At 37.6% G+C, this 64143-nt stretch overlaps 2 protein-coding genes across 3 annotated transcripts; one reads left to right on the plus strand and one right to left on the minus strand.

The window, feature by feature from the left end:
* The first annotated feature begins 8096 nt into the window (after positions 1-8096).
* LOC104604054 (signal recognition particle 19 kDa protein, putative / SRP19) lies at positions 8097-38953 on the plus strand. 2 transcript variants are annotated; one of them, XM_010268283.2, is made up of 5 exons: positions 8097-8205; positions 8303-8364; positions 11010-11188; positions 11403-11502; positions 38531-38953. In XM_010268283.2, the coding sequence occupies exons 3-5, from the start codon at positions 11012-11014 to the stop codon at positions 38656-38658; spliced, it is 405 nt and encodes a 134-aa protein (XP_010266585.1). In that variant the 5' UTR covers positions 8097-8205; positions 8303-8364; positions 11010-11011; the 3' UTR covers positions 38659-38953. The 2 variants fall into 2 exon arrangements, with proteins under 2 accessions (XP_010266585.1, XP_088758124.1); XM_088901998.1 differs by lacking the exons at positions 8097-8205; positions 8303-8364 and adding an exon at positions 8486-8622.
* A 5074-nt stretch (positions 38954-44027) lies between these two features.
* Positions 44028-54766, minus strand: LOC104604053 (uncharacterized). The gene is made up of 5 exons (XM_010268282.2): positions 54626-54766; positions 54475-54521; positions 54255-54361; positions 44794-44828; positions 44028-44286 (listed from the first exon to the last, which is right to left on the minus strand). The coding sequence occupies exons 2-5, from the start codon at positions 54475-54477 to the stop codon at positions 44219-44221; spliced, it is 213 nt and encodes a 70-aa protein (XP_010266584.1). The 5' UTR covers positions 54478-54521; positions 54626-54766; the 3' UTR covers positions 44028-44218.
* Positions 54767-64143: the final 9377 nt, after the last annotated feature.

Genomic DNA, 64143 nt, shown 5'->3' on the forward strand with positions numbered 1-64143 from the left:
AAGAAGTGTTTAACGGTTTAGACCAATGGTCTGATGACACTATAAGAAAATTGGTCAAAGCCAGCGGTCGAAGGACCACCACCTCAGAGGTCTATAAAAAAACCGGTCAAAGCCAGCAGTTGAAGGACCGCCACCTCAGAGGTAAGGCATCTGTCAGGAGTCCGCCCCCAAATCACTACCGGCCTAAGTCAAGACCGCTGACTTAGATTGAAAAGACTATCACCTTTGTGGACCGGTCTAAGATGATTCAATCATTCCTAAACCGGCAATATGTCAAAACCGCCTTTAAGCTCAGCACTTGGGAGCGCAAATATAAATATATACAGTAATATAAGGGTTATAAATACTGTTTACAAAATTTTGCATTATACATGTTTGTATTAATTGCATTATTTGTTTTGTGCCGTGGAGAAAGAGGAGTTGTAATAGAAATTCGCCCACCGTCCATATTTAAACATTTGAAACAAACTGGTTTCATATGCCATGCTGATTTTGATTTTGACATAGATAGTGGTATAAAATGGGCTGTGTTGGGCTGGCATGGCATGGCCAGTGTGCGGTTCATGCAAAGTGCAGGTTGAGCTGTACTGGCTTGTGGGTTGTGCCTCTCTCCTCGGGGGTATTTTGGGGGGTTGGCACGGCCCAAGCCTGTGTAGGCCTGTGTCAGGTCGGGCCGGGCTGGTCTGTAGACCAAATCTTAGGTCAGGTCGGGTCGTGAATCGGGTCAAAATTATTTATTTAAAAAATTGGAAAAAAAACTTAAAATTTTAATTTTATATGAATTTTGATGTATACAATTGTTTATATATAATAATAATTAAATAAAATAGTATAATAAAATTGAAAACATTGTTTATTTTATTAATATATTATATACTATATTATTATTTAATTATAATTGATATAATATGCTATATATTATATATTATATAAATATATATACGGGTTGTGTCAGGCCGTACCACAATCTGGGCCGAGCTGCGGGCCATGGGTGGCACGGCATGACAGTGCAAACCATGCCAGTCCGACCTACTGACCTGAAATCCCAAACCCAGCATGGCCCATAAACCATCAGACTAGGCCAGGCCGGCTCAAAATCATGCCGGGCTGCAGGCAATACGGCTCGATTTACACATCTATACTCAAATATTCTTATCGTGGCTGTTGGAGAATGCTTCCCACGCATTGTATTTAAACAAGATCCGCATGCATGTTATGTATGTATATACATTGAAATTGTGCACTAGTTAAAAAAAGTGCATCTCATCTTATTGCAATGCATTGCATTCCCTAATCGGGACCCTTCCGATATGTAAATTAGACCAATGGCCTTTTTACATGTGAAACCTGTGGCTGTTAAGAGGGCAGAATTGTCTATGGGACTATTAGAAAAGAAATTTAGAATAGTACGAGGCAGATTTTACAATTTTCTAAATTTTGAATTGTCTATGGTACTACTAGAAAGCAAATTTAGAACAGTACAAGGCATTATTCTAAATTTATAGATCCAAGAGCTATACAAGACCCGGTGTTGTATGTCCCCGAAAATCACTAGAATATATATATAAGCTATCAAGGGAGGTCACAAGGATTAAGAGAAAGATAATCCCTAACACTGGCTTGAGCTTCAGGGCAAGCCAATCAGCAGCTTCGTTGGCCTCTCGATACGAGTTCAGCTCTGCGCCCTACAATGCCCCACAGCACATTCAGACCTTGCACTATATTATATATGTTATAATTTATTATAATATATTAATTAATATATATATATATATAATATAATATATATTTATAATATATTATATGTTATAATATACATTATTAAAATTTAGTTTTTTTTTATTTTGATTATTTTGGTTTTGGTTTTTATTTATTAATTCAGTTTTTAAATTTTTTATTTATTCGATTTGATTTTTAACTAAATAAACTAAATGTTTACCCCTAGGTTTTATTAATCAATTATTAGATCTATAAATTTTTAGGTTCAAGCAATTATTTTCTTTTGAGTTAAGTCTATGTGAGATATGCATCAAGCCAATACATAATCAGATTCGAAGTCTAATTGGGTATCAAACTTTTGGAGTCTAATGATGGCTTTTGCAGATAGGGCCCAAGCTAAATAACTTCAAATAAGTTCAAGTTGAAATTTATATACATATATGGTAAATATTATTATATAATATTTAGATAACAAATTTTATATTAATATATATGTATATATAAATGTTATATATTTTTTATACTAGACTAGAATTAAATAAAAATTTTAATTTATAAAAAAATCATAGTTTTATAATTAACACGGGCAATCATGTAAACCTATACAAATATTATTACACTTAAAGTGTGAGTTGGGCTAGGTCAAGCAATCTTAAAAACTGCTAATACACTATTAAAATTTAGCTTGAATTTTTTAATTTTTTGGTTCATTGGTCTACACAATGTGGGTGGCCCATCCCTCATAGTTCCTTTGACTTAAATATTATCTAAAAATAGTTAAAAAACTAAAAATAATGCATACATGGGTTGTACTTGGTTTGGTGACTTTGGTCCAGTCTAATTACGAATGTTACAATGCATGCAACTTGGGTCGGTTGGGTCAGGTTGAGGATCAATCCAAGCATAATCCGAAGTCTTAAACCCTGAGTTTGCGCTTAGATTAATTTAATTAATGACTAAAAAATCTAACAATAGATTAATTTAATTATGACTATAGCTTAATTTTATATATTTACTGATATTTAATTGTTTTAAATATTTAAGTTATATTTACAAAAAATTAAAATATTTAATCATTAATAAATTAAAATAAATAAAATAGAACACTAACAAATAAAGTGAAAAAATCATTATTTTATTAAGTAATTAGCAATAATTATTATTTTTTGCTAAAAAATATTAATATAATTAATCCAAATTACTAAACTATTAATTAAAACATTTTTGTAATAAATTATTAAAATAAATATTTAATTATTTTAAACAACATTGTTGCATTCTTTCCTTAATTTTAAGTATTGGTTATTTCACTTTCCTTGATAAATCCCGTGCATCATACTAGTTTTTTCCAAATGACTTGTTAGTTTGTTCGTACAGGCCTGTCTCAGTTGGCGTGTGAGGGTAGCGTGGATTGTTTTTATTGGTAATTCAGCCTGTCTAGCATCTAGTTTTGCCGATCCCAACATTAGTCCTCTCTGGAGCATTTGGGGGGTTAGATTTAGGTGGTGTTTGATAACCATTTTCAGACCTCACTGGAAACATTGCTTTTCAGATGCAGGTCTTGTTTGGGTTGTCCTCTGATCAGTAGGCCATTTGATTCCTCGCTGGAATGAGAATGAAAGCTCTACCGCCGTCAAACTCTCTTGCAGGTGACTTCGATTTTTTCATGATTTCTTCCACAAGTGTAATCCATTGCTAATATTTTTTTTCTCCAATTTCTCATTATCCAATATTCTTGATTCGACTTTCAATTTTCTCCAATCTCTCGCAGGTATGTCTCTATCGTCCTTTATTGTCATTGTTTCTTGTTCTATTTCATCCAACATTCTTGTAGTAGTTCACCTTGCCTAAACTGGTTCCTGGACAAGTAGTAGTTCACCTTCAAAGCTTTGATGCCAAAGGAATTAGTGATTATTATCCTAGCAGTGGTTTAAAGGGGTTGTTGGAGAAACTTGAATTGGAAAATATCTCCTCTTCTCCATCATTAAGCTAGCTTTCCAGAATCAGAATCTGAAGCAAAAGCAAAGCGGAGGAAGAATCGAATAAACTAAAGACATCCTATCAGGTCTAGGATTTTAAACGAAAATAAGATGACCGTGTTTTCTTTTTTCTTTGAAAGGATGCTCTTAAATTTTGCAAATAGAACAATTTCTATGGGAAGTCTTCCATTTAATTGGGATTGGGAATAAGAAAGACCCGATGGGGTTTGCAGAAAGTGGTCGTGGTTTTTAATGAAATTGAGGGAAAGCTTTGATTTTTAAGTGGTCGTGGTACTATCAAAAGGAGGAGTCCAGACTGGTATTGATCAGTTTATGAAGTTGGTTATCACAAATAGTTTAAGAGTTTTCTGTGGAAGCAACACTGGTATTGCTTTGAATGATTTTATTAGAAAGATGTGTAGGCCTCTCATCTTAGGTCAGGGACATGCTCATTTTCTATAAGGCTCAATAAGAGTTGAGTACCACTGCCAATCTTAGGAAGGTTTAGAGAATAAACAAAAAAGAAAACATAAATGAGGGGATATTTTCTGTAAAGCTCAAGGAGAGCTGAGTGCCAACATTCAGAAAGCACTAAGAAAAATGCATGCATCAACAAAATGAAACTCATCAGTCATTAGATAGCAAGTTAGGCCAAGAAAAGATCACTTGTCATCATTGCCAACAATACCCTTGCATTTCACAGGTACAGCTAGTTTGACAACCATGGTTTTTAAAAATGACCCGGAGACCAAACTGGTCAGGGGTCTGGTTATCGGGTCGAACGGTCGACCCATTTTGACAAAAAATGAAAAACGATCAACGTTTTTGAGCAAATTTCCAATTTTGGGGAAAACCAAAACTGATCACCTAACTGGTTCCTGATTTTTCTGATCTGATTTTGAAAACCATATTGACAACATTACCCGATCCATCCAAGACTGTGTGTTCCTTTAAATATAGGCGTTAGGTAGCCTCTAATATCTAAGGATATAAAAGATTTGGTTCTCATAAAAAAAATTAATCAGATGATGATAAAAATAGAACCAATATCAAATAATATAAACATTCCTTCTTAAGAAAAAAAACATTGAACATAGATGGTGACATCAATTTCTATCAAAAGTATATTATGGGAAAAATACGTGAATCATGCCTTTCTGCCCCACTTATGTGAAATACTCTAACCCATTCCTTAATTGCAAACCATCTACCCAAGAACTTTTGCAATTAGACATTAAAACAACACACACTACTACAAATAATCAAGCTTACAAACCAAAGCTACTACAATGAGAAAATGAAAACAATTATGGCCATGGCAAGATTCAAGCTATTACAATAAGCAAACATTAACTTTCAATCCCCACATGTGCTACTATTCTATGACCTCTGTAATCAATTATTTTATTGCCATGGCAAGATTATAAAGTCTAGGAACACCAACTTCCTAATAAGCTCTAGTGCCTTACAAATCATTATTAGCAGAAGCGTATGTAGCCCGTTCACTTTCAGCCAATTGGGAGTCACCAAATGCATCAACAACCACAACTTAACCTCGTGAATTTCTCTGAATTTGAGCCATTGTATGTATCTATTTTGGATAGGGGTGGTCACAATTTTTCACGAGCTATTCGAGCTCATCTCAGCTCGGTTTAAATCGAGCTCGACCCTGATATATAAACTCGTTTGCTAATCGAGTTGAGCTTGAGCCCAGTGAAGCTCGACTCGTGAGGCTCACAAGTCTAATATAATAAATAAATAATTTTTTATTATATACATACATATACATATAAATATATAATAAATAATTTTTATTATATAATAATATTTTATATATAATATTTTTATTTTTTTATGTATAATGGTAAATAATTTTTATAATTTTTTTGTATGTAAAATAAAAAACATTATTTATATGCATATTTTTTATTTTTATATGTATAATAATAAATGATTTTTATAATTCTTAATTTTTTATATGTAAAATACAAAAATATATTTTTATATGTATATTTTTATTTTTAGAAAAAAAACTTGGCTTGTAGTTGAGTTTGGCTTGGCTCGAGCTCAAACTTGTGAGATTTGAACCAAGCCGAGCTCGAGCTCAAATCTCTAGCTCGAATCGAGCTCGAGCCTAATATAGTTTCAGCAAGCCGAGCTTGAATAGCCAAATATTTGGCTCAACTCAATTCAAATCCACCCCTAGTTTTGGAAATAGCCCTAGTTTCATGAATCACATCTCTTGAGATGCAGCAGTGTGTGCAGATTAGATAATGTGTTCGTTTTTTTTTTTTCTTTGTTGGAAAATAATGTGCTTGGTATAGAAGTATTAGGATGCTTGTTTGATGGGTTGGAGCCTTGAAGTTGTTTTGTAAAGTTTTAGCTAATGCTCTGGCTTTGTAAACTTTTCCCCTGCTATCCAATTCTTTGGGCAGTAGGAATACGAGTGAATAAAATTGTAGCTCTTTAATTATTTCCACTCCAATGGATTGGAGTGACAGAGATAACTGTGCAATTGCAATTTTTAGCGTTCAGTGCTTTCTTTGCTCACTCCACTTCTGTAATAATCTTAGCTCTCTATCGGCTTAAAGTTGGTGATAAAGTCAACAGATGACCAATTTGTTTGATAATAGAATTCCAGTTTCCCTCCCTAGACCCTGACATATATTCCACACAAAAATTAGTATATCGAAGTTCGGATTATTTGAGGGCTGTTTAAGCAATAATATTTTATTGTTTCAGCCATGTACATACACCACAATCATTTCAATCTCTTACTTTGGCTGAACTTGGGGCATTATTATTGGTTAAACACCCTTTAACACAGCCATCTAGTGCAATTTGTATGAATTTCGAATTAATCATACTTCTTTGGGGTGTTATTGATATTGGGATCCATCTACAATGTTATCTCTTTTTTAATTTGATTAATATCATGGATTGTAGTCACAATATGTGGTCTCAATTGAATCATTGTTATTAGGAACGGTCCAAGTGAGTTTGGATTATCTATTATTTCTTATTGCTTTGAGATTTTTCTTTTTGTGATAACTCTAAATTCTTTGAGATTGGGTTTTCTACTTTGACATGGGTTATATTTTATCATTTATAGGGGGTTAGGAATGGCTACTAGAAATAATTTTGATAAAGCCACTTGGAAGGACCCAGCCTTACAAAAACTATTGTTGGACCTATGCATTGATGAGGTGTCCACCCATGGGAGACAAGGTGGTTCACTAAAGAAAGAATCTTGGACACGGATTAAGACGAAGTTAATGGAAAAAATCCAAAAGAATTTCTCATAGAAACAACTAAAGAATGGGTTCGATTATTTGAAGAGAAAATATCAACTATCGGTGACACTTATCAATAGGACTGGAAATGGGTACAATTATTTGTATACATTTTATTTAAAGTAATTATTAATTATCCAAGTTTTTGTTAATTATTAAATATTTTAATATTATTTTGAATTGAATAAATTATTTTTTGTCAATCATTAATGGTGCTAATATTTTTTATTATTGCTTAATTATTTTATTAATTTAAAAACAATATTTTATTTTTTATCAAGTATTAATTATTTTAACAATTTTTATTATTCATTAATTATTTTAATATTTTTTATTAATCATTAATTATTTTATTAATTTTACTTGTTTTATTTATTAATTATTAATTTTTAAAAATTATTTTAGTTTTTTATTTGTGTAAATTATGAATTATTAATGATTTTTATTAATTATTTTAATTTTATTAATTATTACTTATTTTAATATTTTTATTATTCATTAGTTATTTTAATAATTTTTATTAGTCATTAATTATTTTTATTAATTTTACTTGTGTTATTTATTATTTATTAAGTAGTTATTTTTAATTATTTTATTATTTTGTAGAAATTATTTTAGTTTTTATTTGTATAAATTATTTTTATTAATTATTTTAATATTTTTCTTAGCCATTAATTATTTTTAATAATTTTAATTGTGATATTTATTAATTATTAATTAATTATTTTTTATTCATATTATTTTGAAGTTGATAACAGTTTTTTATGAGATAGTACAAATTAAACAGAAAATTACCAAATAGTATGTTTTGGGGATAAAATAACAAAATCAGTGAATTTCAGATGATGTAAGGTTAATCCAATGCAGACAAACTTATTGATTAGGAAACTGGATTCAGCCGGTGTAAGGTCCGGTCCGTTCGGACAATCTTTATAGCCTTGCATTAGGAATATCTCCCCTAAGAAATAATACACAGAAGTATGGAGATATTCCCAATGCAAGGCTGTTCGAACCGCTCTTGTATTGACTGAAGCCAATTTCGACCCAGCACCCATGTTTCTTTTCCGATTTTAGGTACAAATAATATCTTTTTTAGCTTTTTCAGATTTCAATTTATCAAACGCCACCTTAGACTTGCGACAACTCGCAACTCGCAACTCGCTCCACAATAGATTTTAGACCGAGAATAGGCCTGGTTGAGAATCAGCTTGAAGGTTGTTTCACATTTTTTGAGCCGATTTACAAAATTTGAAGTCTTTCGGATTGTGGGGTGTTTTTTTTCTCGACTTTAATTCTCATCTGTTATGCTAGGTTCATAACGAGAACGATTCGCTGCAAGGGAGGGGTTTCGCTACTATCTTTTCCTATTATAGGTCCCTCTCTTTCTCTCTCTCTCTCGAGTTCAAAACCCCTTTTGTCTCTTTCTTTTGCCTCGAGGAATTGTTGTTTTATTGAATAATTCAATGCTGAAATAGCATAATAAGTTGTTGAATGATTATAATGTTGCCGGAAAACTTTTTGATATTCTTTCTGAAATTCTTCAATTAGTTCAATACTGATTAGATTTTTGCTTTTAAATCGGGTGTCTGACCCTCAAAGGGAGATTCGTTCTCTGAATACATAAAAACTAGGTATCCAGCATGCATTTCTCAGATTGCTAGCGATTGACGAAATTCAGATCTTTGTAGCATTTCCTTTATCTTTTTAGAATTACTAATATTTGGTAATCCCACTAAGCCCGTTTTGATGTGCTTCTCGTTTTGTTTTGGATAATGTATTGACATGCAATTGGTAATGTTCATGAGTTAGAAGTGTGTCTTGATTATAATATTACTTTTCTAGATTTTAGGTTTCCAATTATTGGTTGGAATTTATAAGGTTCATGAGCACAACTTTAGATGATTTTTGTATTGTCGTTTGATCAGCACGACTTCTTCACAAGGGTGTGAGCTTCAACCTTCAACTTACTCATTAGCAATTTTTTACTGCACAAGTTCACATACAAGAAGAAAGGAAGAAAGACAAGGCTATGAATTCTGGTCTCAGGGACCATTACTTGGTTTGATGATAAAATGTCTGATAAGCATGAGAATGTGGATTTGAGTCTAGGTCAACATCTAGTTCACCCTTCCCAAGATCCAGGATAGCATGCACTGGCGTTTTGGCCTTATGTTGTATTCTGTTCTTTCTAGCAACTACTTTGTTGCCTTATATGCTGCTTAAACTAACTAGGTGTTTATATTATAAAGGTATAACAAATTAACAACCTAAGAAGATTCTTGCCATTATTTGTAGGGAGTTTTTCTCAATTAATTCTGAGGTATCCAGTATTCCCAAGTCCATTTTGAATATCCCACTCCCCTCAACAATCTTGCCTAAGTGTGCTTTAATAATATCTTTCTTCTTCAGCTTAAGGGACTTTTTAAACAGAAAAGAGAAGTCCACTTAGTGTGAAGCTTCTTTGTACTTTACCTTTCCTTACATTATGGCTGTGTTTACTTGTGTTTTCTTTCTTAGCTTCTCTTGAACAATCTTTAATTTTTTTACTTGACACAAAATGGGCAAAGAAAGGTAGAAATAGGGTGGATAATTTTCTTTAATTTTCAATATTTATTCCCTTGTGTTTTCTCACTTTCTACCAAAATGCTCTATGATCTGCTATATATCCATAGGTCTAGGAGTGCAACTTGATTGGTCCTATTGTTGAGCATTTGTTGAATTTTCAAGGGGCCTTGTCCTAGAACCCAGTCCCCAATGCAATAGAAATTACAGAATTCTTCAAACCAGGTACTCAATTTGCACCTCTCCATAGGTCTTTTTCTATATCATTTAATAAGCACTTCCATCTATTTGTATAGGTGAAATAGAGTCTAATCCTGCCCCAGCTTATCTGCTAGTCCATGCTAATCCAATTTCTCTATACCACTGATGATTGGGTTGAAAATTTCTACTGGAACCCTTAGCAAATCTAGGTCTTTGGTTTTACTGTGTTTTTTGCTAGTTGCTTTGGCTTTAACATTGTTAGAGCCGATCTCTTTTTTCGTTTTGTTTGGAAAGGAGAAAAAGCAATTTTTCATTAATAAAGAAAAGAGAACAAGGGAGAGGTTCCCTTCTACAAAGACTTCAAACACCACAACCAGAAACTAAAACAACAAACGAATTGCAAAGAAAAGCCAACATTGTTAGAACCAATCTTATGTTAGTTTTAACCTCTATTTGTTTTGGAGTGTAGTTTGGCTTAGCTCTCACTTTTTCTGCAACATTTTTGAGGTTTAGTATAGTAACTATAGTTCATGCAAAACAAAGGCTACTCCTGAATGGGTACATGCAAGTGGAATCCCACACTTAAATAATGTCTATGAGGACTACTTATTTAGGTGACAAAAAGTAGGTAATAGTGTTGGTGCTTTCAATATCTATCTTCTAGTGATCTATTTGAACTCAACTTAAATACCTTATCCAGCATTCCAGCTCCATAATAATGGAAAACTATATCCATTATTATTTTTCTCAATAATAATGGATATAGTTTTCCATGCAACTCAACTCAATTACCTTATCCAGCTCCAGCTGTATGAGATTGGTTACATTAAGCCTATTTCCTGCTCAACTCTATCAAGGGAAAGATCCTAAGTTAAATATTGAGTTGAGTCCTCACATAATTTTTCATCACCTGAACCCATATCCTTTATTATTATTATTATTTTTGATCAGCAAAAAACCCATGCCCTTTACATCCTTTCATTAGGTCTTTTAGATCCATCAACTTGCGTAATTGTATTAGATCACTCCCAATTGATGAAGAATGAGCCATCTACTTGGGATTTTTTAGCCCCAAATGCATCTACATTGCAAACTTACAGTTTAATAACAGTTTGGGGAAGGGATTTCTGAGCCCTAAGAGGTTTAGGACTTGGTACATACTTGTAAGTTCATGATTGATGAGCAATCTTGTTATGTTTATGCCTTTTTTCTTTAATTCTTTACTTATTGTGACTATCCGATATTTGTGTAGCAGACATGGATGGGGGACTATCCAATGTAAAGAAATGGGTTGTGCTTTATCCTGTGTATATAAATTCAAAGAAAACAATAGCTGAGGGGCGGCGTATTAGTACAAGCAAAGCATGTGAAAATCCTACTTGTGCTGAGATTAGCGATTGCTGCAATTATCTTAAGGTCCCATGTGTAATTGAGGTCTGTTTTCTTTTGTTTCTTTTTTGTTGGGATTGGATATACATCTATGCTCTAGCAGCTCTGTGTTATTCAATTCATTTATACACACTTTAGTTGAATTGCCTTTCTCAACAGAAAATGATCTTATGTCATCATCATCATCCAAGTTTTATCTCAACTACACGGGATCAGCAATTAAAGCTACATACTTTTGGATAAATTTTTTTTTTGGCAGATTGATAAGGCATATCCACGTGATTTCATGCAAAGAGGGAGAGTTAGGGTATTGCTGAAAAAGGAAGATGGTACTTTGTATAATCCTGCTATTCCATCTAGTAAGTATTACCATTTATTAAATTTTTTATATTTTCATTGTATCTTATTTGTTTTTTTATCAGTAAAAGAGATTTCATATCTTATTTGTTGTTACTCTCATTTTTATGCATGATTGGAGAGATTAGTTTTGTTGATTGATCCAATTTTAGCAACTTTGGATTGGTTCCTCAAATATCGTTTAATTGATTTATTTTTTAAAAGATAAGAATGTTCTTCTCATACAACTAGTTTGGTTTACAACCAAATACCATGATACATGGAAAAAAAAGACTTTTCAAGGCCTTAAATCATGCATATATGGTAACAAGGTACTTGGTTTCATATGGTATGCTTTCCATGTTCATTCATCCTTGGAATGCAACGTGAATTAACTCATTTTCATTAAGCAATTGTGGTAATATTCTTAAATCACACTAATGGGTTAAGTCTTTTGGTATACTAATTGTTTCTTATTCTAACATGCCATATTTCCCTCCAGGTTAAGACTCCGGTCAAAGTAAATATAAGTAATAGTAGATAAACAGAGTGAAGGTTTAGGATGATCTTGAGGTCAAGGGATTAGGGTTTATAATGAATATCCAATGGCAAATAGGGCTGGTCCTCTAGGAAAGAAGTTTTGCAGAGGCTGTTTTATGGTAGAAAGGTACTTTTGTCAAAGGAGTCCATTTTTATTTGCTCTTCGGTTCAAGAAAATTGCTGAGGGAAATGAAAAGATGGTTGTTGGGGGAATGGATGGTGGTATTTTCCAAGAGGATATGTTGTATGATAACAGTGCCAGACAATGCCTGGGCAATAAACTGCATCCAAACAACAGTTAAGAAAGAAAAAATATTTCTGTGCTGTGTTCAGTTGGGGTTCTTCTATCTGGAACTGCTTCCTTGACTGTTTTGCTGTCTCTTTTGCTTTTGTGTGTCTAATATAGTGGAGCTATAGGGTCCAATTTTTTTATTGATGTCAGATCAATATAATTTTGGGGTAAACTGGCGATTTTTGGATTTTTTTTAGAGAAGGTAAAGTATAGAATTTCATTCAAAGGCAAATAGAGCCCCTGTACAGCAAGTGGATGTATAAAGCGAAGTTACAAAAAATCTCCCCATCACCATACCAACACTTTTCCTATTTGTGTTTTCAAGATAACCCCCAACCTGTATAACTGCATATATCCCTGTTTGTTTACAAAAAGAGAAACAAAAACAAAAATGGAACTATAACTACTTTATAATATTTATGCATGAATAACTACAAGTGTATTTTTCTTTTGATAATTGAAAGAAATATATTAATCAACAATGATAAATAGTACAAATGTACAATGTCCCCAAGGAGAGGCACGAGATGTAACCTCTCCAAGCTAGTTAAGTACAACCTTCCAATATACTAGAACGAGTTACATTGTAGCACAAAAAAGACCCTCCCTAGAAATCCCCTGTTTGGCCAAAGAATCAGCCATAGTATTAGCTGACCTGCTTACCCATTTTACCTCAACTCTTATATTACTAGTTAACCACTTTACTTTTTTGATGAGGTCTTTGTAGCCCCAAATGGTAGCATCCGGGTTTAGAAGCCACCTTGTTACCACTTGCGAGTCCCCTTCAACTATGAGATGTTCCACCCCAAGCTGGTTAGCGATCTGAATTCTTTGTACAGCAACTAGTATTTCTGCCCTTGTAGAGTCCCCCCACTCCCACCGGTCCTGAGAATAAGGAGATGATGTTGCTATCTTTATTCCTCAGGACACCCCCTATACCTGAAGGCCTAGGGTTACCTTGGCTGCTCCCATCAAAATTTACCTTGATGACACCTTCTGAAGGCGGATTCCATTCTGACAAACTTCTATTCTTTTTTGTAGAAGTATTAGCTATTACTGACCAATTACTCCACAGGTCATCAAAAGAGAAATTAACAAATATATCCAAGGTTTTCAGCTAATGTATTGCTCTTGTTAGAATACAGTCCTTCACTTCATCCAAGTTTTTGTCCTTCTCTAAGAAGACTCTTGCATTCCTTTCCTCCTAGAGAGTCCATAAGGTGGCTGCCCTGATACATTTCCACATGAACTTGCCTCTTCTAGTATGCCATACAAAAATAGATGGGTTAAATAACAAACTCACATCAGATGGTGGAGACCACCTACCTCCAAATAAACTAAGGCTCCAATTCCATAAGGCTGTAGCAAAGGAGCAAGAGATTAGCAAATGGAAGTAGTCCTCATTCTGGGCCTTACAGAAGGAACACCAGTTTGGGGAAAGACAAAGAAAGGGTCTCTTTTTCTGCAAGTTTTTCAAAGTATTGATTTTTCCATAGTAGACTTCCTAGCAGAATACAACAATTTTTAGAGGAATAGGTCGTGCCCAAACTTCTTTAAAGGGGAACACTCGGGAATTGGGGTTGGAGCTGAGGGATTTTAGAAAAGAAGCACAAGTAAAGGTACCTTTTGGAAGAGGATCCCAAACTCTTTGATCAAAAGATGTGGGGTCCAAACAAACTGACTCAAGTAAATGAAGTAGCTTAGTGTCACAAATCAACTCACCATCCCTTAATCCCCTACAAAATCCAAAGTCCCAGTTTAAAGACATGGGAACAAACGGGTTCAAAAGAAAATTTGCAATTATCTCATTTTTGTTAAGGGAGAGAGAGAGTAAAGCAAGGGGAACCGATCTTTGGGGGGTTGATTACCCACTCAAACATCCTCCCAGAATCGAATAGAATCACTAGAGCAAGCACCATACTTGATAAACCTGAGGAAGCGAGGGAGAATACCATGTATAGCCTTCCAAGGTGTTGTGAGGGTAACTCGACAAGATATCTCGGCATCCCAACCATTTACTGAGCAGCCATGAATACTTGACACCACCTCATGCAATAATCTCTCTCTCTCTCTCTCTCTCTCTCTCTCTCTCCTAAGGCCATCTCCATAACCACTTACCTAGGAGAGCTTCATTCTTCTGCACTATGTTCCCTATCCCTAAGCCCCTTTCTTCCTTAGGTTTATTAACTATCTTCCATCTAACTCGATGGTCCTTTTTCACCTCTCCTGGTTCTCACAGAAAGTCCCTCATTACCTTCTCCAGTTTCTTAGCCTCCCTTGGGGGAATCCTGAAAACTGAAAGGAAGTAGGTTGGAAGGTTAGCAAGTGTGGCCCTAATCGAAGTCACCCTACCCCCTATTGAGATGTAATTCTTTTTCTAGGCCACCAAGAATTTATCAAATTTCTCCACAATAGGGGTCCAGTCCTAAGGGGAGACCTAAGTAGGTCAAAGGCCAAGAAGAGGTGGTGCAACCTAAACACCCTACAATGGATTCTATCTCCCAATCCTCCATATTTACTCCAACCACACAACTTTTATCAAAGTTTATCCTCAAGTTGGAGGCAAGATCAAAGGCTCTTATTAAATTCTTAAGGTTGTCTACCTTGCTTAAATCATTCCCTTCATAGAAAATAACAATATCATCAGTAAACTAAAGGTGAGTTACTGAAATGCCTCTCCTCCCTATTCTCCAACCCTTTATTTGGCCCTCCTCATCTACTTTGGAGCATAGTTGTCAAGGCGCCTAGGCGAGCCTAGGCAACCACAGGGCGCTCAGTTGCCTAGGCGATGGAATTTGAAAGTATGAAATATGTATCCCTACTCCTCTTAAGCTATGCTATTGGTTTTTTATACTAACAAACATACTTGTATGCTAGCTATTAGCAATAAAATCATTCAAATAAAACATAAAATGCCATAGCTAGCATCCAGGCCAAAAAAGGGGGGATTGCAGATAAGAAAAGAGTGAAAAATAAGGGGGCGGAGCCCCTGTTTCGTTCACAACATAAGTTGTCCAAGAGGACAATGTGGATTGTGTTTAAGGGGGTGGAGACCCTGATTCAGGCTAAAACAAATGGAGGAGGATTGTTAAGAAGAAGAAGAAAGAGGAGGAGGCAGAGCCCCTGTTTCATTCCAAAAGAAGAAGAAGAAGAAGAAGAAGAAGAAGAAGAAGAAGAAGAAGGAGCAGGAAGCGGAGCCCCTGTTTCATCCCAAAAGAAGAAGAAGAAGAAGAAGAAGGAGCAGGAAGTGGAGCCCTTGTTTCATCCCAAAAGAAGAAGAAGAAGAATGTATTAGGATGTCTTCTTGTCATCGTTTTCTCTTCTCAGCTCTCGGTCTCAACTCTCGTTTTCTCTTCTCTTTTATTAAAGTAAAAGAGAATTACTTTAATAAAAAAGATAATATACAACAGTGTGTATTGTAATAAGATATAAAAATGATATAATACATATGCACATTCAAAAAAATAGTATAACATATATATGTGTGAGCGCCTAATACAAAAACACCTAGGCGTTGTGCGAGGCGACTTCTAAAAATCGCCTAGTCGGGTTGACAACTATGCTTTGGAGATCAATCTACTAAGAACATCAACAACAAGTGTAAAGAGGAAAGGAGAAAGTGGGTCACCTTGTCTTAAGCCTCTATTGGCTGGAAAGAAATCCTTAACCACTCCATTAACCAAGACTGAATAATGGCATGAATTTAAACATCCACTTATCCAATTACACCATTTGTCCCCAAATCCACGCATTCTTAACACCTCCAACAAGAAACTCTAGTCCACTAGGTCAAGCTTTTTCCAAGTCCAATTTGCAGATAAAGCCATTTCTGCTAGATCTCGTCATCTCTTCCACACTCTCATTTGCAATGAGGATCTGATCTATAATTTGTGTATCCTGTACAAAGGCTCCTTGTGCTTGGCTAATGAGAGAAGGGAGAACTGCTTTGATCCTCCTGGAGAGCACTTTTGCCAAAATCTTATAGCTGCTAGTCACCAAGCTGATTGGCCAAAAATCTTTGGGGTTTTTGGCATCAATCTTTTTAGGAACTAGAGCTAGAAAAGTGGCACTGATTCCAGGACTCACAATATGTTTATCCTCAAATTCTCTAATGGCTCCAATTAAGTCTTCTTTGATTATGTCCCAGCAGTCCTGATAAAATGCCATTGTAAACCCATCTGGACCTGGTGCCTTAGCTCTATCCATAGAAAAGACAGCTTGTTTAATTTCCTCTTCTTCAATCATTCTTTCTAACCATCCCCTATCTATCTCATTCAATGTTGGCCAGTCCTCCTCCCCCACTCTTAGCCGATTCTCCAAAGGTCTTTGGAAGATTGATTTGAAGCGAGCCACAAGCCTACTAGCAATCTCTTCTTGAGAGGTTATCTCAACTCCATCAACCTCAAGCTTAAGTATCAAATTTTTCCTTCTTCTCCCATTAGCTATAGCATGAAAGAATTTAGTATTCCCATCCCTTCCTTGATCCATTTATGCCCAGATTTTTGTCTCCACGAGATCTCCTCCCTCAATAGAACCTCCTCTAACTCCTTTTTCAATTACCATCTCAGTTCTCTATCTTGCACATTCATCATCCTTTGGGACTCTTTTTCATCTAAATCCTCAATCTGAGTTAGTAGTCTAGCTTTTGCTTCCTCCACTCTTCCAAATTGATCCTTATTCCATTCTTTTATTTTGCCTCTCAACCTTTTTAATTTTTTGTGGAATCTAACCCCATTCCATTTCACTCCCCTCAACCTTTTGGCAATGACAAACAGTTGAGTTCACTCCTCCATGATATTTTGCTTCTCAACTCTACAAAGGTGTCCAGCTCCTTACAGTGGTTCCCATCGAAGAAGCTGGCTCGATCTTCACAAGATTGCCGTAATCTGAGGTGCGTGATGCGCAATGAGCTACACGACTTAGATTTGGAAATGTCGACAAATGACGAAGAGTTTTCTGATTCGGATTCAGAATCTGGAGAAACCATCAGTCTGGGAAGTATTGACCTCCAAAAACCAAAAGATATCATGGAGGAGGGAAGCGTAAACATTGAACTTTTATTTCCAGAGGAGGAAATGGATCTGCAAGATTTTGGCAATGACAAACAACCGAGGAATCTGAGTCTCAATGGCGGCGAGCAGATATCTTTCCTTCCAGGAATTCCGTACAAAAAGTAGATGGTGTTGGGAAACACTTGCAGAGGTTCGGTAGGTTACATCTCCAACAATAAACAAGTCTACTCCATTTGCACAACCTATTCAGGATATTGGGCTAGAGAGACAGGAATCAAATCTTGCGCCTCACCTAAGGATTCACATAGAGGGAAAGACTAGTGAGGTACCTTTGACTGCACGGGGTGAAAAGTCACGGTTGAACCTAGATTACCTCCACAGCTGAGTCAGGAACAAGGAATAGGTCTGGTCTTGACTTCAACAGTTGATACCCAACATCTGGTCCCATTGCAATCACCTCTACTACCTTCAGGTAAGCCTGTCCATTTGCTTTTAGATACTAATTTGGGTTCTATGCCTGTAATAGATATCCTGGAATCTCAACCAGAACAACCAAGTGGCAGCAGGGGAGTGATGAATGAGAGTGCTGGAAGTCGAATTGAGAAGGGGAATTGTTTAGTAGAAAGGAAACAGGAGGAATTGGAATGAATTTGGGATCTAATTTGTACATTGTTGGAGGAATATAAACAGAAAGAGGAAATGATAGAGGAGACCCCAAAAAAAACCTGAATTACATGCAAACCCCAACAAATTGGGGCAGGAAACAGGAAATAAAGGGCCGTCTAGGAAGTTCGTGGGTAATAAGGGTAGGAAAAAGAAGAAGAAATCTGAAGTAGAGAGACTAATTTTGGACATTGAAGGGGATTTCGGATTCAATGGAAGAGGTGAAAGGAAAAAGGCTTCTAAATGAGGGGAAGATAGTGTCTTGGAGGGCTTAAATCAAGAAGGTTAATGAAGATAATCAGTTGGAATGTGAGGGGTTTGGGCAGTGCTAGAAAAAGGAGACTGATTAAGGAGTTACTTAGGAGAGAAAGACATGATATTGTGATGCTACAAGAGACCAAACTAGCTGAACTGGATAGGAGGTGGGTCAGAGAGATTTGGAAAGTAAGAGGTGTGAGATGGTGTTCAGCTCCCTCGTGAGGAGCTTTGGGGGGAATAGTAACTTTGTGGAGGGAGGATTTCGTGGAACTAGTAGAGGAGTTGATAGGAAACTTCACTGTATCCCTAAAATTCAGGATGGTGGAAGATGGCTTTATATGGGTGCTAACAAATGTGTATGGGCCAAATAATTACAGAGAGAGGAATGAGTTATGGGAGGAGCTTCATGGCATCCAAGGTTTATGGGAAGGCCCCTCGTGCTTGGGGGGGGGACTTTAATGCAATGGTTCACAACTGAGTCAAATAATCCCAGACAGGCCATCACGACTAGTATGAGGAAGTTCAATGACTTCATTAACTCTTGTGAGTTACGAGAGCTTCGTTTACTACAAGCTATCTTCACTTGGTCCAACTTCTAAGAAAACCCAACTTGTTCGAAGCTTGATAGTTCTTTTTAATGAGGGTTAGGAGAGCCATTGGAGAGGCTTGGTGGCTAAGGCCTTACCTAGGGTCAGCTCTGACCATTGCCCCATAGAAGTAGGACAAGAACCTCTTGGAAATGGACCTAGACCATTCAGGTTTGAGAACATGTGGTTAACACATCCGGATTTCTTATCTAAGGTTGTGGAATGGTGGATAACTACAAGTGTATTCTTCCAATGATTTTTTGCACCACTGTTTCTACTGTTCTATCCTTTTTTTTATATTTGAAAATGATTTCATTAAGCAAGAGAAATAAGATTTTACAAGAATCCCTTAGAGAGGCACGAGATGCAGCCTCCCCTAACATTACAAGAGATCAGAAATAAAATTACAATGCTGCCCAAAATAAATTGTCCCTAGTAGACCCTAGTTTAGCAAGATAATCAGCCAAGGTATTTGCCTCCCTACCCACCCATTGATATCTACACGTTATGTGCCTTGTTAAACATTTAACTTTTTTTATGAGATCCCTATAACTCCACAAAAATGAGTCTGGATTTGATAGCCAACCCACAATCACCTTAGAATCCCCTTCAATCAATAGGTTCTCCACTCGTAGTTGATTAGCAATCTGAATTCCATGTACTGCAGCCAATCTGAATTCCACTCATTCCTCAATACTCCTCCAATGCCAGACGATCCTGGGTTACCTTGGCTGCTTCCGTCAAAATTCAGTTTAAAGAATCCTTCTGGAAGAGTTACCCAAACAGTAGTGGCTCTGGTTTTTCTAACCAAAGTGTGTGCAACTGTGGCCCAATTCCTCTAGATGTCATCTAATGAAAAAGAGCTGAAAAAAAGTCAAGGATTTCATCCAATGAATAGCCTTGGTTAAGATACATTCCTTCACTTTTGTAAATGACCTCTCTTTATCTTGGAAAGTTCTAGTGTTTCTTTCTTCCCAAATTGTCCATAGGGTGGCTACTCTGAAACATCTCCACATACTCCTCCCTCTTTTTGTTGGGCAAGCATAGGTAGTTGGTGAGGATAATGATTTTACCTCTGTTGGTTGATTCCACCTACATCCAAACAAAACAAAAATCCAGTCCCAAACAGCTGCAACAAATGAACAAGAAACCAGTAAGTGGTAACAGTCCTCACTATGAGAATTGCATAGTACACACCAGTTTGGGGATAAACAAATGAAAGGCTTTTTCTTTTGTAAGTTCTCCATATCTAACCAAGGTACACTTCCCAACATAAAACGACAATTTCATGAGGCACAAGCTTTGTCCACACTTCTTTCATTGGGAAAGGCTCAAATGAAGTACTCAAACAAAGGGATTTGAAGAAGGATGCACAAGTCAAAGAACCTTTTGGGATAGGAGTCCACACCCTTTTATCAGGAGAAGAGGGGTTCAAACAAACACTCTCTAGAATGGATAGAAGTTCAGTAGCACAAGCAAGCTCCTCCTCCCTTAAGCCCCTACAAACCAGTCCAAGGATAAAGGTAAAACTGGAGGGGGAAGAAAGATAGAGATAACCTCCTTTTTATAAAGGGAAAGAGCATACAAAGAAGGAAATAGGTCTTTTAGAGGTTGATTACCCACCCAAGTGTCTTCCCAAAAAGGAACCAAATTTCCGAGCAAGTGTCATACCATACAAATTGAAGGAAATTGGGGAGGATACCATGTATTGCCTTCCACGATGTTGTTTGGGTAGCCTGATGAGATGCCCCAACATCCCAACCAGAGACAGAACAACCATGAATACTGAGCACGACCCTGTGCCACAAACCTTCTCTTTCCAGAGGCTATCTCCATAGCCACTTCCCCAATAAAGCTTCATCTTTTAGGACCAAATTCCCTAATCCCAGACCCCCTCTTTACTCCAACAAACTCTCTTCCAATTAACTAAGTGATCCTTTTTCTCCTCCCTTGGTTCCCAAAGAAAATCTCTCATCAATTTTTTTAATTTCCTAGCCTCCCTACGGGGGATCCTAAACATAGAGAGATAATAGATTGGTAAATTGGCAAGTGTAGCCTTAATCAAAGTTACCCTTCCTCCCATAGTGATATAATTCTTTTTCCAAGTTGCCAACTTTCTTTAAATTTCTCAACAACTGGGTACCAAAATTTGCTTTCCCTAGGATTCCCACCCAAAGGTAAACCCAAATAAGTCAAGGGCCAAGAAGAAATAGAGCAGTCCAAAGAGTTTGCAATAGACCCAACTTCATTGTCAGCCAAATTGATCCCTACTACACAACTCTTTTCAAAATTGATCTCTTTAGATTGGAAACTCTCTCAAAGCGTAATATTAGATCCTTAAGATTTCCCACTCTTCTGGGCTCGCTTCCCTCACAAAAAATGATAATATCATCTGCAAATTGGAGATGAGTTATAGAGACATTATTTCTTCCGGTCTTCCAACCATCTATTACCCCCTCCCCATCTGCTTTTGATATCAATCTACTCAGCACATCCGCCACCAAAGTAAAAAGAAAAGGAGAAAGAGGGTCACCCTGTCTCAACCCTTTGCAAGCTGGAAAGAAATCCTTTACCACTCCATTCACTAGCACAGAGTAATGAACCAAAGTGAGGCAACCAATCATCCATAAGCACCATATCTCCCCAAACCCACAAGTCCTAAGTATCTCCAAGAGGAAACTCCAGTCCACAATATCATACGCCTTCTCGAGGTCCAACTTGCAAGCAAAGCCTTGGCCCCTTGATGTCCTCATATCCTCCACACACTCATTTGCTGTTAGGATTTGATTGGTTATCTGCCTACGTTGCATGAAGGCTATTGAGCTTGACTAATGATAGATGATAAAACCACTTTGATCCTTAAAGATAGCACCTTTGCCAAGATTTTATAGATGCTCGTCACCAAACTAATGGGTTTGTAGTCTTTTGGATGTTTAGCATCAGTCTTTTTCGAAATGAGAGCTAAGAAAGTGGCATTTATTCCAAGGCTAATCACATGTCTCTCTTAAAACTCCTTGAAAACCTCAACCGGATCCTCCTTAATTATTCTCCAACAATCTTGGTAAAAGGCCATGGTGAAACCACTTGGACCTAGTGCCTTTGATCCATCCATAGAGAACACTACTTGTTTGATTTCTTCTTCTTCTTCAAAGCTCCTTTGCAGCCAAACTGAAATGCTCTCATCTAGCCTTGGCCACTCTAAGCCTTCCAGCCTCTCTCTAATGTTTAGAGGTCTTCTCACCCTTGACTTGAAGTGATCCACAAAAATCCTTGCTTTCTCTTCTTGAGAGGAGAAAATTTCTCCATCAATTTCTAATTTGGTCACAAAATTCTTTCTCTGTCTCCCATTGGCCAATGCATGAAAATATTTGGTATTCCTATACCTTCCTTGATCCACCTATGCCTTAACTTTTACCTCCAAGAAATTTTCTCTCTATAGAGCACTTCTTCCAATTCTTTTTTTTTAGTTTTCATCTTGACTCCCTCTCCTGTTCATTCATTGTTCTTTGGGCTTCCTTCTCATCCGAAGCCTCAATGCTTGAAAGTAAATTGGACTTGTGCTCCTCTATTCTCCAAAATTGATCTCTATTCCACTCTTTTATTTTGGCCCTCAACATTTTTAGTTTTTTGTGGAACCACACTTCTTTCCATTTTTTTTGATGAATGAAAATAATTTATTAAATCAGAATATAAGGCAATACAGGAAACCCATGAAGGCACGAGCTGTTACCTCTTCTAACAAAGTATTACATCAATTAAGAACCGGATAAGCAGAAATAAACAGAAATAAAATTACATAGCAGCCCAAAGCAAATGATCCCTTGAAACCCCCTTGCTTAGCTAGTCCATCCGCTAAGGAATTTGCTGATCTTTCTACCCAAAGAGAGGTAACTGTCATATTTCTTGTGAGCCAATTGACTTTCCTCAATAAATCTCTATATCGCCACATAGCTGAAGCTGGCTTTGTCAGCCATCCCACAACAATTTTATAGTCTCCTTTCAACTATCAAGTATTGAACTCCTAACTGTTCAGCAATCTGGATGCCTTGTACAGCCACCACACTTCTTTCCATTTTACACCCCTCAATTCCTCACTCCACCATTCCCCAACCTTTACAAAATCCGGGCACATCAACCACATGTTCTCAAATCTAAAAGGCCTAGGCCCACCACCTAACCGTTCCTGTCCTAACAAAATAGGGCAGCGACCAAAGGTGACTCTAGGTAAGGCTTTTGTCACCAAACCCCTCCAAAGGTTCTCCCACGCTGCATTAAAGAGAAAATGGTCCAGCTTTGAGCAGGTTGGGTTTTTGTGAAAGTTGGTCCATGTAAAGATGGCTTGAAGTAATGGGAATTCCTTTAACTCACAAAGATTGACTAAGTCATTGAACTTCCTCATATTGGTTTTAATAGTTTATTGGGGGTTATTTGATTCCTCCGTAAATCTAATTACATTAAAATCCCCACCTAAGCACCAAGGGCTCTCAAGAATGGGAAATGTATTTTTAAAAATGAATTCCGAGAAGTTGCAACTGTCGCAATTTAATTTTGATGTGGAATGATAAATATCCTGGAAAAGGAACTCAATGGAGGGCGAGAGAGATTTCAGAGCAGTAGGAAGATGGAGGTCTGAGGTGTCGATCGAAGCCAAGACGTTCAAGTTCGAAGAGGAAAGGACCAAAGGCAAGGTTGTACTGAAAATCAGAGAGAATAACAGGGCGACAGTGTTGGTGTCAAAGGAGGTTATAGCATGGTTTCGTAGATGGGGCTATCAACTTTGGTAAGGTGAATGATTGGAAAAACTCCATGTCAGTTCCAGGCAAGAGAGATGTTTTGTTTGTAAGCCGGAAGGGAGATTGCAGAAAGGGTGGATGGCTTTTGTGCAGGTGCTGCAGTCTTACCTTGTAGCTTCGGAAGAGAAGGGAGTGGATGGAGGGAAGGTAACTGGCCAAAAGCTTGAAGACCAGAGTCAAAAAACTCAGGAGGAGGCAGCATCGATTGGTACCTCTGGGAGTGTAGAAGTGCAAGGCCATTTGAGTCCTGAAATGGTGGTTGCTTGCTCTTCTATTCATCGAAGAATATTGGTAGGAGTGGGGAAGGAGGAATGGAAGAAAAGAATGGTGTTAGTGGTTGATAAAGAAAGGGGTGACAGATTGGAAGAAGGTTCTGAGTACAGTTGCAGGAGAGATAGGTGCTGGGAATGAAGCATGCTGTTCCCTTTTGCGGAGACGAAAGCCATGCTTGATGTAGGCAACCAGGAACTAAGCTTCAAAGCAGTTGTGGTGGATGGAGGTCTGATACAGGTTCAGAACTGGAGCCCAATCTGCAATGAAGTCGAAGTTCAAGATGGGTGTGTTTGGCTGAAGCTAATAGGCCTTCCATTTCACCTATGGCGGGACCCTGTTCTTGAGTATATAGTGCAGAGCCTGGGAGGTGTTTTAGTGAAGGCTGATAGACGTAACCTGAGTGTAGTGGAGTTACAGGTTGCTGGTGTTAGACACGAGAACTTGCCGAGGTTCTATGATATCTGTTCGGATGAAGCCTGGTACAAGGTGTGGGTAGCTTCAGAAGTCGAACGGTCGTGGTGGGAAGGAGGTCCTAAGGTTGAAGATGATGAGATGGTAGGGTGGTGGACATGTGGAGGGAAGAGGGAGGGCGGTGAAAAGGTGGAGCAGATGAAGGTTAAATCTGGGGTTACTGTGTTGGCTAGGGAAAACCAAACGATAAGCAACCTATTTAAGGAAATTAATTCAAATGGGTTTGAATTAAACAAAATCAGGGCGGGCTCTTCATCTTATGCTGACGGACAAAGAAGCAGGTTGCTTCTGGGAGCAGAATGGCTTGGTCCGAGCCGGTGAAGGTGGTGGGTGGGTCGGGCAGGCTGAATATTAAACCGGGACAAATCTGGAAGGAGCCACGTGACAACTTAAAAAGTCACGTGGGTGGTTGGAAAGTGAACCGGGCCACTCATTTAAGGGCCCACGTGACAACTTAAGTGGCCACGCGGGCGGGTCGAGCAGGCCTAATACCGAAAACAGGTCTTTTTCGAATGACCCACGTGATAACTTAAGTTGTCACGTGGGTCGGGGTAAGGAGACACAACATAGACCATTACTAGACAGTGAACTTGGTCTATCTTCGTCTCAAATGGCGAGAATGGACGGGGGACGTTCGCAGCAGCGGAAGTTGGAGAAGGGGAACTTTCAGTGGGTCCCTCGCCGAAACTGTGAGGAGGTTAGCTCCCTGTGACGCTCCTCAGACAGGCCGAATCCAAGATATGCAAGGGAAAGAGCAGAAGAGAGGGAAGAGGCGGATGAAGGCTGGGTGCAATGGAGTGAGGAAGATGAAGATTTGGACGAAAGCTCAGATGATGGTACCAACGTGGGCAGTGTAAACGACGAAGGTGGCTATGCCGGAGGTGACATGGATGGGTGGAATATTGCAAGCTTATTTCAGGGTGAAGGTTGTAACTAGACTAATTCATCTCCAAGACTCCAGAGTGTGCAAGGTACAACAGAAGGGGCAAATCGGGAGAACCTGAAGCAGAGCAGGAACACACCTCCTAGGGGTGATTTAGGGGTAGAGAGGAGAGATCACCATAGTGACCAAAGGACAAAAGTACTTTCCAACCAACTTAGGGAGACAGACGTTTACTAACCTCTGGAACAAGAGAGGGAGGCCGGGAACAGTCCTTTTCCAACCTTTTTATCAATCCCAGGTAACAAAGTGAATTCGTTTTGTGCTACTAATGTGTCTCTTGTGTCTTTGGTTCACATGTACTGTAGCCCATGAATATGCAGCCAAGCTAGATGGTGGGTTGTCCGAGGTAGTGGAGAAGGAAGTGAAGGACTGTGGGGAGGAGTGGGAAGGTAGGTATAGGAACAAAAATGTGTGGGAAATCATTGAAAGAGTGTTTAGTGAAGTTGAAGGAATTCTGACTTGGAGGAGGGGTGGGGAGGAAGGAAGAGGGGAGGGGTCAGTGGAGAGGAAGGAAAGGAAGGAGGGTAGAGTGGGAGAGGAATGTGGGGAGAGAACATGGCTGGAGGCAGGTAACAGGAGAGGGGGGATGGTTGGAGAGGAGAGAAGAGGGGTGGGACCAGAGGCGAGGAGGGAAGGGCAGGGGGGTAGAGTTGGAGGGGAAAGTGCAGGAAGGATAGGGGTGGAGGATTCGGTGAAAGAGGACATTATATCAGATTTTGTGGGGAAGATGGGGTGTAGGCTGGAAGATCTGAATGTGCTGAAAGAAGGTCTACATAAGAGGAAGAAGGAGATAAAAACAAAGAAGAGGAAGCTGAGTGAAGTAGAGAGACTGAAAAGAGATGTAGAAGGGGATAAGAAGTTCGGGGCAACAGGAGATAGAAGAAAAGGGGGAAAGTAGCGGGTAGGTAGAGAGGGAGTCAAGAAAGAAGTGGAAATGAAGATACTTAGTTGGAACGTGAGGAGAATAGGGAGTGCAAGAAAAAGAGCAACAATAAAAGAGGTGATAAGGAGGTACGACCCAGATATTGTTCTGTTACAAGAGTCCAAGAGAAAGGAGTTTAATAATAATTGGGCGAGGAGTGTATGGAAAGCCAGGGGGATTAATTGGGTGGTTGCTCCTTCGTGGGGTGCTTCGGGGGGGATTGTAACAATGTGGAAGAGGGATACGGTTGAAGGCCTGGAGGAGCTGATTGGGAAGTATTCGGTTTCCATGAAGTTTAAGCGGCAAGAGGATGGTTATGTATGGGTGCTCACAAATGTATATGGACCAAATGACTACAAAGAGAGAAAGGAGTTGTGGTAGGAATTGGCTGATGTTAGAGGACTGTGGGATGGGCCATGGTGTGTGGGTGGGGACTTTAATGTGATTAGATACTCGGAGGAAACCAATAAGATTAATCAGAGGGTGACAAAAAGCATGTGAAAGTTTAACAAGTTTGTGGATGCCTTTGAGCTTAAAGAGATTCCTTTAGCCCACAAAACATTTACATGGTCAAATCTCCAATCTAGTCCCATCTGCTCTAAATTGGATAGACTCCTGTTCTCTTTGTATTGGGAAGAACATTGGGGAAATTTGGCTTTGAGAGCTCTCCCAAAGGTGACCTCAGACCATTGGCCCATAGTGATTTGTAAGGAGGAAAGGAGTGGAGGACCCGCCCCATTTAGATTTGAGAACATGTGGTTACTCCACCCTGGGTTTACCAATAAAGTAAGGGAGTGGTGGTATGACTGTAACCCAATGGTGGATTGGGAGGGGATAAGATTCCATAAGAAACTACAATTTGTGAAAGCAAAGGTCAAGGAGTGGAATCTTTTGGAATTTGGGAGGTTAGAAGAAAGAAAGAAAGCACTGATGGACCAACTTGAAAACATTGACTCTAAAGAAGAAAGCGGAGAATTTGGAGAGGAAGATAAGGAACTCAGGAGAGGCTTAAGAAGACAGTTAGAGGACTGCCTGCATAAGGAGGAAATAAGCTAGAGGCAAAAATCTCGATGTAAATGGTTGCAGGAGGGAGACAGAAACACTAGGTATTTTCACTCTTCGGTGGATGGAAGGAGGAGGAACTTTATCTCCGAATTGGTAGTAGGTGGAGTTGAGTTAACACAACAATAGGAGATAGTTGGGGCTTGTGTGGAGCACTTTAAATCCATTCTAAGAAGGTCGGTAAGTAGAAGGGTGTTGGTAAAAGGTTTGGATTGGCCAGATGTAGGGGTGGAGAACAAGAAAAGGTTGGAAAGAAGATTTGATTTGGAAGAGATTAATGAGGCTATGTTTTCTATGGATAGAACAAAAGCTCCAGGGCCGGATGGGTTCACAATGGCTTTTTATTAGGACAGTTGGGATATTTTGAAAGATGATCTTTTGCTGGTGTTTGAGGAGTTTTTCAGGAGAGGAATTATCAATCCGGGTGTGAACTCTACATTTATAGCTCTGATTCCAAAAAAGAAAGATGCCTCCCACCCGAAGGACTTTAGGCCAATTATCTTGGTTAATAGCCTGTACAAGATCATTGCTAAGGTGTTGTCATTGAGATTGAAGGAGGTTTTGCCAGACATCATCACACAAAATCAAGGAGCTTTTGTGAGTGGAAGACAAATCACTGATCAAATCTTAATTGCTAATGAGAGTGTGGAGAACTTTAAGAAGGCTAAAAAGAAGGGAGTGGTCTGTAAGTTGGACTTGGAAAAGGCTTATGACTTGGTGGACTGGGAATTCTTGAGGAAAATTTTGATCAAATTTGGGTTTGGTGGTAGATGGTGCAATTGGATCATGGGTTATGTCCGGAATTGTTATTATTCAGTGCTAGTGAATGGGACAGTGGTAGAGTTCTTTCCAGCCAGTAGGGGTATAAGACAAGGAGACCCTCTCTCTCCTTTCTTGTTCATATTAATTGCGGAGGTCTTGGGGAAATTGATTCACAGAGCAGACTTGAGGGGTCTCATTAGAGGTTGGAGAGTCGGGAGGATGGAAACCCCCCTCACTCACTTACAGTTTGCTAATGACACGATTCTATTCTGTAAAGGTGGCAATGTGAGTTTTATTAGGAACTTGAAGTTGGTGATACAATTGTTTGAGCAAATGTCTAACTTGAAGGTGAACTTTGGGAAAAGTTGTGTAGCAGGGGTGAATATGGAGGAGGGAGAGATCAGGGAGAGTGCAGAAGTGTTGGGGTGTGAAGTGTCAGGGTGGCCATTGAATTACTTAGGGTTACCATTAGGTGACAACCCTACGAGGGAGAGCTTTTGGAACCCGGTGGTGAAAGGTTTGAAAAAAGATTGGTCTCTTGGAAAAAGAATTACCTCTCTCTTGGTGGAAGAGTTACACTGATTAAGGCCACGCTTGCTAATTTACCCATCTACTTCCTGTCTGTGTCCAAAATCCTAGTGAAGGTATCTAACAGGTTGGAGAAGTTGATGAGAGACTTCTTGTGGGAGCCGGGAGAGGAGAAGAGGGATCATGGAGTCAGCTGGGAGGTAGTGTCTAGGAGTAAAATTTGTGGTGGTTTGGGGCTCGAGAATGTTAGGAGAAGGAATACTCTTCTAGGGAAGTGGTTGTGGAGGTTCCCCTTGGAGAAGGAGAAGCTATGGGCTAGAATAGTGGCAAGTATACATGGGTTGGAGCACAATGGTTGGGATGCTAGAATCAAAGCTAGGACCACAAGCTTTTCTCCCTGGAAAGCTATTCACGATCTGCTTCCAGTATTCTCCCCCAATATCAGGTATGATCTGAATTCCAGTAACTCCATAAAATTCTGGGAACAAACTTGGGTGGGGAATGCCCCTCTAAAGAATCAGTTTCCTTCTTTGTATGCTCTATCTGATCTTAAAAATGAGCCAGTTTCATCCTTCATTACCCCGCCCTCTTCCAATTCTGGGCTTGGGTGGAATTTGGGTCTCAGAAGGGCCTTGAGGGATTCAGACTTTGCTAATATTTTGAGCCTTCTTGAACTTCTTGATAATGTTGTCTTAGACCCCACAAGGGCGGACTCTAGAATTTGGACCCCTACCCCCACTGGTTTCTTTTCTTGTGCTTCCTTTTTCAAAGTCCTAAGCCAGTCCACCAGTCCTGTAACCCCCCCTTTCCCTGTTGATGAGGTTTGGGAAGCCTATCTGGAAAGATTCAACACTGGTGATCTACTCCAAAAGAAGCGACTCAATACTTGCTTGTCACCCCATTGGTGTGTTCTATGTAAAGCGGATGGGGAGACCGGTTTTCACCTATTGGTGTCTTGCCATTTTGCGAGGTCAATTTGGGAATGGGCTTTTTCCCTCTTTGGGTGTAGATGGAACCCTTCATCAGATCTGCAGGGCCTTTTTTCCCCTTATGTCTTCAGGTGGCGTAGGAAAAGGGGAAGGACTATGTGGAGAGGTTTGAGGGCTGCAGTATGTTGGACAATATGTGAAGAAAGAAACTTCAGGATATTCTCAACAGCTGAGAGAGGGGTGGAAGAACTAAAGGCTATCATTCATTTCAGGGCTGTACAGTGGCTGAAATCTTTGGAACTATTCACAGGTTACACAGTGGATGACATGTTGAGGAAGTGGGGTGAAATAGCAAAGTGCACACAGACCAAGTCAGTAATGAGTGTGTCTTGGACACCTCCATCTGCTAGGTTCATGAAATTAAATTTTGATGGGAGTAGTAGGGGGAACCCTGGACAATCAGGGATTGGGGGTGTCTTTAGGGATGAGAATGGGGTCATTTTTGCCTTGTTCTCAGGCCCAATTGGAGTGGGTGACTCCCTTAGAGCTGAGATCTTTGCAGTTATGGAAGGAGTCCAGAAAGCCAAGGAGATGAACATAAGAAAACTCTTAATTGAAGGGGATTTGGAGGTGGTGATAGGGTGGTTGAATGCAGACAGCAATGGTTTATGGAGGTACAGTAATCAGAGAAGGAAATTTGAGTGGCTGGTGCGGGAGATGGAAGTTAAAATGTGCTGGGTCAAAAGATCAGCCAATTCTCTAGCTGATGGTTTAGCTAAACAAGGGGCAGAAAGGGATTCAATGTTTTCGGCTAAGTTGTAATTTTTTGTCTCTACCTATTCTTTTGTTTTCTTGATTGTACTTGGAAGATAAGTGTGTTTGTCTTCCTTATGTAACCTCTTTGGTGAATTAATGAAATTGTTATTGATAAAAAAAAAAGCACCAAGGGCTCTCCCATAATCCTTTAATTGCATAGAGCTCATCCCAGAACTCATTTCTCTCTCTATAGTTGTTGGGCCCGTACACATTTGTTAACACCCACACAGAGCCATCCTTCAAGTTCCTAAGTTTCAAAGAAATTGAGAAATTGCCTATTAATTCGTCAAGAGCTTTCACCACATCCTCTTTCCAAAAAGTGACTAGTCCCCCCGAGGCACCCCAAGAGGGTGCATAAGTCCACCTCACTCCTCTAATCTTCCAAACACTTCTTGTTGCCCACCTTCTATCTAACTTTGGTAACTTAGTTTCCTGAAGCATTACAATGTCAGGCTTTTCACTTCTCAGCAAATCCTTTATTTGCCTTCTTTTGCTAGCACTTCCAAGCCCCCTCACATTCCAGCTAACTATTTTCATTGGCAACACATATAGAAAACCCACTTCATTCACTCTCCCCCATTACTTGGAACCCTTTTCTCTCCCCTCTCCCACTAAATTCAATGTCCCCCTCAATATCCGAAATTAAGCGCTCCACTTTTGATCTTTTTGTTTTTTTTTTTTCTTTCCCTTCTTTCCCTTCATTGTCCTCAAGGACTCTTCACCTGCTGCTATCTTCTCACCCCCTTTGTCAAAGCAAGAAGGAATCAATTTCCCTATATTTGCATCCAAAAATTCCTCTTTTTGTTTATATTCCTCCAACAACATACAAATTTGGTCCCAAATCCTTTCTAGCTCCTCTTCCTTTCTCCTTTTTAGATCTAGTTCTCTCTCACCTCCCAATTGGAGACCTTCACCCCAGTGATTTAAAAGGCGTGCCTAGGCACACAGGCGGGGCGCATTTTGGGGTATACGCCTCGCCCAAGTCCTAGGCACACCCCTTTCAAAAGGCGCACGCCTGGTGCACCTAGGCAGTGTGCTTGATGCGCCTCAGCCCAGGTGTGCGCCTTTCTAAAATTTTGTGCTTTTTGCTTTTTTTTTGAGTCTAACAACTGGGTCGGGGGTTTCGCCCCTGGACCCCCGACCACGCCCCTCGAGGCAAGCCCGAACAAGTCTATGTTGGGGTCTGAAATTCTTATTCCTCACATAAAAAATAATGATTTTATAACATTCTTTGCCTTTTAAGAAGATATTTTATTGCAATGAATGAATGAACAACATTAGCAAATAGGGGGTTTTCGAAGCTTCGGTGAACGAGCGAAGCAAGCGAACAACATTGCTAATGTTGTTCATTCATTCATTGCAATAAAATATCTTCTTAAAAGGCAATGAATGTTATACAATCATTATTTTTTATGTGAGAAATAAGAATTTCAGACCCTAACATAGACTTGTTTGGGCTTGCCTCGAGGGGCGTGGTACAAAGGTGACTCGTAGAATCAAGAATGCAATATGTTCTACATCACATTAGCTACTTGAAGCAATGCAATCAAGGAAAAAAAGAGATTGTGGGTTTTACATGTTTGAAAATGCTTTATATGTTTGCTTTTATTTTTAAATTTTCATTTGAATACGCTTTACATGTTATGTTTATGTATTTTAATTTTAGATAATAGGTTTTTTAAAACTTTTATTTTAAAATTTAATCTTATATTTTTTATTAACATTATGTTTAATATATTTTTTTTTAATTTTGACTTTTTTTGAATTTTCTAACATTTTTTTTATTTTTTAGCTTTTGTTTTTTTGTAATTTTGCACCTTGCACCTTAGGTGCAAATTGGCCCTTGCGCTTTTTTTGCACCTTGTGCTTTTAAAACATTGCTTCACCCCTTCCACTATTGGTTGTTCTTTCTAGTTGGAAAGTCAGAGCACCTGTTTCAGGCAAAGAACCCAAGTTAGTATCTAAAACTGAATGGACATGCATACTTGGTTCCACGAGAGCTGATGGGAAGAGGTCAGAAGGTGAAGTTCCAATATTGTGAGTATAGGTGGAATCCTTTCCCTGTGTTTGAACGAGCTGTGGAGGTGTACTATGTTATGCCAACTCTTTGTCAAAGTTACAAGTAAAATCAGCCCCTAATAGTTTGTTTCTAGCTGGAGTCTCTATGCAAAACTGCGAAGTATGGCCCTGCCCCTCAATACCGATAGTTGTTTCTGACTAAACTCTATTGGGGGACTTGTTTGCAGGAAGAGAGGGAACCTGTGTGGTCTCCAAGTTTATTGGCCACATTTCCTCTTCCCTGTCGGCCAAGAAAGGGGATGAAAAGCTTTCCATTTGAACATGATTCAAAATAGTCACTCCCAATTGGCTGTCACCCACAATCAACAGTGATTTGCTAATCCTATCACCAATGGAATCACACGTCTCCTCTTCCAAGAAGAGTTGTTTAGTATTTAAACTTCCCTCCTCAAGAGGATCCTTGGGAGCCTGCAACCCCACACCGTCGATGTTTGCTGTGTCATCGGATTCTGTCTCGTAGTCAGAATCCTCCCAATGATTTAAAAGGCGCGCCTAGGCGCACAGGGGAGGCGCATTTTGGGGTATGTGCCTTGGCCAGGTCCTAGGCACACATCTAGTGTGCCTAGGCATGCGCCTGATGCGCCTCAGTCCAGGCGTGCGTCTTTTTAAAATTTTATGCTTTTGCTTTTTTTTTTTTAGTCTAACGGCTGGTCTGGGGGGCTCTGTCCCCAGACCCCCAACCATGCCCCTCGAGGCAAGCCTGAATAAGTCTATGTTAGGGTCTAGAATTCTTATTTCTCAAATAAAAAATAATGATTTTATAACTTTCATTGCCTTTTAAGAAGATATTTTGTTGCAATGAATGAATGAGCAACATTAGCAAATAGGGAGTTCTCGGAGCTTTGAATTTTTTTGAAATTATGTTTAATATTTTTTTGAATTTTTTGCATTTTTTAATTTTTTTGGCATTTTTCTATGAATTTTCTCTTTTTTTTTTATTTTTTAGCTTTTTTTGGTAATTTTGTGCCTTTCTTAAAAAGGCGTGCGCCTTGCCTTGCGCCTTAGGCGCAAATTGGCCCTTGTGCTTTTTTTGCACCTTGCGCTTTTAAAACACTGAATCCTCCTCTTCTGAATCTATTTGGTCTCGCATCTCTGGTTCATTACATTGCAAGCATCTAGGGTTTCGTCTCTCAGGTGACAAGCGAACAGACTTCTCCACTGGTACCCACTTCATCGAGCTGTTAACAGAGCGGCCACTAGAATCAACAGCAGCAACCTGCATTGAGGAAGACGAAGGTAGACCTTTACCTTCGTCTAGAAGAGGTCCTGCCCCGGTCACATGCATGTTTAAAGGGGAACATGCTTCTTTATTAAACTGTAATGGGCCAGACATAAGAGGCCCACTACTGCCCATTAACGACAGGAGAACATTAGGCCCAAAAGAGGTTTCAGGCCCAACAGAACTCACATGATAAGTCATGTGAGATTTTAACAGGGACTTCCCCTCCAACCGGTTCACAGGTTCAGCTGGCGGTTCAACATCTCCTATTCTTGACAGAGACCTTAGTTGCACCTTGTCCTTTTCCCTTTAGAGAAACAAAATTCAAATTAAAAGGGCCTGATCTTTTATCACCTGAAACAACTACTTAAGCAAAAGAGCAGCCCTTCTTCAGAGCTGAAACTTGTGTCTCACAGCTTTGACTCTCCGGCCTGCCCACACCTTTTTGCATGTTTCCCCACTTGTCTATTTTCATGAAAAGTTCAGAAGCTTTTTGGGTCACCAAGTCTGAGTTGCCAGCTAAAGCCCTGATCTCCACCAGCTCATCTTCTTCCTGGCGAGCTTCCTTCCACGGATTAGCTTCAATGGAGGAAGCCAGCCATACTGGAATGAATAAACCTTCAACCCTAACCAACACTTTTCTTGGAATGTCTCCACTCAGAAGGATGGCAGCTGATCGAAGATCATCCCAGAACTCCCCTGCCAACCGAGCTCCACATAAGGCTGCAATAGAATCTGCTACTTCATGGTTCTATAGATGGAATTACAGCCCAACCAGACGTACTATTACTCCATCCTCAATGGAGAATGATTTTGAATTAGAAGTTGGTGTCCATTTGAATATTATAAAAGACCCCAGACTGTCTTGAATATTTACAGCTGCGATTTCCATCTTGTTATCACAGAAATCAATCACAGCCTTGCAACTGTTAAAAGGGGTTAATACAAGCAGCTTCTTCAGATTGAACTTATGTATCAGTAGAGCTGCTACCTTCTTCCAATCTGTAACAGTTTTTCTGCATTTACCCACACCGTTGGGTTGCTGATATTCCGTGCCATTGTCACCATCTCCTGCTCCACATTGGTATTAGTGAACTCTATCTTGAAAGACTCCTCACCCTTCTTTGTCCTTCCAGGATTTTCCTCAACATTTGCTTCTTTGCAATCCAGAAAAGCCTGAAAATCTGCAGTCACATCCTTCCACCCTTGAAAGCATACTAGTTGTTTTCTGTTCTTTGCAAAAAATTCTGATAGGGCTATGAAGGAGCCCTTGTTATTCTTCCTACATTCTATCACATACCTTCTACCAGTGTCTGTAACCTTCTCTGTCCAGTTAAGCTGCTTGCCTTTCGAAGCTGCTTCAGAAATAAAATCTTTGACCCATTCTATTATGTCTAAACCTTCCAGAAAAACTATCGCCAGTTTCATCTCCCTTATCTTCAGGCCTGGTTTACCTTCGATCCTTAGCTTGTCAAACAAAAAATCCTTTGCCTCCACCCTCAGGCTTTTTCTCCATTGAGCAGAACCCACAAACTTCCCTTCCATTCCCTTCCACGATCTCTATGATTTCTTCAGGCCTGGTTTATACTAAAGACTTTTTGTGTTAGATTTTCTTTTCTAACACAATCTCTATGATTTCTTCAGGCCTGGTTTACACTACAGACTGTTCTATCCTTATTTTGGAAAATGCTACTATTTCTTTCCTGCCCAATACCTCAGAGCACAGCAGTGAGAATTATGTCCCATGCAATGTTTGGATTATGTGTTGTAAAAAATGAATTTTGGGGTAAAATGGAGAAAATGGATCAAGGTGTGTGTGACTACACCTGTATTATGAATATTGGTGAATGTGGTTGCTTGTGGGAAGTGGAAACTTCTATAGCTTGAAGGGGGTTAGGCAAGGGGATCCTCTATTCCCTTTCCTATTCAGAATTCATCTGTCATAGAAACACTTAGTAAATGGTAAAGAGAGTGGTTTCAGGGAGTTACGTGGAAAAAGGCAGAGAGGAGCAGGTGGAGGTGATTCTTCTCCAGTTTGCGGATGATACACTATTCTTTTTGTGATGCTTCTAAGGAGCAGTTGGAATATGTAAATGTAATGGCCATCATAATCATAAGGTGGTTTGAAGCAGTGACTGGTCTCCATGCCAATTCTCACAAAGCGACCTCATGGTTGTAGGAAAGGTTGACAATATTGAGTAGTGGGCTTAAGAGTGGGTAAAGTACCATCCAAATATTTATTATATTTGGAAATGCCATTGGGTGCCAGATGTACCTCCAATGCCGTATGGGATCCTATCTTGGAACAAGTGGAGAAGAATCTGTTAAAACAAAATACTTGTCTAAGGAGGAAAACTAGCACTCTTAAAGAGCATCCTATCCTCATTTCCCTTGTATCTTCTATCTTTGTATCCAATCCCTTCAGGAGCAGCAACCATTGAAAGAAGGATGCATGACCTTTTTTTTGGATATGTTCTGAAGGGCTACACAACGGGGGTAGCCCATCCCCTAACCCATAACCCCCCCCAACCCAGGTGCAGGTGGGATTCAATCCCAAGTCTCCGCTACGACCAGTAGGAGACCTTACCAACCAGCTGGTTGGCACCTTACAGGATGCATGACTTTTTATGGAAAAGATGGAGAGAAGAAAATAAGTATCACTTTGTAAACTATTGATAAAAAAAGTATCACTTTGTAAATTGGAGTAAGGTTTGTTGAAGTAGGGGCTGGGTGTCAGGAGGGTGAAGAATGTTATTATTGCATTGCTATGGAGGTTTGTAGAGCAAAATGGGGTTCTATGGAGGGTTATCCAAGCCAAATATGGATCTTGAAGAATGGGTTAGGAGTTGTGTGAGACTAGGCAAAATTATAGATGCTCAATGCAATGATTTAAAAGGCATACCTAGGTGCACAAGCAAGGCATATTTTAAGGTATGTGCCTTGCACAGGCCCCAAGCGCAGCACTTTCAAAAGGTGTGCACTGGCACCTTGCACTTAAGCCTAGGTGTGCGCCTTTTCAAAATTTGTGCATTTTTCTTGTTTTTAAGCCTAGTGGCTAGGCCGGGGGCTCCATCTGAGAACCCCCCTTATTTTGCTAATATTGTTCATTCATTTATCCTAATAAAAGATATTTTTAAAAGACAATTAAAATTATAAAATCATTTTTTGTAGGCAAGAAGAACGTAAGACCCTAACATGGACTTATTTGGTTTTGCCTCAAGGGGCTTGGTACAATGACGTCTCATAGAATCAGGAATACAAAATGTTTAACATCACATTAGATTTTTGAAATAATGCAATTGGGAAAAAAATATAGAGATTGAAAGTTTTACATGGTTGATTATATGTTATGTTTGACTTTAGGGAAAATTATTGATTCCTCACCTGTAGGAGAATCTAACACAATACAAGAGGGGGGGTGGGTGATAGGTGGGGTGAATAGAAATTTGTGAGGTAAAGGTTTTATTTTTAAATTTTCATTTTGAATATGTTTTACATGTTATGTTTATGTACTTCAATTTGAGATAATATGCTTTTTTTAATTTATTTTAAAACAAGTTTATATTTTAAATAATATTATGTTTAATATTTTATTTTTTATTTTTTATTTTTTGCACTTTTTTTTTGAATTTTTAGTTTTTTTGCATTTTGTACCTTGCTTCAAAAGGACGTGTGTCTCACCTTGCACTTTGGGTGCAAAATGCCCCTTACACTTTTAAAACATTGGCTTAGTGTGGAGAGGGATTGAGAAACTTCTTAACAACCTTAGACAGGGTGTAAGTCTGTAAGATTTCAAGTAGGAAATGACCAAAAGGTCAAATTTTGGAAGGATTGCTGGTGTGATTGCAAACCTTTTATTGGCAGCTTTCCTACCTCTGATTGCTTGCTGGTGTGATTGCAAACCTTACATGGCAGATTGCTTCAAATCACTAAATGGAAGCTTCATTTAGAGCTCTTAGTTGTGTAGAGATTTGAGAAATCCTCATTATGATTGAGCTATTGCAGAAGCTGTATAATGTTCAGATGGGCATAAATAGAGCTGATAAAGAGTCTGGACATGGGGATATTCAGGTTCTTTTATGGTTAGGCCCTTCTACAATCATCTAGCTGTACTAACAGGAAGGGTGTTCCATTACAGCAAAGTTTGTGGTGTTGCAGTTCCACCCATGATAGCAATTTTTTGTCTGTACTGCAACTTGGGACAAGATTCTTAAAGGGACAACTTAATCAGAAGAGAATTTGTTGTGGATAATGTCAACTATGTGTTCTTCCGTTTTGGATTGTTTGAAGAGTGGGTTGGGGGATAGCAAGGTTGTTTCTAAAAAAATTAAGTTTAGCTGATGAAGTGGCTAAAAAAAGTGGTGGGAATGATATGGGCTCATGGTTGGCAAATCATGATTTGTTGATGTATTCTTGGCTTTTTACATCCCTATGTATAGCCCCTAGTTGTACATGATTTCTTTGGAGTAATGCAGTACTTCATCTTTTCTCAAAATCAGATCACGAGAATTTATTAAAAGATGATAAAAGAGTAGTGTATAGAACATGGTTAGGTCCTTCACCATTTTCTATGTTGAAAGGAACCCTCAATTTTTTTGATCAATTATATAATTCATAGTGGCAATGAGTAGTGCATAGAACAGGATTAGGAATCAATGGAACAGCCTAATTTTTTATGGCTCTTGGGGTGTTTGCGTTACTATTTTATATATAAAAAAGGTTATTCTCTGAACCCTGATGAGGCTAAGAAATGTCACCAATGAACCAATATGCCAGATGTCTGCATCAAAACCAATATTTACTATTTCCTTTGGTTTCTAGATACACTTAATTTATCTTCCCCCCCTCCGGAACTACATCCATCCTAGTATTTTTAACCATCTTCTGGAAATTATATGGTAGGGAAACAACTTATGCTCCATGTCGCCGAATTGGTCCCAAAGCACCATGGGAGGACAAAGAAACAAGAACCAGCAACTTCAACAGCAGGACCGTCGAAGTCTGGAAAAGGTGGAAAGAAGAAGAAATAACTGAAGTTTATGCAATGAAACTTTTTCTCGTTTCTGGTCAAGTCATCAGTACTTTTTTTTGTCATAAGATGGTTCCTTTTGTCATCAAATTTCTTAATTTATTGGTATTTCTCTTTCATCCTCTAGGCTGTTTCTATTGGTTGCTTTCTATCATTTTCTTGAGGATACAATGATGTTAATTCGTAAATGAAGGGTTTAACTACTTAATATGAGGTTATGAATCTTGGGATTAATGGATTATCATGTTAAAGACGTGGATGCAGGTTCAACATCAATTCAATCTCTTTTTCTTTCCCTCGTCTTTATACAAGAACAATGTTACCATTTGGCTAGTATATTACTTTAGCAGCCAACACCACTTGCATCAGAGAACAATCATCTATTCCCAGATAGGCAGGATTTTAGTGACTGTAGAACTAGCTTATTTACCTAGGTAGATGCATTTATCTGGATAAGTTTTATATGGGAATGTGTTGTCTTAGGCCATGTTTGGGAGTGCTTAACTACAATAAGGAGATAAGTCCCTATTTTAAGGACTTTCTCTTTTTTGAAGTTGAAATGTCCCTATGAACACTGAGTTTTTAACTACAATAAGGAGATAAGTCCTTAAAAGAAGGAATGCCAATTGCAACCTAAGCACTTATTGGTATTTGGGAAATAAGCCCGAAATAAGTGCTTATTTTAAAAATAAGGCCTTATTTTTTAAGCCCAAATTTTGAGGTTTTTTCAAGTGTTTATACAATAAGCACTTGAAAGCACTTTTATAAAAACACTTTATTCGTAAGGGTAATTTTTTAAAAGCGTTTTCATAAAAGTAATTTTACAAAAGTGCTTTCATAAAAGGATTTTTATAGTAAAAGTGCTTTCATAAAAGTTTTTTTTATAAAAGTACTTTCACAAAAGTGTTTTTATAAAAGTAATTTAATAAAAGTTCTTTCTAAGGGCATATTTTGAAAATTTGAAAGAAAATGAAGGACAAAATAGTCATGAATGCTTATTAGAGAAAATACTACTAAACGCCCAATATAAAATAAGTGCTTATTTTAAAAATAAGCACTTGAAAAAGTTTGGTGCCAAATGCAAATAAGTGCTTATTCGAATAAGTACTTGTTTTTAACTTAAACACACTCAAACAAGGTTCAGAATATCGATATGCCGGTAGGGGCATATCGGGTGATGTCGATACCGTTTTTTTTTTTTTTTTACTTTTTTTTTCAAAACCGATTCAGGGGGGTCGGTTTAAGTCTCCTCCACTCCCTGAACCGGTCAGAACCTTGATACACCCATTGTAGGGGCATATCGGGGAAGTCTCGAAATGATACGTATCGATCGATACGGGCCGATATGTGTCGATACTTTGAACTGTTCTCAGACATGACCTTATTTGTGTTTTGCAAAGATATATTAGTTAGATTAGTGAGAATTTTCTAAAAGGCCTTTAACTTGTATGTCTTGATAGGCACATTTTAGTCCCACATAATTTGACTCTTTTTTTCCCTCCATAGGTAAGTGATTCACTTAGAAGATGGATAAGTTTTTTTGGAGAAATTGCCAAAAAAATTACCAGAAAGTTGACATTCTAGAAAGTTTGCCATTATTGTAGTGATTATTGATTATTTCTCTATTTATTTATTTTTAAGGGAAATTTGTAAAAATTTTACCCTAATTCCCAATGCATAACAAATATCAAAATGATGAAATGACCTTTCATCAACATCATCATCATCCAAGCCTTGTCTCAATCATATGGGTCAGCATATGAAAACGGCCATTCTAAAGCACAAATCATTCTCAAAGCATTGATAAACCAATCACTGTGTTAGCTCTGTGTGTCTCTTCGAATAGGTACCTTTTACATTGTTCTAGAGAGACATAACAAAATACTATAAATAGAGTATTCATCAACCTTACCCAGTGACAGAACAGAATACAACATACAACACTTTATTCTCTATCTATTATCTATCAAATATCTGAGCATCTTTCATTAGTGATTCACGGAGGTCTGGTAAGCGAGTTCACAACTACTAAGAAGCTTGTAGGCTGTTTCATCTTAGAAGCTGATTTGCAATCACTCAGTTACACCGTAGGGGCAAATGCAATTTTAAGAAGAATGATTAAGTGGCACGACTTAGCCCTTTCTCAGACTGCACTTCTCAGTTTCTCAATACTGGTTCTACAATGTTGCTGAACTTCGGGTTTGGAAAGCATTGATTGATAAGTTTCATTCTCCCTTACTATTACTATTTTTACAACAATCCATCGTGAGTTTGTGGATTCTTTTTGGATTTCTTTTTTTTTTTGATAAATAGACAAAAATATAGCAACTAACACCAAACGAGGGGTAACTCTACCCCGACACAAACAAATACAATAAAAAAGACTAATAACGAGAAACGAGTTGTTCACATGGCTTGTGTGCCCAAACCTTACCAACCAATCTGTATCCCAATTTGTTTTGTTTTTTGAACACTTGCTCATAGCAAGCAGTTAACCACTCTTGATGATGGACAAGAAATCTAACTTAAAATGAGACCAAATCTATTTGCCAAAACATATACTCCTGATGATGGACAAGAAACGTAACTTTTTTTTAACCCCAGGTGAAGGGGCGGTCATCTTAAATTTTATTAATCATTATCAAAGACTAAATAAATGATAATATGGGAGGACATAGTCCGCCTTACCCCAAAACTAAGAGAATTACAAACTCTCCCTCTCTCAAACTCAGCCCAAACCCAGCACATACAATCAGAAATCCAACCGCAATATAGGAACATTGATCCTCTTGACAAAGAGTAATGAGAGCTTGAGGAAAGTGAGAGACAGCATCTAATACGACTAATCTGTTATCTTCAATACCTTTATTGGCAAGATAGTCGGCACAACGATTCCCCTCTCTTAGAGTGTGCACAAAAATAATATTCATGCAAGTAAGCATTGTTTTAATTGTCTTCAATGTATAAAATATCAACCAAGGGGGAAGTTTGTCATTCATTATATCAATTGATAGAATACCATTATTGCAGCAAAGCCGAAGACCATCCAACAGAGCAAGGAATTCAGCTTGAAGAGAGGTAGCATAGCCATAGGAATTTGAAAAAGGCAAACAACAAATGGCCATCAGCCTTTCTAATTACACCTCCGCCATCACTTGTTCCCAGGTTACCACGGTTAACCCTGTCTACGTTTAACTTGAATTCAAATAAATAAAGTAGGGAATTTCCAAGAAACCCACCTGATTTTCTTCCTTTTTGCTGCTTTAATGGGGATGTTAAGAAATGTAACTTAAAACGAGACCAGATTTACTGAGCAAAACATGTTGCTGGCTACATTCATCCAGTTGCACATCCGGAATATCAGTGATATAAAATACAAGAGATGTTCCTAATGTGCAGCTGGGTGAATATGGCCAGCAATGTATTGTGGTCAGCAGATCCAAATTCTCTTAAAATCATAAAGTTTCTTTTGGGTAATAAAAAATAATATACCAGTTCTCAAAATTAGGTTAGACTATGGGCTCGTTTGGTGCGTCTTTTCACATGGTCTTTTGGCTGTTTACAAGCCGGGAAGACCAATTTTTTGTCTATTCCTGTTTGGCTTGCGAAAAATCTAGCCGTCAAAAGACGAAGCGTCGAAAAGACATGAGAAGCCCATTTCAGGCTGATTTTGAGAAGCTTCAAATGAAGCTTCTCATGTCTTCCGCATTTTAATCTTGCGCGGAAAAACACACGTCTGCCAAACGTGCTTTGGACTACTCAGATCTTCATAAAAGTTCAATGCGTCTTTTACATGTCAGAGCTACCAAAAGATCTTCCCAAAAAAGACACGCCAAATGGGCCCTATGATATCAAAATCATGTCTTCCCCATAGCATAGACTTTTCATTTAAAACTCAATGATTAAATTGACTTTATAAATAAAATATAGGGTAAAAGACTTAAAGATACCCTAAGTTTTTCAAAAGGACTTAAAATACATTGCAACTCTTTTATCATTTGTTTCCTTTCAAACTTTCAAAAAAAAAAAACAAAAAGATTATAAATCTAAATATAAATGAAAGGAGAACAGAATATCACTTTTTCCCCTCCAACCATTAGCAAGAATGGTAAGAGGGGCTTTAACATGGATCTTAAGATTGATTGATGAGCCCCACCCAATTCAAATTGAATTTTGTCTAAACAGAATTTATGTTGCATGTTTTACCAACAATAGATATTGGATATACAAATACAAAGCAAGAAGAAGATTTGAAATGACAAGTCCATATATAAATAGAAATAATGATTGAGAAGCAGATGCATCTTTAAAAGAATTAGATTTAACAGTTAAAAGGTTTTGGCCTTATATGAGCCATAATGTTTAAAGAGCACCTGCACTGACATTAAGAAAAATGGAACGAATTCAGGGGGGTCGGTATAGGGCTCCTCCACCCTCTGAACCGGTTAGACCCCTGATACATTCACTATAAGGGTGTATCAGAGGAGTCCCGAAATGATATATATCATCCGATACATGTCGATACTTTGAACCTTGATGTGCACGGTGCACCACTTTGTAATACTAATTTTCAAATTTTTAAATAAAACAATGAAGGCCATCCTTATTATTCAAATAATAGGACAGATGAACAGAGAGCAAGGTTCATCTGTTAAAAGAGAAAAATAGGATTTAAATGAATTTATATAAGTTTCATTGTTTTAGTCCAAGTGGGGTTGGTCTACGGGGTCTAGAATCGGAATTGGAATGAACTATTCCAATTCCAACTGTTTGATTGAGCAGAATCAGAATCCCATTAGAATGAACGACATTCCCTCATAAGGAACGGCATTCCCCCATATGAGGGAATGACCATTCCCTGCCCCTCCTTTGGGAATGAAATCTCATTCTTGCTTATTCCAATTCCCATTCCCATTCCCGTTCCTGTCTAAACCAGACTATAGGGATAGACCATTCCCATTCCAATTCCGGCTGTGAATCAAACGAACCTCTATGGTTAAGGCCCCGCTTGGTTCACAGGAATAGGGGTCTGGAATCAGAATCGGAATGGATTTCAATTGTTTGGTTGGGGTGGAATCGAAACCCCATTCCCATTCTTGTTGAAATGGCATTCCCCCATTTGAGAGAATGGCCATTCCCTGCCCCTCCCTTGGAAATGAAATCTCATTCCTGCTGATTCCAATTCCCATTCCTGTCTGAACCAAACAGATTATGGGAATAGGCCATTCCGATTCTGATTCCAAAAGATTTCGATTTTGATTCCAATTCTGATTCCAAAAGATTCCGATTCCGATTCCGATTCCAACTGTGAACCAAACGAACCCCAAGTATTTTCCCCAATATTGTATCACTAGCTGCAAAAGACAACTATAATGCAGACTTTTTTCATGGGTTCTTTTTGGATTTGCGAGAGCATGAATCATTATTAAGCAAATATTTGCCAAGAGCATTTGTAACGAGTACTCAAATATTAGCATTTTACATCAAAACACTGGACGCATCAGAGCGAAATGGGTAAGGTAGCTGCTTCTACTCAAGTATACAACCAGGACCCTCAATGTTCAGGAAAATATTATTGACACACCCATCGCGAAGCAGCCCACAGCTACCCAAGGACTCAGACGCTCACCTGTATAGATACACCAAAAACATCAATTAATTTATAATATTCACAAAATAAACAGCTTATAACTCTCAAACTTGAATTAGAAACCACCGTAGAAATGCTAAGATCAAAGAGACAACAGAAAGGACGAAGTTTTATTTCAGAATAAAAAGACCCAAGAGGTGCATCTATCTAATTAGTTTCCATGGCATGGAGGATCACAAAACAGGGTGACTGGGTGAGCTGGTGAGGTTATGGCTATTGTTTAGTTCTTGAGCAAACGTGCATTTCATATTAATCTGAGAAATAAAAAGGACTTTTGCCTGCCTGTTGGTAGGGAGCTCTTGAATAAACACGATGCTCTTAAAATAAGAATTGAAATATCTCTTAGGTAAAGTTGCTGAAGTGATTAGATCCCATACTATAAAACAAAGCATCTATTAAAAAAATCATTATATCCCCCTAACAAGTAACAAATTATGATGACTAACAAGACTACAATACAGAAAATGTAATGGTGAAGCAACTTACCTATTCTAGCTGCCTTCCAGAAGAAACCTCGAAACCTGCCAGTTTCACACTTGATCAAATTTAGAACTTAAGAGAACTTGGATACATCATCATCATATAACCAAACAATACGCCAAAGAAAATTGTTAGGTATCTTATGGACATTAATATATCACAAGAAGCATCACCATGCACCATTGATGATTAAACTTCTTGTCAAAATAAAAAGGGATAAGTTGAGTGCACTCCACCTCAGTATTCTGAATTTAGCTGCAGAGCTACAACAATTCAAAATTATAAACACCTCCACCTATAGCACCCATAACTGCCCGTGAATTGGCATCAATTCCGAGCTGGTACCTACCCCAACTGTATGGTGGAGCTAAGATTTGTTGGGGTGGACTGAACAGTAAAAACCCCAAATAAAAAACTGTTCTATTTAGTTATCTGAATCAATAACAAATAATTTCAAAAATGGCCATCAAGAAAGGCTGATGCAACAGAAGTTAGAATTGGTTAGTCTCTAGCTTATAAAGCATGTATTATGCCCCACAACATCCCCTATACTATAATGTAAGAGGTGTTAGTCAGAATGTATTGAGTGGCTCCTAAAGGCTCCAAGTTTTTCAATCTTACTCTAGATTTTATCAGAAAATAGCTTAAAATTAATTTGCAAGATAAAATTAAAAGAAGGAAAAGCCTTTTGAGAATTGGTTTCGCATCAAAATCCCCAGACTATGAAAAGCAAAACAAGTCTATGAGCTGCAAGCCTCATAAACAACTAAATATTCTTCTTCTCTAATCTACTAATGATTTATACAAGGAATGGCATCGCCAAACCTCAACCAGCAATATAAAGGAATAAGAATGGGAAGGAAAGGAATCTTGATTCTGTTGATAAAGATGGAAAACTCAGAAGGTTGAATCAAATATATTCATAATGCTTTGTTCTTCAAAAGTATTGTCCTTAAAATTCATGCTTGAAAAAATTCACACCAGAAAAGGATAAAGCATTATTTCCGTTTAACCATTATCATCCTAAAGAAGCTTCCAAACCATAAGTTCTGAGGACCTGGTAGACTGATGCCATCAATTTGCCACTGCATAAACTACCTGTATCTTTTTTCTTTTTTTCTTTTTTAATTTCTTTTGAAAGGCTACAACAACAGGGGGAAGCCCATCCCCCCCCAACCCAGGTGCAGGCGGGATTCGATCCCAAGTCTCCACTATGACCAGCAGGAGACCTTACCAACCAGCTGGTTGGCACCTTGCGCATAAACTACCTTTTATCCAAAGAACTGAATGAGTTGTAAGTTGTAACCACTTTGGTATTATGTGCAGATCTTAAATATATCCTCTGGTGGGGCATCTGCATAGTCTTATAAAGGAAGATAAGATACAACTAAATATAAAAGGGAAGATGGATACAGGAGAGAGAAAGGCTCACCCTAAACAAGAAGAACAAACCAGAAAAGAGCTGACTGCCAACAAATTCCTATGGAAGGTCATTCATCTATATTGTTCACATGCAGATACAGATATCAATAATAATCATACAGATAAAAACATAGATACAGGAATAGAAGGCGACACAAACATTTATGAAAATGTAGGTAGAGTTGTAAAGTGGGCCATGCCGTGGCCCAGCCTATACCCCTGGGCTGTGCCGGGCTTGAGTTTTGAGGCCCACAGACCAGCATGGTACGGCCCATATCTATAACTATATCTATCAATTTTTATTTTCAATTTTATTATACTAGTTTATTCCAATTTTATTGTAATTTTTTTTCAATTTCATATATAAACAATTGTGTACATCAAAATTCATGTAGAATAAAATTTTAAGATTTTTTAGCTATCTTGTTAATTTATTTTAACTTTTCATTATTTTTATCAATTTTTCTAAAAACAATTGTGCCACCCATGGCCCAGCAATTACACCTCTAAATGTAGGACAGGTGTTTGTATCCATTTCCTGGAATATAACTTTTACCCCTTTCATTTATGGCATCTTTTTACAAAACAAATTATTATTATGTTTCATTTTCTGAATTTTTTTTCAAATGTTACTGTCTTTTTCCCTTTTTCTTTCTGATTGTTAACAATCAACTTTATTGACTTATATAAAGAATGTACAGTCTGAAAGTGCCAAACACCCCCTATAAAAGGAGAAAGCGATTCTTGATATAGTTGAAGACAACATGGAGTTCACAGCCACAGTAGTGAAGACAAAGGTAGGGTTGGTGGATTTTGATGCAGTAAATCTTCGGTTGGTGTTGCAACTAGTAGGGGCAAGGTTAGATTCAATCAGATACCTGATCAAGGTGTTTTCTAAAGGTTTAAGTTTGCAGGTGTGGATCACTACCTCCATTGAAGCTCAGTGGTGGAGGAAGGAGTGGGAAGAAGAAGATGATAACATGGCAACCCTTCTGCCATTTGGTGGACAAGGAGAGAGGGGGCAGAGAAAATATAAAGTCACAAAAGAAAATTACAGGGTCAGTGAAGGAAAAAGGCATTGGGCAGAGGCCTTTTAAGAATTTCGGTTCTGAATTAGACAATGTGAATTGAAGGACCATGTTTACTTCTTATGCTGAGGTGGCATGGAACTCAAAAAGTCAGTGTCTAAAGCAAATTTAAAATGGGTGGATGGCATTGGGGAGAAGGAAAAGACTTTCTGTAGGTAGTTTAGGTGAAGCAACTTCAAAAAGGAAATACAAGTTGGTTCTAGGTTACATGTTAACTTTTACAACTACATGATGTTGAAGGCAAATTTTCTAGGAGGAGGGAGCAAATTTGCAAGGGGTTACCTCACTCATGTGAATACAGAATAATGTGAAGCTCTATCTTCGTCTTCCTCTGGAAGGGAAAGAAATCTGGGTTTGTCTCTCCAGGGGAGGAGTAATAGTTTGAATAAATTGAAGTGGTGGTTAAGGATCAATGTTTCAAGGGGGAGAAAAAGAATGTTACTTCAAAAATCAGCTCAGCAGGAATTATTTAAGAGACCAAAAAGAGGAGCTTAAAGGTGGGAATGGGTTGTAACGAGATTTATTTGAGAGCATGATCCCACTAATTTAAGGTCAGGGAGGAGTCACTGATAACTTATCACCTCTTATTCTAATCTCTTCTCCTTTCTATGAATAAATTTTCTTTTTTATTTATTACCAGAAATAATAATAATTGGGTAGCCTTGCTACAAACCCCTATTTACAACTTTTCAAAATTTTGAATTCACACTACAGCCTTACCCCTTGGGAAGCCACCTCCAAAGGGATGGCTTTTTCCCATTTTTTAATTACTCTTTGAACTTTGTATTTATGCACTGCTAATGAAAGTGATAAGGACTAGTGTGATGGATAGGCTGAAGCTCCTTATAATGAAAAAATCTTAACATATAGCCTTGCACATCTGAACCATATCCTTCTATCCTTTAGACAGTAGGCAAAAAAAAAATCCCTCTTAATATATCAATTTTTTATGGATAAAAAATCATTTCATTATTAATCAATGGAAGCCATGCAATGAGGAGAAATTAGAAAGAAAAGAAATAAAAATGTTTTCTTCTCAGACCAACACCTCTGTCTTCCTTTTAGATATTCTCATAAAAAGAGAAACATTACATTACCCCCAAATGAACAAGATATTCACAGGTAAAGCCAGAAAATTTGCTTCTCTGATGTGGTGAGAGAACTGCCATGAAACCCAAGTTTTCTGCCCTTCTAGCAGTATCAACTCCAATTTGTCCTGGGAAAACATAGACAATATCACCATTCAACTTCTGAAGACTACACCTATCCTTGAGTTACCTGGGTTACCTGGAGAACAGCCATCCAAATTTAACTTTATAACACCTTCAGTGGTGGAGACCAACTTTGCACTTAGTTCTGTCTTCCTTTTTTCTTATGAATTGGGTGTCTTCCTGTTGAGGAATTTGAAATTTCTTGCCACGATCTAAAGATGTCATTAACTGAATAATCAGCAAACTTTTCCCTTGATAACACCCATTGAGCTACCCTCAAGCAAATCCTCTTTATCAAGACTTGAACTTCTCCTCCTCTTGAAACACTCTTGCATTCCCCCCCCCCCCCCCCCCGACCAAAGAATTGCAGCTCTTGTGCACCTCTAATAATACCTTTCTTTTCTTAGTTGATGATGAGAAGAAAGTATTAAAAAACATAGGCTAAATATCCACATTTAACTGCTACCGAACGCCAAATAAAGATAAGAAATCCCAAACTTAGAGACAAAGGAGCAAGAAATGAAGAGGTGGAAAGTAGTCTCCTGATGTAGGACAAAGTAAGGTGTCTTACAAATCTTGGATCTGGTAGTGGGCTTTGTGAGGCAAAGGAAGCTTTGAGAGATCAAGGATGAAGGGTAGGGATAAAGAAGCAAGTAGACAACTTGCTGTCCTCCAAAAAATGAATAAGAGATTAAAAAGAAAGAAAAGACTCTTGCTGTCAGCAAAGAGATATATTACTTAGAAGAAGAAATAGGAGAGAGGGGGAAGAGGCAAAAAATAAACTAGCAGCAACCAGAATTCAATAAAGCAAACTTTATTTCATCAAATCACTTCAATAAGACTTTACTGATCCTACTTAAACTAACTTGATGTAAAGAAACAAGAAATTATCATGAATAGTAATTATGTGATTGCTTTAAATAGCAGTCCAAAATTATCATGAAAAGTAATTTGGGTTCAACTATGACACTGGAAAAACTTGTAACCAATCAACTGGTATCATAAAAGTGGTACCAATCAGGTGGTTATTTATCAAATTCAGTGTGCGTGTGTGTGTGGGGGTGGGGGGGGGGGGTGTTGATTGGTCAAAGCCCTTTTTTTTTATCAATAACACTTTCATTAAATCATCAATAGAAGATTTACAAGAGGAAGACAAACACACTTATCTTCCAAGAGCAGCAAAGAACCTCATGAAAAGGAAAAAAAGAAAGAAAAAACACACTATAGTTACAGCTTAGCCCAAAACAGTGAATCCCTTTCTGCCCCTTGTTTAGCTAAACCATCAGTTAGGGAATTAGCCGATCTTTTAACCCAATGTGTCTTAACTTCCATCTCCCGCACCAGCCACTTGAATTTCCTCCTCTCATTATTGTACTTCCATAAGCCATTGTGATCTTTAATCAGCCACCCTATCACCACCTCCGAATCCCCTTCCATAAGCCATTGTGATCTTTCGATCAGCATAGATTTTTCCTAGTAATTTTGATTTACTAATAAAAGTAAAGTTGTTTTAAGAAGGTAAGGGTATTATATTGCAAAGAGAACCAATTACATCAGCCCATGTACAATGAGATCCTGTACATTGGGAATATACTAAAAGACCTGAGAAATCAATTTAAAAAAAGGCCCAGCTTGCCAAAAAGATAAAATCTGGGCACCATTAAAAGCCCTTCTTTTTTTTTTTAGCAAGCCCTTTGTTCTTGACTGAAGCTACATCATTATAATTATTGTCAAAAATCCAGCTGTTCCTTTCCTTCCAAAGAGCCCACAGGATAGCAGCTGGAAAAATCCTCCAAAGCAGCTTGCCCCTTGGTCCAAACCAGGAAGGCAATTTATGAGGGTGCATGGGAATTCCAGATTACAGCCCAAGGGAAGTCTCCATCCTCACCAAACACAAGGTTGTTGTAGGACTGAGAAGAGAACTTACCAGAGGTCTCCCAAGACCAGATTCTTTCATCATCAAACTGTGGTTTGGGCTTGAAACCATGAATGTGACTTAGTAGCTCAGTTAGTGGACCAATTTCCCAATCATTGAGATTTCTTCTGAAAGTAGTCTTCAACCACAGCATCTTTATCCTGTGTGATATCAAAGAGAGAGGGGAACTTCTCACTCAAAGCAAGGTCCCCACACCATTTGTCAAACCAGAACTTGATGTGATTACCCTTGCCAACCTTGCATCTCATCCCCTTCAAGAAGTCAGGAAGAATAGAGACAATATTACTCAACCGGGCACATCCCCTTGGGAGTAGGCCAGAACCCAAGTCCCACCCCAGATTTGTGAGCCCATACTTATCCACAATGATTCTTTTCCAGAGGCTGCTCCTCTCTTTTGCCGAGTCTCCAACACCATTTGCCAAGAAGGGTCTTGTTGACAGTTTTAATATTTCCAATGCCTATACCACCAGCTCTCCTTGATTCGCACACTGTTTTCCAGTTCACCAAATTACATCTCAAGTTGTTTCTCCATCCAGCCCATAAAGAGACTCACAATTTCTTCTCTAAGAGCTTAGCAACACTGGCAGGGATATGAAATAATGCCAGGTAATAAATTGGAAGTGAAGACAAGACACTCCTAATCAGAGTAAGTTTACCACCTTTTGTTAAGTATTTAGACTTCCACATCGACAGTTTCCTGTCAAATCTATCAATAACCAGATCCCAAACCCTCTTGGTGCTGCTTTTGGCTCCAAGGTGCAAGCCAAGGTAGGTGGCGGACACGTTCCCAGTTTTGCAGCCCAAAATACTAGCTAGTTGGGGGTCAGAAATTTCCTCTGTCTTCATTAATTCACTCTTAGAAAGGTTGATTTTGAGGCCTGAAACAGCTTTGAACCATCTAAGAACGAAGCCCAAAAAAATCAGCTGATCAGTTGAGGAATTACAAAAGAAGATGGCGTTATCAGCGAATTGAAGCAGGGAGATCTGTTCGCTGCTCTCTCCAACTTTAAACCCATGAATGAGTCCACTAGCCATTGCCCTACAGGAATACTTAAAACCCTACTTTTAAGATACCTACAACTAGAAAATAAATTTTAAGAACTCAAAAATATCAATATCCCTAACACCCAAAAATTCTGAAATTGGTCAAGAAATTGGAAAACTGATTTTTTTAATCAGTAACAAATGCTTCTTTTTGGTGAACCATGAACATTACAGGTCTGTCAGGTCAACCTTTATATGATACACTTCCTAACAAAAAAGGCTCTAACTTTGGAAATAAGAGGACCCTGTCAAATAGCTTGTACTGAAAAATACATCTGGAGATGGTACTTTAGGATCAGCAGTCCAAACTCTTTTGTCCCAACCAAGGGAAGGAAAAATTCCCTTTATAGTCTAAGGTAGTGATTGGAATCATGGTGCTAAATTCCTGTTTTGACTCCACATAAGTGCAACATAGGTAATTTGATTTTCATATGAAAAGAATATTTGGTTGGGCATGATTCAACTTCAAATGGCAATACCACTTTTACATTAGGTTATGTGCATGGTGGTGTGGAGGAGAATATTAAAAAAAAAAGACATTTCTAGCATTTGGGGCCATTTCAACTTGTCCTATGCGACACCTAAAGACACCTATATATTTAAAACTATAGAAACTATTGTGCAGTATGTTTTGTGCCAAAACATCTCACTTTCCTGATTTTCAATGTAATGATTTAAGTTCAAATGTTGAGGTTTAAAACACAATGGTATCAAAGACCCACTATAATATTAATAGTATTTTGTAATCTAGACTCCCTATGGAAACAAAAGTCCCAAGAAAAAGAGGAACCAAATCAAGAGACGCAAGAAGCAATAGAGGAAAATTTAAATTGTGAAAGCATAAAGATTGGGAAAGTGAGAAGCAAGACATAAATAATCCCACCAAAGGTCCTCTCATAATATAATATTGAAACCATTCAAAGATCACACCTTGTGAACTTAAAGAAAAGCAACTGAACCAAGAAGATGGCTTTCTGAGGAGAAATTATTCTAGCAAATTTATTTAGACCTACATCCCAATCATTACCGAAGGTACCATGCATGCTTTTAATAACCAAATGTTATAACCTATCCTCTTCCAATGGAACTACCACTTCCCTAACAATGCAGAATTTTTATCACTCAAATATCTAATTCCTAACCCCAACTTCCTTACTAAGAACCTAAGACAATTTGTTTTCCAATTAACCAAATGATATTTTCTTTTCCACCCCCAGTTCCCATAGAAAATCTAATAATTCTCTCCACCTTCTTTACTAGTCAAATTGGAGCCTTGAAAACAAAGAAATAAGTAAACTGGAAGATTAACATTGATTTTATTAATGTAATATCCCTCCAAAGATATGTAATTCTTTTTCCAAGCAAAGAGTTTCTTGGCATGTCTATCCACCACCAAACTCCAAAAACCTAGATCTTAGATTACCTCTGAAAGGAAAACCATGAGAAGACATTGAAAGTAAGGATGCCTTAAATCCTAGAACTTGCAGCTAACCTTTCCAATTCTTCTACATCCACATTAATGATTAATCACTGCTAAACCTCTTACCTAAAATAGTTTTCAATCCCATATATCATTTCAAAAAGCTTGATTGATACTTGGATTCAAAATGACTCCCATCTCTTGAAGTCAAATTGGACTGAGGTTACACTCAGATACCATATATAATTAATAAAACAAACTGTAAATAGCATAAATATTACATATTAATGATAAAGCGAACTAGAAATGGCTTTAATATATGTCATTAATAAAATGGGTTAATAATATCTTCCAGAGACTTGCATCTATGATCCTTCAGTAAAAATAAAAAAAGGAACACTTAAAAACAAGTTCTCTAATAAATATATGTAATTCTTATACAGATATATGAAAAAACATAGTGATATGGATTGGACCTTATCTTTAAATAAAACAGATTGGCAAAACAGGATTCATGTAGCCGACCTCATATAGTTGGGATAAGGCATGGATGATGATGATGATGGATTGGATCTTATGTTCTTAACTGGATTGAATTGGGACTAATCCACAGTTGCTCTGATTATAAGTGAATCTGATATTTCATATTTGAGATTCACATCTAGCTTAGTCAAATTAGTTTTGAATTTGGATTCAGATGATCAAATACCAATGTCAGCTCTACAGATACATTCTAAACCTGGGAGGTGACAGTTAACTAATTTGGTACAACCTGTTTCTAAAACATTAAGAATTTCAGCAGGCATTAGATTGCCTAAGGAGCAACTATCAAAGTAAAGAATCAATTTATCCTCTGGATGGGACCAAATCTTCACTATGTCAATGTGTAAAGGGGAATGGCCACATAATCTCCTATAGGGATCAAACAAGTAGGGTATTCCAAAAACCTCAACTGAAGGGTGAACATAGTTGATGAATTATATAGTTCCATATTTTCAGTAAACAGCAGTTACTTCCCTGCCTCTGATGTGTAAATGGTTTTTTCCTGAATTTTTGATAACTTCAGTAAACTCTCAACTTAAATTCCATGCTAAATATTAGCACCTCTGCAAATGGTTCTTTTCCATCCCACGGTTGGTCGTATTTGGGCTACTTGTAATAACAAACACGAGTCATAGATTATTCTAAAAAACACAACACTGATTGACTACAAAGGACCTGATCTCCTAGCCTCTGTTAAAATCTTAGAACTCAAAGGATTTTCAGAGAACACTTGTATTAGCAACCAAATATGTATGCCATTCACCAAGCGCAGTAAAACAATATATATAATAGAAGAATCATACCCAGTTTTCTGTTCGAGGATAGCTGGGAACTGCATCTTCACGTAAGTGCAGGTGCAGATTACTAGCAGCACTACCGACAGAAATGAATGGAAATTGAAGAGCGCAGACTGCAAAATCCAGCAGAAATAAAAGCCTCAAATCCTATTATGGCAGAATTTTATAGAACCCAAAAGAAGTTTTTGAAAAAAAAAAAGTTTCCTTCTTCTAAGATCTCCCTTACCATATTTGAGATCCTTCTTCAAGTGGCTGATTTTTCTTGCCTTGGATCTGCGGAGATTACGCAGGAGACTTAAGAAGAGAAAGGAAGAGGCCCATGATCCTTATTCAAATCCTATTGAGAAAAAGTTTGAAACTAGGGTTTATAAGAGTACCTTTTCTTGTATCCTTTCCCGGAATACCTTCAGGACGAAAGACCGTGAGAGGAGAGACAGAAAGAGTGGAGAGCTCGGAGCTCCCAAGACTGCAAAAGAAACAGACGCTTGGCAGGTGACAAATGGCTTGTCGCTAAATTGCAGATGCGTAATAATAAACTTGAATCAAGGATATTTTCGTGAAATAGAAATAGAAGCAGGTGACTAATGGCTTGTTGCTAAATTACATGTAATTCATGTAAATTCGATAGAAAAATAAGGTCGGTTTGGTAATTCGGTCTCATTTATCCCATTATATAATATATAGGGTAAATTACATGCAGGCAACGATTAAGGTATAAATATGATACTCCCCGTTGTATGGTATCAGTATCCATGATTGTGGATACAGGATACGTACGATTAGATATGTATCTCATGAGTCATGCATATTAGTATAATATGCTTTCATATTGGGTCGTACTAGACCGTATCAATACACACTGATATTGAGGTGTATCCCTCTCTAGTTTAACAAAATTGTATATTGAGTACTTTTGAATTGTTTTTCATCTTTAATATAAGTTAAAAATAGTATTATGAAAAATGAAATAAATATTAAGATTTAATTTTTTTCAAAAAATTAATAAAAACTAAATATTATAAAAATAATATATTTCATCTACCTTAGATGATTTATATATTTTATTTTACACATAATTATATATTAAAAATAAAAACATAGTTATTATATAAAAATACTAAATAAATAAAATTTTCCAACAAAATTAATGGAAAATAGAAAATTATAATTATAAAAACTGAAACGAATAATTTAAGATTTAATTTTCCCAAAAGATTTAATAAAAACTGAAAATTAAATATAATTTATTTTATGTACCTTGAATGATTTATTTGTTTTATTTTACAATTATGTGTAAAATAAAAATATTATATGTTAAAAATGAAAACATATTTACTGTTTAAAAAATAGTTGTTATTTAAATAAAATACTAAATTAATAAATAATCTAAAAACTTAATAAAAATTGAAAATTATAGTTATAAAATTGAAAGAATGATAATTATTGTACAATGTTAGAATGTTCTTGAGTCCCGGTATTGTTTATTGTAATATTTCTCTTCATATAACCTATTGAAGTATACATTTCTCATGTCTTTATATCTTATTCATAGATAATTCAGCTTTTGGTTTAGTATTATTAATATATTTATGTGATTTGTATGCATTTCACTATCGTATTCAAGCGTTTCTATATCTGTCGTTTGTATCCATACGTTTCCTATACCTTTTTTTTTATAAAATAAGAAGCAACCGAGCTATCATTTAAGTAACTGAGAACTATACAGATACTTGTAGTTGTGCCTTACAGCCACATAAACGAACGTGTGTGCAGTTTGATTATCTAGTTTATTTCTATACATAAAAGAGGATTGAGTTATATTAGATAGAAGACATCCAATTCTCAGCCAGTGAAGCCTCTCGATCCAGTACTTTGTCTTCATGCCTTCATGGTGGCATTTAAAAAATCTATTGGCTGTAGGGAATAAGAGAATATTAGTAATTTGGTGAAACCTAAGCTTATGGTTGCTTCCAAACCTGCAACTAAGGCTTGCACTTCAGTATCATAGTTGTTGACAGCCCAGCAAGGTTGTCCTTGTGTGGAGAGGATTCCTTTTGAGAGACTTTGGAGGATGTTCTTGTTTTATCATCATATGAACCATCAACCATCATATGAACTATCCAGCTTTGAGTAGATGAACTAGCAATTATTGCAGGAGTTTGCTCACAGTATTGCTGCTGCTTGAAAGTATGAGATCTATTTATAACATCAGCTGGGTTATACCAGTAATTTTGAAAGATGACTTTATTATGGGTATCCCATATTAAGTAGAAAATTATGCATTCTCTTTCCCAAAATTCCTGAACTAGGTGCTTTGGGAGATGCCTTCTTAGTGTTTGGAGCCAGTTCAACATGAACTCATGTATCATTTGGTGGGACCCATATTTATCAGTAATCCCTAATTGTGCCTCACACCAGATAGCTCTTGCTTACAAAATATACAAAGCAAGTCTTCGTCTCTCAACCATCTTGAACATTTGTCTTTTGTAAGGAGCCCATCCCAAATGAGCTTCCAAGTTAATAGTGTGCATCCGTATGGTATTTTCAACTTCCAAAGTTGTGACCATTTAAATTTAAAGCAAGACTCAGAAGATGAAGGATCTGCAACTTTGAAGGTTTTGTAAGCTGATTTGACAATGTATACACTACTGTTGTTCCTCTTCCAGATTAGAAGATTTTCGTCTAAGTTTGGGTTTGGGGTGATCTGTAGTATCTTGTTAAGAGTTGTGGGGTCAACTAATGTTTGGAGTATTTCAGCGTTCCAATTTGCGCCAGACATCAAGTCTACAACTGTAAATTTACTGTATTGAGTTTAAGCAGTAGGAGCCGATTGGGGAGTACCACAAGGCAACGAGGGAACCCAGACATCAAGTTTCCGAAAAGAGCTCGATTCATGAATTTCCAATTCTTAAAGCCTAAACCCCCAACTGCTTTTGGGAGACACAGTTTCCTCCAGGAAGTCTCTAGATAGTTTATCAATCTTTGCATGGAATATTTGGGGAACATTGTAGTCATCATAGAGAAAATTGGGATGGCTTGTATAATTGACTGTACTAGTGTTGTTCTTCCCGCTTGTGAAAGAAGCCTAGAACTCCGAGCATCTATCCTCCCTTGAACTTTTCTAGAATTTCTTGTGGGGCTAGGTACTTCGAATTCTGTATGTGAATTTTTGCTCCCAAGTATTTCAGACCATTCATGTTAGTGGCTTTTATCTTGAAGATATGTGAAAGTATTCTCTAGTGTTGCCTAGGAACTGAACGGCTGAACCAAATGGATGACTTGGAGAAATTTATTTGTTGACCTGACAAAGATTAAAAAACTTGGAATATTTGGGTCAGCTCCTTTATTTGACTCTTCTCTGCTTTATAGAAAATGATGCAATCATTAACAAACATCAAGTGAGTAATAGGAGTGCCATCTTTACAAATCCTAACCCCTTCAAGCCTTTCATTGAGAGGAGCTTTTGTTAACAAGCCGGAGAGAACTTCCATGCCTTTAATGAATAGGTAAGGTGAGAGAGGATCACCTTGGCGCAGGCCTCGCTTGAGTTTGAAGTGTTCAAAAACTTCCCCTCCAATTTTGATTAAGTGGGAGTGGACATGCATTGATGGATCAAGTTACACCACTTGTCTGGAAACCCCATCTTTTTAAGTACTTCTCTTGTTAACTCCCATCCCATTCTATCGAATGCCTTGGACATATCTAATTTGAGAGCCATGTAACCCTTGCCCCTCTTTTGAGTGTTCATCAAGTGAGTGATTTCCTGTACTAACAGAATATTGTCAGTGACTTGTCTATTCTTCAGAAATCTAGATTGATGGGGAGAGATGAGACATTGTAGAATGGGTTGCATTTTGGACACCATCCATTTGGATATTATTTTGTATAGCACATTGGTTAAGCTAATGGGCCTAAAATCTGATGGGTTCTCTGCTATGTTACTTTCGGGAATGAAGATGAAGTTTGTGTTATTGAGTTCCTTGTGGGGATGCATTTACTGCACCACTTGGCATATTTCATCCATGCTTGGGGTTTGCAGAAGCTCTTCTTTTTGTTCACTTGTAAGTTGGGGTAGGTCAATCTCACATAAAGCAGAGGGACTAAAGAATTCATTCACTCCCCCAATTTTTAGCATATGGGCTTTGAAAATCTTGGAGATTTCATTTTTACTTGTATTCCAGTTCCCCTCTTCATTTTTCAGCCAAGTAATGTCATTCTTGGTGTTTTTCTTTTTGGAAACTTGGTGAAAAAAATGTGTTTTTATCCCCTTCTTTTAGCCATAATTCTCTAGATTTTAGCCTCCAAAGTTGCTCTTCCTTAAGCAGCCAATAATTATATTGGTTCTTCAAACTCCTGAGCCGATGGCTATCCCTTTGATCTATGTAAGACTGCTGGAGTTGAGTGATTTCTTTTGTTAGCCTCTTCAAGTGTTTTTGTATGGAGCCAAAAGTTTTTGAGGTTCCAACTTTTTAAAGTTTTCTTGCATTCTTTCATCTTTGTTTTAATTTGATGAAAAGGGGATCCATGAGTCGAGATATTCCAGGAGTCCAAAATGATTTTATGATAGTCTTCATGGTCAGCCCATATGGGGAGAAAATGAAACTAGGATCTCCTCTTGTCCATTTTGTATTGTAGGTTATGTTTGATTGGGCCATGATCCGACAACAAAATGGGTAGATGGTGGACTATGGAGTCGGGGTACATATCCAGCCAAGTTTGTGTTAACAAAACTCTGTCAAGTCTTTCCAAAACATTACAAAGACCATTTTGGCCATTTGTCCATGTGAAAGTTGTGCTTGTATGTTCTGGTTCTATTAACCAAAATTGATTGATGAAATTAGACATATGTCTTGGGAGTTTTGGCCTTTGTCTTTTGAAGTTTTGGTGGTCCTTTGTCTTGTATATGTCATTCATATCACCTATTAGAACCCAAGGTACCTGTACTGGCTCAAGAAGTTTTGATAGAGAGGCCCAAGTTCTTTGTCTATATTGTCCTTAAGGGTGACAATAATAAAAAATGATTTGCCATGATTTTCCTTGGGGAAGGTTTTCCACTTGAAGTCGAATGAAATTAGTCTCAATATAGGACCACTATGGATATGGTGTTGTGCTAGCAACAAAGTGGGCCACCTGAGAGACCTTTGGTTTTGTTATTGACATAGTGAGAAAAATGAAGTTTTTTGGCAAGGGACTTAGATTGGGTTGTGTTCATCTTTGTTTCACACAGGAACAGTAAATCTGGTTTCTCTTGTTTACATAGTTGATACAAAGATCTTATTTTATTGGGGTGGTTTGCTCCCCTTATATTCCAAGAGAGAATCATATTAGCTATGTGAGAGAAACAAAGACTAATATGGTATTGGAGGGAATGTAAATATTAACAATTAAAAGAAGGAATAAGATTGTATGGAATACCTGAGTGCATTGAGGTAACGGGAGTTGGTCCAGAGATATCCAAGAAGAAAACTGGTTTTGTTCTAGACTTGGGTTCACATGCTGAGCATCTATATGTGCGAGTGGGTTATTCATTAACACATGGTTTGGACTTTTGTAGCTGAACCATGGGTTAGTAAGGAGAAAACCTGAGCTCGACTTGTGAGAGTTTTGTCTTTGTTCTCCTTGAATGAGGTAGTGGAGTGTAGGCCTGTTTATGGGCCTTGAACCTGTAAGTCCTCCAGAAAATATTTGAAAATTTTCCCATTCTCAATTGTGATAAGATTTTTCTTGCTTTTGTCCAATATTCGATTGAAAGGCCTTCCACGTTTGCGCTTCCCAATGAGAGCATCTAAGATACCTATGTGACTATTGGTGGTTATGTAGTACATGTATCAGTTATCATCCCCTGCTAAGTCTGTGATCTAGGGTTCTTCCTGTTTTCCTAAATGCTCGCTATGTAGCGAGGGGTTTTGGAGTTTGTTTGTTGTTGCATGAGGGGCACGTGCAGGCGGGGTGGAAACCATTTGCTTCATTCTGACCATAGATACCTACTTGCCGGCCACATGCATGTAACGTTCTACTATGACCTGCATTCTGGTTGGGTGCTTTCGTGTGATGAGTCGACTCGGGTTGGACTGAGTTGTGTAGAACGGTCTGGCTGTCGATATCCATTGGGGATGGATCTGTTTGAGTTTCAATGCATCTTTGTTTACTTGCATTGTGCTCATCTTCACTGTCCTCGTCGAAGCTAAGATCACTATGACGAATTTTTTAGGGTGTTGAAGCAATCTTGTGGGGATGATAGACTGGTAACTTGAGAGGCTTCTCTGACCTGAATTCAGCTTTCAACCACTCACTCGAATGGTCGATAGTCCTATCCTCTAGGAATTTATTGTAATCAGTAACAAAGGAGTCCAGTCTTTGAAATTTGTCCACACATGTTCAACTAGTCCACAATTTAAACAAAACCTGGGAAGTTGCTCGTAACAATACCTCAACCATACTGGCATACCTTGATACAGTATAAATCGTCTTGTGTACAAGGGTTTTTGCAAGTCCTATAGCACCTTTTTTTCTCACAAAAGGACCACATTCTAGATGGCCGACTAGAATCTTCTTTTAATCAAGGATTACAACTCCTACAAAGCTTGCCAGGTAGCAAATATGACTATCTTCTACTACCCCTTTGGGGACCATGTGAATTTGGAGCCAGGCCTGTTGCTTTTAGACTTTTTCTACTATGCCTAATTGTGAGTCAGACCATTCCTCAAGGAGAATCCAGCTTGTACGATAAAACCATGGCCCTCCGTTTAGTGTAAAGTTCCTTTCATCTTCATCTCGAAAAGTAAACTCAATGCTGCCGCCCTCAATAAATTTTGCTTTAACTGAGGTCAAGAAGATAGGGCAAACTGTTATGCTATTTTCTCATATGACTATGGTGATTCTCTCGGGGAAATCACTGCTTTGCCCTTATCTCTTGCAGCCATTAGGGAGATAACTTTACGTGGAGTGAAGGAGACAAAGGAAAGTGTGAATGGAAACCCACTCTTGAGTATAAAAAAGGATGTCAATAGTGAACCCAAGTCACTACTGGAGAGCGTTACAGAGTTGGGGTGACAAAAACAGGGTGAAAAGTTTGAGGGTAGAGGAAAAGGAAAAACGAGCAGCGTCAAGTCGGGGACATGATAGGGGGAGTAGGAAAGTACTAAGCTCAAGAAGAAGAAGAAGGATTAGGGTCATCCGGTGAAGGAATTACAGACTCTAGGTCGAATGTTCAGGAGTGATGAGAAGAATATGGTTAGTAGAAGCTTACTTGGTAGTGACAGATAGATACCCTCAACTTTCAATTGCAATATTTGAGTATCCTTAACTCTTAAAAATATTTTATAAAAAAAAACTCTTAAAAATAGATACTTGTCCTTGTGTTAGTATTCAATCAGTTAAACATTACATAATATAAAAAATACCATTTTCATAGAAGAGATCATTTTCAAGTAACCAAACATCTCCCAACAATGACGTTCTAACATGGATAGCAAATATATTCAATTTTTTTTTTTATAATGGTATTCTCCGGTGATGATTTTATTTTGCATAATGATCTCAAAAAATACACAATAAGGGTATTTTTTACATTATATAATGTTTAACTAACGGAATACTAATGGATGGGCGCAAATGTCTATTTTTGAAAGTTCAAGGTACTCAAGTGTTGCAATTGAAAGTATAGGGTACCTATCTGTAATTTACCCTAATATACATATGTACTTTCAAATCATGGTTGATTTGAATAGTTCTGATTGTTTTTACCCCAAAGCGTCATTTATGCTGTGTTTGGTTGCAATGCAAATTTATTTGCACTAGTACAAATGTATGGGAGTGCAAATGAAAAAAAAAATGTAAATTTTGGTTTAATTTTGTTTGAAATTTTACTTTATTCAGCTTTTGATTTTATTTTACTTCATTTGTACTACAACCAAACAAAATAAGGTAAAATTTGAAACAAAAATAAATCAAAACTTACACACAAATCATTTGCACTACCATAGTTTTGCATCAGTACAAATAAATTTACATTGCAAACAAACACAACTTTAAGCACAACAGTTGAAATGGTAAGAGAACTATTGATTCAAATGGTTGGACCGCTAAACCATTCAACCTACAGCAATTTGCGGTTTAATAAAAAAACTATTCAATTTTTCAAGTCGTAGCAAATAAGATAAAGAGGAGAAAGAGAGATGGGGGAGGGACTGAGATGAGATCCATGAGAAATATTGGAGAAGAACTAAGAAAGAAACTACATCTCAATCTTATATATGAGACAATTTTTTTTATATAGATAATAAAGATTTTGTTAAAAAAGATTACAAATGATACATATTACAAAATCCCACAAAGAGGCGAGTTAAAAAGTTTACAATTGAGCCCAAAAAAATGAATTCCTATGAACACCATGTTTAGCTAAAGAATCTGTCAACCCATTTGTCGATCTTCTTTCCCATTGAGCCTGTGATTGATATGTTTGATATTAACCATCCGAGCTTTCTCTCCTTCGCAGAATTAGGTTGCAATCTTCGACTCTTTTATCCACCCAATAAACTAGTTTAGAGTCATCTTCAATGATTAAGTGTTCCAATCCCATCTCTTTGGCAAATTCTACTCCTTTTATAGCAGCTTGAACTTCTGCATTAACTGAATCTCTCACACCAATAGGACCAAAATATAAAGCTATGATCTAGCCCTCACCATTTCTAAAAACTCTCCCAGTTCTGGATAGTCTTAAGTCTTACAGCAAAACTTTTGGTAATTTGCTCCTAATTTCTCCAGAAATCATCAAAGAAAAAAGGTTGAAATAGGTCTAATAACTTTGCCCAACTTATAGCTTTATTTAGGATACTTACCTATATACTAATTTCATCCCTTCATTGAAGATTCTAGCATTCCTTTTCTCCCAAATAGCCCACACCAAAGCAGCTCTCGCACGCCTCCACAAGACTACCTTTTTTCTTTGGCCACCTAAAGGTTGTGGGGTGAACTTGGTTATGAACTTGCACCCAAAAGGATAAAAAAACTTCTCCTAGAAGCCTACAACAAAAGGACAAAAGATTAATAAATGGTAACAACTTTCTTCATTTACTTTGCAGAGGGTACACTAGTTTGGAAAGATGCAAAGACCATGTCTTCTTTTTGCAAGACATCCAAAGTGTTTATTTTTCCAAGAGACACTTCCCGATAGAGGGCTTCCACTTTTGGAGGGATAGGCTTGGACCAAACCTCCTTGCTATGAAAAGGCTGAGGATTAGGATTTGAGCATAAAGATGATACAACAGAGGCACAAGAGAAGGAACCTAGGGAATTAGGCAACTAAGGTGGCGTTTGATAAATCTGAAAAGTTAAAAGGATATTAAATGTGTCTGAAATTTAAAAAGAGGCATGGTTGCTTTTCTACTTTTTAGAGGATCTGAATCCATAAGTTTGCTTGTGTTGGATAAACCCTTTACCATCTGAAATTTACTGATTTTATTATTTTACCCCTAAAACATACAATTTGGAAATGTTGAATTCAATTTACATTATCTCATAAAAAATAATTTTCAACCTCAAAATAATATTGAAACAATACAAATAAAAAATAATAAATTACTAATTACTAATTAATAAGTGAAATGATTAAAATTAAAAAATAATTAATGATTATAAAAATATTAAAATAATTAATAATTAGTAATTTACACAAATAAAAATTAAAATAATTTTTAAAAATTAATGAAATAGTTAAAAATTACTAGTTAATAAAAATAATTAATAATTAATAAATAACACAAGTAAATTTAATAAAAAAATAATTAATGTTTAATAAAAAATATTAAAATAATTAATAAAAATAAATTATAATTAATAATTAATAAAAGCATTATTATTATTCACCGAACCACCACTACTACTTGTTGTAGCG

This window comes from Nelumbo nucifera, chromosome 3 (genome assembly GCF_055504915.1).
Source record: "Nelumbo nucifera cultivar China Antique chromosome 3, China Antique-T2T, whole genome shotgun sequence".
Classification (NCBI taxonomy): Eukaryota; Viridiplantae; Streptophyta; class Magnoliopsida; order Proteales; family Nelumbonaceae; genus Nelumbo; species Nelumbo nucifera.

Bases quoted from the DNA above. Each gene is read 5' to 3' on its own strand.
- LOC104604053 (XM_010268282.2), bottom strand. The intron at 44,829-54,254 runs GTATGATTCTTC...TGAAACTGGCAG, and splicing joins ATCCTCGAACAGAAAACTGG to GTTTCGAGGTTTCTTCTGGA. The intron at 44,287-44,793 runs GTAAGTTGCTTC...GTATCTATACAG, and splicing joins CTGGAAGGCAGCTAGAATAG to GTGAGCGTCTGAGTCCTTGG.
- LOC104604054 (XM_010268283.2), top strand. From the start codon at position 11,012: ATGGATGGGGGACTATCCAATGTAAAGAAATGGGTTGTGCTTTATCCT. The intron at 11,189-11,402 runs GTCTGTTTTCTT...TTTTTTTGGCAG, and splicing joins AGGTCCCATGTGTAATTGAG to ATTGATAAGGCATATCCACG. The intron at 11,503-38,530 runs GTAAGTATTACC...ATTATATGGTAG, and splicing joins TAATCCTGCTATTCCATCTA to GGAAACAACTTATGCTCCAT.